Below are 72,089 nucleotides of genomic sequence, written 5' to 3'. Positions count from 1 at the left end.
AGAAACAATCTCTTTTACTAATAATTCTGCAAGCAACTAATATTTATTGGATGCTTAATGTGTCAAACATCATGCTAAAGGCTTTACATGTAGTCCTCCATGTATTAATTACTCCAGTACTTTTGTATACATTATTTTTTATCTTCCCTGTATACATGAGGGAACTGACACTCTGAAAGGTGAAATAACTTGCTTAAATTCACATAGTAAGTAGCAGTGCCAGATTCTGAAACCAAGTCGATTCACTAGCTTCAAAGCCCATAGATTTACCCACCACATTCTTATAAATCATTAATGAAAACATTCATTAGAAAATGGGCAGGAGATGGTCATATTCACTGGACACCGAGTCTGGCTCAAGGTGATGAGTGTGGGAAGGTGTGTGGGGAGGCTTTCTTCCTACTGCAAAGAAGCAAGTCTGAGGGCTGGCACCAACCAGCAATGACTCTGCTTTCACTTCCGGAGAACCAGGGGAGACGATTCCGGTTCTCAGATCCCCCTTCTTGGTCACCTGCAAGTCCCGACTCGCTCCACCTACAGAAAGAGAAGCCATCTCAGTATGATCTTTGTGAACATAGTCGACCTTTAATGACTTCTGAAAGGAATAGAGTTTCCTTGATGAGCCTCAGAGAGAGTTGTGCCACGTGATGCGGAGAACTTTGCATGTATGACCGTACCAATTTGTTGGTGTAGAGCAAAGGGAGAGCATACATCCTCCATGGAGTGTTTCAGTAGAAAGTGTCACAGCTAGGTCCATCCATCCAGAAGGCTCATCCCTGTGAGAAGTGTGTTCTGGTCACAAGGGACATTCTGTACCTGGCTGATCACCAAGGAACGCTATCTGGGCAGAAATGGTACACTTGTGAGGCATGTGGGAAACAATTCTGGTTTAGTGCAAACGTGCACCAGCACTAGAAGGAACACAATGGAATAGAGATGTGGACAATGCTTTCTCTGAGAAAGGCTGCAGATTTTAAGTGTCAGGAGGGCACTTCACCTGTGGGAAAGTTGGGAAGGATTATCTTGGCAACTGTGCCTTCTCCAACACAGGCTACTCACAACTGGATTGAAGTCACACAGGAGCACCAAATGTAGGGAGGCCTTTCACAGCAGAAAAAGTCATTACAAGTGCAGTGAACCAGGAAAGCTTTCAGGTACAAATACAAACTTGCTCAACATCAGGGAATTCACAATGGAGAAAAGGCCTTAGGAGTGTGGCAAATGTGGGAAATTATTTAGCCAAAACTCCACTCTCATTTGTCACTGGATAATCATGCTGGAGAAAGACTTATGAGTATGTTGAATGTGGAGAATTTCTTTAGCCAAAGCTCTGGCTTCATTGAACACTAGAGAATTCACACCAGAGCCAGGCCTCATGTGTATGGTGAATATAGGATATCCTTTAGCCAGAGCTCCATCCTTAGTTAATCACAGAGAGTTCACACTGGAGCAAAGCCCTGTGAATGTGTAAATATGGGAAATCCCTTCAACAAAGCCCCGGACTTATTCAGCACTGGAGAATTCACGCTGGAAAAAGGCTTCCATATTCAGTATTCATAACAACTCAGGGGGAAAACCTCTGTGAATGTGAAGGAGGCATCAAATCCCATACATCTGAACATCCACAGTGGAGAGGTGCCCCCAAAATTCCAGATAAGTGGGAAGCTTTAAGGAGCTACATTGTACTTTCTAACCTGTGCAGGATAGGATCCTTGCCAGATTTAGGTCACTGCCAGTTTCTGTGGCATAAACCATTTCACCTCTACCACCTGACAGGTTCCCCATAGTGTATATTAGTCACCTCAGTGTAATAAAGGAAAGCAGATGTTTCTGTTCTCTCATTCCCTGGAGAAAATCACGAATAGTCTGTGCCCTAAGGGGAATGTCATTCCTTCCTCTCTGACTAGTTAAGGCACGATCCTGACCCAATCTTGTCTAAGAAGATTGATCTAGCCTGAGTATTACTGGCAATTTGCAAATAATTTTTCCTTCTTCCAATTTTGATCTAATTTGCTTTGCTGCCAAAGCCCACCCAGGAAAGAGTATTTTACTTTGTGATCCTAATTTGTGGCCTGAATGCCAAGATTTCTTTGTAGGCTCAGAGTTCACCCTGAGGATGGGGAAGTTGTTGTGACATCCTGTAGGACTCTGGGGAGAAGGATGAATCCCTTTTCCTCGGGGATGTCACATAACTCCTAGCACCCCTAAGAAGACTCCAGGCACTGCAGAGGAACCATGTGCCTGGATGTCCAAAACTCAAGTTTCTGGTGTCACTTGTAAGAGGCCAGGCTGAAACCATAATTGGTGCAGAAACACTGAGTGTGATTAATGAGGTCTGGTGGAGACTGCATCAAGGTTGAGAATGGCATCTCCTCTGCAGTGTCTCCATAGGTCTGAGTGTGATTAATGAGGTCTGGAGGAGACTGCATCAAGGTTGAGAATGGCATCTCCTCTGCAGTGTCTCCATAGGTGTTTCAATGACTGTGGCTACGAGCATGAATGGGTGCACTCCATGCTGATGTTTTTCCTGGAACTGACATCACTGTCATAGCAAATAAGGTTTTGTTTACTCCCGTAATGACCTCAAGGCCATTGCTGCACAGTCAAGAAAATGAAAATAGAGAAATGAGAGATCTCATAGTCCAGGGATGTGGTTTTTGTCAACATTTCTGTTGACTCATATAGAAATGATGTTTATTGCTCACCAATATTTCCTGCCACTGATGCGGGCTGCCTTTCCAAAGGCATGGTGGAGTCAATATAGGGTTGCAAAACCTTATGTTTTCCTTTAAAAAGTAGATCCAGACTTATAAGTCATTTTTAACTTCTATTGAAACATAATTGGTTTGCTATAAACTACACATATTTAAGGTGTATAGTTGAGTTGATTATCAGCCTGGGTGATATACCAAGACCTTCATCTCTATAAAAAAATTTTAAAATATTAGCTCCACTTGGTGGAGCTTGCCCTTAGTCCCAGCTTCAGAGACTTGGATGGAGAATCCCTTGAGCCCAGGAGTTCAACACTGTAGTGAGCTATGATCACAGCCTTGCACTACAGCCTAGGCAACAGAGTGAGACACTGTCTCTTGAAAAAAAAAAAAGAAAAGTGTACAATTTAGGTACTTTCCACATACCTATAAACTCATGAAACTGTCACAATCATGCTAATGAACACATCCAAATATCCATTACTCCTGTACACCTTTCTAAAAGTCATTCCCTGCTCTCATTTGCCCTCCAGACAATCCTTGATTTACCTTTTTTCAAAATAAATTAGTTAATATTTTCTGGAATTTTATAGTATTTTAATTCCAAAGTGTTTTTTATTATTCTTGTTTTCTTCATATGGCATAATTATTTTAATATTCATTAATGTTGCTTACGTGAATAGTTCATTCTTTTCTTGCGGAGTTGCATTCTGTTCTATGGATGTTATCACTCCATTTATCTGTTAGTGGACATTTAGGCTGTTTCTGGTTTTGGATTATTACAAATAAAATGGCATAGTTGAAGTATACAATTTGACATCTGAAACTCTTGAAACTGAAAGTTTCTTCCTACGCTTGCAACATATAAAATTACTTTTACAAGGACATAGTCTACCTTTTGTAATGGACATTTTATATGTAGACACAAATGGAGAGGGATGTATTGTGAAACTCTAGAAGCCCTTCCCCAATCTTCCATCATTATACCATTTCATAGCCATTCTTGTTTCATCAGCCTCCGCCACATTGCTAGGTGATTTTACTTACAATTCCAGACGTCATGTCATTTAATGCATAATTTTTTCAGGATGCACTTCTATAATGTAAGTATTCTTCCATAACTCTAATAACTCTCATACAAAATAAAAATATTTTAAAATATTAAAAATGGATAAGCAAATGATTTGATAACCAAATAAAAATACTATAAGTGAGCACTAAGTATACGAAAAATATTCAACCTTACTAACAATAAAGAAACACGCATTTAAATAAAAACAACTATTTAATTTTTTTCTTATCCACATTTGGCAAAGATGTAAATGAGTGACAGTATTTGATAGTTAGAAGGGATATGGTCACCTTCAAATTAATTGGTGGGAGTATACACTGGAATCTCGTTTCTGCTTTTTTGTTTTTGATTTTGAAGTCAGGGTCTCACTCTGTTGCCCTGGCTGGAGTGCAGAGGTGTGATCACAGCTCACTGCAGCCGCGAACTCCTGGGCTCAAGCAGATATCCTCTCTCAGCTTCCCAAGTAGCTGGAACTAGAGGTGCACAGTAACATACCCAGTTAATTTTTAAATTTATTTTGTAGAGACAGAATCTCACTATGTTGCCCATGTCTGGTCTCTAACTCTAAGCCTCAGAACCATCCTCTCACCTCAGCTTCCCAAAGCACTGAGATTACAAGCATGAGCCACTGCATCCAGTGATATCACATTTTTGGAAGGTAATTTGGCATATCCTCATAACTCAGAAATTTTACTTTTAGGAATTTAACCTAAGGACATAACTAGAAAACTTCAAAAAAGTGTAACAAATGCAAATAATCGAAATGTCCAAAAACAGATATTGATAAATTAACTTATGAAATTTTGGCATATTGGAATAGATATGGAATACAGTTTTGTCATTTAAAATAATACTATTAATAGGATAACAAATACATTTTAATTTATGTGCTGAATTTTATAATATCTTATTAATAACTTCACTTGTCATGGACAGAAATAATAAAATTAGCAAAATATGTATGGTTTATTATGGATCACAATAATTATTATATAAATACAACTAAGATCAACTTATTTATATATTTAAATGTGAACCTTTTGTTTCATATGGTTAGCAAAGTCATGAATATTTTGGCAATATTCTGTGAATCCCAATAGATATTTAGTCATTTATGTTCTCTGTGTAGACAACATAATTATATTGTTTTCTATTTTTTAATTGACACATTGTATTGTACATATTTATGGGATACAATTTGATGTTTTGATACATGTATATGTTGTATAATAATCAAATTAGGGTAGCTAGCATATTCATCGCCTCATGCATTTTTCATTTCTTTATAGTGAGAACATTCCAAAACCTCTCTTCAAGGTATTTTATAATATACAATACCTCACTGTTAACTATCTTCACCCTATTATGCAAAAGCACACCAGAACCTTTTCTATCTTCTTGTAACTCTGTACCTGTTGACCAACTTCTCCCCATCCTCCCCAATCTCTCATTTTCTCCCCAGTGCCGGTAACCACTGCTCTACTCTCTACTTCTATAAGATCAACTTTTTTTTTTTTTTTGAAATTGAATCACAGTTTAATGAAGGAAAATTATTTTAAAACAAAACCAAACCTAAAAATGATAGCTAAAAGTAATACTTGGTTAAACTTTTATCTTAATTGTATACACAAAAGAAGTAAGATCTTAAGATCTTTCACTTTGATCTTAAGCAAAGTATTTCAAAAAAATGAAGGGAGTGACATTTTCAACAGATATATTGTTAAATGAGTAATAAAAGATATAAGCAGTCAAGAACAACTAGAATTCCACTTCTTTAATAATGAACTAGGTCTAAAATTATTCAGGTGTGTTAACATACTTTTGAGTGTGGTTGCTCCCTCAATTGGGTTATTGACCATTTAGCTCATTTATTAGATTACCATGACTTTGTAGCAGTACTCCTGTTACTATTATCACCCCAAAGCATTATAAGAATTGAAGTAGCCAGACACGATGGCTCATGCCTGTAATCCCAGCACTTTGGGAGGCCGAGGCGGGCAGATCATGAGGTCAGGAGATCAAGACAATCCTGGCCAACATGGTGAAACACCATCTCTACTAAAATACAAAAAAAAAAAAAATTAACTGGGCGTGGTGATATGCACCTGTAGTTCCAGCTACTCGGGAGGCTGAGGCAGAGGAATCCCTTGAATCCAGGAGGAGGAGTTTGCAGTGAGCTGAGATTGCACCACTGCACTCCAGCCTGGCTACAGAACAAGACTCCATCTCAAAAAAAGAAAGAATTGAAGTAGTATCTCAGGATGTACTGAGTAAATCAGAACTTGCTTCTATGATCTAGTAGTTCTGAAATTCAAAGCAAGTAATGCAGTATTTTATTTTTATTTTATTATGATTATGATTATGATTATGATTATTATACTTTAAGTTTTGGGTACATGTGCACAACGTGCAGGTTTGTTACATATGTATACTTGTGCCATGTTGGTGTGCTGCACCCATCAACTCGTCAGCACCCATCAACTCGTCATTTACATCAGGTATAACTCCCAATGCAATCCCTCCCCCCTCCCCCCTCCCCATGATAGGCCCCGGTGTGTGATGTTCCCCTTCCCGAGTCCAAGTGATCTCATTGTTCAGTTCCCACCTATGAGTGAGAACATGCGGTGTTTGGTTTCTGTTCTTGTGATAGTTTGCTAAGAATGATGGTTTCCAGCTGCATCCATGTCCCTACAAAGGACCCAAACTCATCCTTTTTTATGGCTGCATAGTATTCCATGGTGTATATGTGCCACGTTTTCTTAATCCAGTGTGTCACAGATGGACATTTGGGTTGATTCCAAGTCTTTGCTATTGTGAATAGTGCCACAATAAACATACGTGTGCATGTGTCTTTATAGCAGCATGATTTATGATCCTTTGGGTATATACCTAGTAATGGGATGGCTGGGTCATATGGTACTTCTAGTTCTAGATCCTTGAGGAATTGCCATACAGTTTTCCATAATGGTTGAACTAGTTTACAATCCCACCACAGTGTAAAAGTGTTCCTATTTCTCCACATCCTCTCCAACACCTGTTGTTTCCTGATTTTTAATGATTGCCATTCTAACTGGTGTGAGATGGTATCTCATTGTGGTTTTGATTTGCATTTCTCTGATGGCGAGTGATGATGAGCATTTTTTCATGTGTCTGTTGGCTGTATGGATGTCTTCTTTTGAGAAATGTCTGTTCATATCCTTTGCCCACTTTTTGATGGGGTTGTTTGTTTTTTTCTTGTAAATTTGTTTGAGTTCTTTGTAGGCTCTGGATATTAGCCCTTTGTCAGATGAGTAGATTGCAAAAATTTTCTCCCATTCTGTAGGTTGCCTGTTCACTCTGATGGTAGTTTCTTTTGCTGTGCAGAACCTCTTTAGTTTAATTAGATCCCATTTGTCAATTTTGGCTTTTGCTGCCGTTGCTTTTGGTGTTTTAGACATGAAGTCCTTGCCCATGCCTATGTCCTGAATGGTACTACCTAGGTTTTCTTCTAGGGTTTTTATGGTATTAGGTCTAACATTTAAGTCTCTAATCCATCTTGAATTAATTTTCGTATAAAGAGTAAGGAAAGGATCCAGTTTCAGCTTTCTACTTATGGCTAGCCAATTTTCCCAGCACCATTTATTCAATAGGGAATCCTTTCCCCATTTCTTGTTTCTCTCAGGTTTGTCAAAGATCAGATGGCTGTAGGTGTGTGGTATTATTTCTGAGGACTCTGTTCTGTTCCATTGGTCTATATCTCTGTTTTGGTACCAGTACCATGCTGTTTTGGTTACGGTAGCCTTGTAGTATAGTTTGAAGTCAGGTAGCGTGATGCCTCCAGCTTTGTTCTTTTGACCTAGGATTGTCTTGGCAATGCGGGCTCTTTTTTGGTTCCATATGAACTTTAAAGCAGTTTTTTCCAGTTCTGTGAAGAAACGCATTGGTAGCTTGATGGGGATGGCATTGAATCTATAAATAACTTTGGGCAGGATGGCCATTTTCATGATATTGATTTTTCCTATCCATGAGCATGGTATGTTCTTCCATTTGTTTGTGTCCTCTTTGATTTCACTGAGCAGTAGTTTGTAGTTCTCCTTGAAGAGGTCCTTTACATCCCTTGTAAGTTGGATTCCTAGGTATTTGATTCTCTTTGAAGCAATTGTGAATGGAAGTTCATTCATGATTTGGCTCTCTGTCTGTTACTGGTGTATAAGAATGCTTGTGATTTTTGCACATTAATTTTGTATCCTGAGACTTTGCTGAAGTTGCTTATCAGCTTAAGGAGATTTTGGGCTGAGACAATGGGGTTTTCTAAATATACAATCATGTCATCTGCAAACAGGGACAATTTGACTTCTTCTTTTCCTAACGGAATACCCTTGATTTCTTTCTCTTGCCTGATTGCCCTAGCCAGAACTTCCAACACTATGTTGAATAGGAGTGGTAAGAGAGGGCAAGAGTCTTGTGCCTGTCTTGTGCCAGTTTTCAAAGGGAATTTTTCCAGTTTTTGCCCATTCAGTATGATATTGGCTGTGGGTTTGTCATAAATAGCTCTTATTATTTTGAGGTACGTTCCATCAATACCGAATTTATTGAGCGTCTTTAGCATGAAGGGCTGTCGAATTTTGTCAAAGGCCTTTTCTGCATCTATTGAGATAATCATGTGGTTCTTGTCTTTGGTTCTGTTTATATGCTGGATTACGTTTATTGATTTGTGAGTGGTGAACCAACCTTGCATCCCAGGGATGAAGCCCCCTTGATCATGGTGGATAAGCTTTTTGATGTGCTGCTGAATCCGGTTTGCCAGTATTTTATTGAGGATTTTTGCATCGATGTTCATCAGGGATATTGGTCTAAAATTCTCTTATTTTGTTGTGTCTCTGCCAGGCTTTGGTATCAGGATGATGTTGGCCTCATAAAATGAGTTATTCCCTCTTTTTCTATTGATTGGAATAGTTTCAGAAGGAATGGTACCAGCTCCTCCTTGTACCTCTTGTAGAATTCAGCTGTGAATCCCTCTGGTCCTGGACTTTTTTTGGTTGGTAGGCTATTAAATATTGCCTCAATTTCAGAGCCTGCTATTGGTCTATTCAGGGATTCAAATTCTTCCTGGTTTAGTCTTGGAAGAGTGTAAGTGTCCAGGAAATTATCCATTTCTTCTAGATTTTCTAGTTGATTTGCACAGAGGTGTTTATAGTATTCTCTGATGGTAGTTTGTATTTCTATGGGGTCGGTGGTGATATCCCCTTTATCATTTTTTATTGCGTCTATTTGATTCTTCTCTCTTTTCTTCTTTATTAGTCTTGCTAGCAGTCTGTCAATTTTGTTGGTCTTTTCAAAAAACCAACTCCTGGATTCATTGATTTTTTGGAGGGTTTTTTGTGTCTCTATCTCCTTCAGTTCTGCTCTGATCTTAGTTATTTCTTGCTTTCTGCTAGCTTTTGAATGTGTTTGCTCTTGCTTCTCTAGTTATTTTAATTGTTATGTTAGAGTGTCAATTTTAGATCTTTCCAGCTTTCTCTTGTGGGCATTTAGTGCTATAAATTTCCCTCTACACATTGCTTTCAATGTGTCCCAGAGATTCTGGTATGTTGTATCTTTGTTCTCATTGGTTTCAAAGAACATCTTTATTTCTGCCTTCATTTCGTTATGTACCCAGTAGTCATCCAGGAGCAGGTTGTTCAGTTTCCATGTAGTTGAGTGGTTTTGATTGAGTTTCTTAGTCCTGAGTTCTAGTTTGATTGCACTGTGGTCTGAGAGACAGTTTGTTATAATTTCTGTTCTTGTACATTTGCTGAGGAGTGCTTTACTTCCAATTATGTGGTCAATTTTGAAATAAGTGTGATGTGGTGCTGAGAAGAATGTATATTCTGTTGATTTGGGGTGGAGAGTTCTATAGATGTCTATTAGGTCTGCTTTCTGCAGAGTGAGTTCAATTCCTGGATATCCTTGTTAACTTTCTGTCTCGTTGATCTGTCTAATGTTGACAGTGGGGTGTTGAAGTCTCCCATTATTATTGTATGGGAGTCTAAGTCTCTTTGTAAGTCTCTAAGGACTTGCTTTATGAATCTGGGTGCTCCTGTATTGGGTGCATATATATTTAGGATAGTTAGCTCTCCCTTTACCATTATGTAATGGCCTTCTTTGTCTCTTTTGATCTTTGATGGTTTAAAGTCTGTTTTATCAGAGACTAGGATTGTAACCCCTGCTTTTTTTTGTTCTCCATTTGCTTGGTAGATCTTCCTCCATTCCTTTATTTTGAGCCTATGTATGTCTCTGCATGTGAGATGGGTCTCCTGAATACAGCAGACTGATGGGTCTTGACTCTTTATCCAGTTTGCCAGTCTGTGTCTTTTAATTGGAGCATTTAGTCCATTTACATTTAAGGTTAACATTGTTATGTGTGAACTTGATCCTGCCATTATGATATTAACTGGTTATTTTGCTCGTCAGTTGATGCAGTTTCTTCCTAGCCTCGATGGTCTTTACATTTTGGCATGTTTTTGCAATGGCTGGTACCGGTTGTTCCTTTCCATGTTTAGGGCTTCCTTCAGGGTCTCTTGTAAGGCAGGCCTGGTGGTGACAAAATCTCTAAGCATTTGCTTATCTGTAAAGGATGTTATTTCTCCTTCACTTATGAAACTTAGTTTGGCTGGATATGAAATTCTGGGTTGAAAATTCTTTTCTTTAAGAATGTTGAATATTGGCCCCCACTCTCTTCTGGCTTGTAGAGTTTCTGCCGAGAGGTCTGCTGTTAGTCTGATGGGCTTCCCTTTGTGGGTAACCCGACCTTTCTCTCTGGCTGCCCTTAAGATTTTTTCCTTCATGTCAACTTTGGTTAATCTGGCAATTATGTGTCTTGGAGTTGCTCTTCTCGAGGAGTATCTTTGTGGTGTTCTCTGTATTTCCTGAATTTGAATGTTGGCCTGCCCTACTAGGTTGGGGAAGTTCTCCTGGATGATATCCTGAAGAGTGTTTTCCAACTTGGTTCCATTTTCCCCCTCACTTTCAGGCACCCCAATCAGACGTAGATTTGGTCTTTTTACATAATCCCATACTTCTTGAAGTCTTTGTTCATTTCTTTTTCTTCCTTTTTCTTTTGGTTTCTCTTCTCGCTTCATTTCATTCATTTGATCCTCAATCGCTGATACTGCTTCTTCCAGTTGATCGAGTCGGTTACTGAAGCTTGTGCATTTGTCACGTATTTCTCGTGTCATGGTTTTCATCTCTGTCATTTCATTTATGACCTTCTCTGCATTAATTAGTCTAGCTATCAATTCTTCCACTCTTTTTTCAAGATTTTTAGTTTCTTTGCTCTGGGTTCGTAATTCCTCCTTTAGCTCTGAGAAGTTTGATGGACTGAAGCCTTCTTCTCTCATCTCGTCAAAGTCATTCTCTGACCAGCTTTGATCCGTTGCTGGCGATGAGACTGGAGCTGTTCCTATTCGGCCATCTTGCTCCGCCCTCCCAGTATTTTTTCAACTTTTTGTTTTTTTAGATTCCATTTCAAAATGTTAACTTTAAAAAGCAAGTTATTCCACCAGATATTTTCTTCATATGGCTTACTCAAATCTAGAATTGTTTTGTCTACTTGACTTTAAAGTCTGGAAATTATATCAAAAAAGAGGTTAGTTTAGCATGAGAAATTCTTATTGAACCCATGCTGGCTCCTAGTGGTAACCACCTTGCCTTACTAAGAGCTCAGAAATAATTGATTCAATATTTAAGCATAGAATTGTGCTGCAGATGGATATCAACGTCACCTCAGTACAATTTCTGGAATTTATATATGATAACCTCTTCCCTAGCCCCACTCCCCCTAACCGTCTTGACCTATCTTTTGAAAACATAGCCATTTGTAAATTTCTGGTCTCTGGTACCCATCACATTCTCCTCCAAGTTTGTTCACAGCAGCTCTTTAATCACAAAAGAAAGTGCTTAGACACTGAAGAATGTCATTTGTTGGGATTAATAATTATTACTCATTCTAAAAGTATCCAGATCATCTGTTTCATTCTTCTGAACCCCTTGTGATTTCAGACCACTCTTGCTTTGTTCTTTCTAGTTCAAATAGTGTTCTCCTGGATAAAGAAGATTATAAACAAAATAGCACTGAGAAACAGAGGGTTCATCTGATTAGGTCTGCCAAGTTTAGCATGCCCTGCTTGCTTTTGGTTGCCTGCTTTTTTTCTTCTTTATCTTTCTTTTTTTTTTTTTTTCATGAAACTGAAGGCCACAGTAAGTGAAGGCTGCACCACTGAACACTGAAACTTAACCTTCATTAGCTGCATAATAAATTGAACATTTTAAATCACCATGGTAATGGTCACTTCAGTTATTTTTCAGGAATGTGGGGCAGCTCCTGACCCGTTCAAACTGGTTGACTCTTCAGCTGGGCCTGTGTAAATGCCGGAGAGCATTTTGACATCAGAGGACCAAAAATTCCACCCTCAGATCATAATACCATCATTTTCTGCAAATGTGTCCTATGACATGCCATAAATCCCAACTATGTTTGCATAGATCACTGATTGCTTCATTTTTCCCCCACTGGCAATCACCTTTTCTCATGTCTTAGATGACCTCCCTTGTATAACCCATAAATATCCCTAAGCCTTATCTTCAGGGAGGTGGAGTTGAGACCTGTTCTTCCACCTCTTGTATAACCCGTAAATATCCCTAAGCCTTATCTTCAGGGAGGTGAAGTTGAGACCTGTTCTTCCACCTCCTCACTGGCTACCTCATGAATAGTCCTTCTCTTTTTCAAAACCCATTATCTCAGTGATTGACTTGCTGCAATTGGGCAGAAAGAACCTGGTTGATGATCATTGTAGAAGCTGTAGATACTCGATTATTCACTCTCATCTGTTGCATCAACTATTCTGTCTCCTCTCCACCTTCATGTAGACATAGATATAGATATCTTGTTTAACATATTTTAAAGAGCATTTTTATTACCCTCCCCATGATGTAGAAATATCAGTTCAGGCCGGGCGCGGTGGCTCAAGCCTGTAATCCCAGCACTTTGGGAGGCCGAGACGGGTGGATCACGAAGTCAGCAGATCGAGACCATCCTGGCTAACATGGTGAAACCCCGTCTCTACTAAAAAATACAAAAAACTAGCCGGGCGAGATGGCGGGCGCCTGTAGTCCCAGCTACTCGGGAGGCTGAGGCAGGAGAATGGCGTGAACCCGGGAGGCGGAGCTTGCAGTGAGCTGAGATCCGGCCACTGCACACTCCAGCCTGGGCGGCAGAGCGAGACTCCGCCTCAAAAAAAAAAAAAAAAAAAAAAAAGAAATATCAGTTCATGGAAGCCTTCACCTTCATAAACTCTTCTTCAAATCGTATGCATTTCTTTTCATTCTTCTACCAATCTCCAGGTAGCTGGCTCTTTCTTATTCCCTTCTCAACTCCAGCGTTGCTTCCTTAGAAGCCTCCTTTCACAGCTCATCTCATGGAATCCTTCCTTCTCCCCCATTCATATCACTCTACCCCAATCATGTGTTGTTAGTTTTGTTTCACTTATCACTACCTGCAATAATTACTTTTTCTACCTCCTTCAACTGGAAAGTGAGCACCATGAAGATGAAAATAGTACTGTTCCCTTAGGGCCTGTTACTGACCCAGTCACATACTAGATATCAAATAGATATCTATTGAACACAACGCTGATATTCCAAGCATTAACTGGTACAGCACAGGCAATAAATAATCAGAAGAGATGCCAGCTGTCAACAATAGGAGCTGCCCTACTGGTGTGGGTAGACTGCATAGTAGCCTTAGTTAAATAATAAGTAAATTTAAGCATATCTCATCTACCACCTGACCAGGAATTGTTCCTGTTTTCCCTATTTGCTTCTTTAGAACACCTTTCAAATTCCTATTTATAGTATTGAACATTTTATTTGGGAAGTAGAACTTTATTGTAAGTCTCACAAATATTTTAATAGATATTTATATTGATCTGTAGTCATGATATAGCTCTCATACTTTCTCTGAACTTTCCATAATCTCACGTTGGAAAGGCTAATAATAATTCCAGCATTTCCCTCTTTATTCAATAGGCATACTGAGATGTCAAAATTCTTTTACAAATCAATTCTTCTTTTTGGATTAAAATTCAACAGAGTCATACCTTTGTTGCCTCATCTATCTTCAGATACTCAAAATGGACAAGGTAAATCAGATATTTTTCACATGTTTTGTTCTTTCAGTAGAAAATAGAAAAAATATACCACCCTTATCAGATAAAGCTTTCACTCTGTGCCACATGTCACTCACTCGCTCTACTCACATTAACCAGATAATAAATTGTTTAAAGTCAGGACTTATTTCTTCTTATATTTCTTTTAATTCCTGCCACCAAGCACCAGACTTTGACTAGAAGTGGGATCATTACGTTTAAGTTGAACTAAATTGAGTGTACTGATTTATCCAAGCTAGACTTTTATAGGTACTACAGATAAATAATAATTTCCCATTTCTCTTGATCCTTTTGTGTTGGCCCACTTTCTCCTTTAGATTTTTGTCTTTCATTTGTGCATATGCTTTCAACTTCCTTGTGCCCACATTCAGATACGTTTATTTAATATAATGGATAGACTTACCCTGCCATATTCCAGTTCTGACTGCCATCTCACTAACTCATTAAACATAATGTTGAGATCATGTTTATCTACTTATGGTTCGATCTAAATTTCATTTTACTTATCACTGACACTCATATTGTGTAATCATTTTTCTTTTGCTTTCATTTAAGAGTTACAAGAAAACCCTTCCAAAGTATCTGGGTTTAAATTTTATCTAGTTATTTCCCTTCCTCTAAACATTTTGCTGAAGTCAAGTCTCTCAAAATGAGTCCTATTTTTGCAGGAACTCACTGAGATCAACTAAGATTTGATGATCTTTCTAATACTGTGCTATAAACTTCACATACATCTTAACATTTAACTGTCATGAGAACATTCTATAAAAAACATTATTGCTTATTCTTAAGTTGTATACAACCGATTTGAAAAAGATTAAGAAACTCACTGCTGGTTGCAAGTGATAAGCTGATATCCATGTTTCCTGCTTTATTTAGGAAGAGCTTTCCTTCCCATTCTTCATTTTAAAACTCAGCGCAGAAAGTCTTGTTACTTAGCACCACCTAAACATATAGTTACATTATGTCCAAGATCTTATTCCTAGTATAAAAATTATAAAATTTGCTTAAATATTGCAAATATTTCTTCTAGAAATATTATTTATTCCACCACAAATCAGAAAATGATGGCCATGGATAATGAGCCTAAGAAAATTTGGCAGATTCTCAAATGTATAGCAAAATAATACTGTGACAAGGCATAGGGTGGCATCATGTTGGTCAGATCTGACATATACTTACAGAGTGAAGTTGGAACAATTTACCAAATATCTGTAAGCTACAGTTTCTTCTTCTGTAGATTAGAAGAAATAACCTCATTGCAACATTTTAGGAAATAAGTGAGATAATGCGTACAAACCTCTAGGTATAATGCCTATTGCACAGTGAGCCTTTAAAAAATGCTATCATCATCGTCATCTCACCATTATCATTATTTTGAAGACACTAGACTAATAACATACATCTGTTTAATTATATCAAGCCACAGTAACCCTGAACATCATGATACATACCTCTTCCTAGACCAATGTGAGATTTCTGGGTAACTTTCAGTACCTATAAATCTTGTTATTTGTGTCTTCACAAAGACGGCTATATTCAGTACAAAATGTACTCCCTGGGAATACTTGATCTAGCTCCTAAGTATAACCCAATCAATAACAACTGTGTGACATAAAAGAGACACTTAATTGTTTTAATCTACTTATCTATAAAATAAAGGGATCGAAACAGACCACAAAAAGCAAACTCTTTATCCAAACTAAAGTTCTGAGATTTCTTCTTGCCCAGCTCTGTCTTGTGGTAAATAATTAACATCTATGGTAGCAAAGAATAAATTATTCTCTAGTTCCAGTTCACTAAGTTGATGTCTAGCTCTCTGAGAATATTACACCATTTTAACTCCAAAAATAACAACACACAGCAGCTCTGCTGTCTAGTGGAAATTGATAAGCTAATGACCTGAAACAAAATCAATGTAATGCCAAATAGACATACTATAATAATGCATTCTTGAAATAAGTGTAGTCATCTGTGACTGTCTGTTGCCTCATTAATCCTGACAAAATCCCTACAAAGTATTTAAATAGTTTGTAGTGGAAACATTTTGGTTTTAGTAGGAGAAAGAAAAACCTTATACCAAACAAGAAATTTGCATATTTTGCCTAAAATTACTCACAAGATTGAGGAACAATCTGGAAGAAACTGGATCTGTGAACTTCCAGCTGAGTGTCTGTAAGGAGGATGAGAAATAGTGAGATACGCAGATGGAGAATAAGGAAGGAGATGGTTTCTTCTTTCCTTTATTTGTATCTGAACTGCCTACGAAAACCAGATGAGGCCAATTCCCAAAGTGTCTTTTCTTTAAAAGAAGTTTTGTAATAGTGCTATATTCTCTCCACAGAGTGAAACTGTGCAAAAATTGAATTTTCATTCACAGTGGGTCACCGGGAACATACCTGGTCTTAGCTCACTGTCAAGTTAATCACTTTCTATTATTACCGCTACTTAGAGCTTCCCCTCCTGGACAGTTTCTGTGCTTCTGAGCAGAGGAAGACCTTGATTTTTGGGCGAGACACTGAGATGCCTATTCTTGGAGAAGTACGCTAATGTTTTCTTTCTTCCTTCCTTTCTTCCCTGTGCGTCCCTTTCTCTGTCTCTCTCCTTCTTCCTCCCCTGATATTGGTCTTGGTCTCTACCTCTTTCTCTGTCTCTCTCTCTCTCCTACTCTTTGTAAAACAGACTATTGCCTCTAATTCCATAAGATACTTAGGTTACTTGCACGGTTACAGATAAAACTCATAAGGATTATCAGTAGGAATTTTTCTAACAATAACTTGTGTGGTTACTCATACAGTGTATTATATGCTCCCACTGTTGCAGATTCAAAAAGTTGACAGAAATCAGGGAAATTTAATTCAAGAGCAGAGTGCCAGTGATCCAGGATAGTTACACAAAAGTAAGTTTATAAAAACAATTTCAGTGTCAGGATTCAATTGAAAAGGCTGATAACTTCAGTTGTCTTGATATGTCCAGATATATTTAAAAACAAAATTCTAAAAATTTTTTTTTGTTTTTAAAAGGAGGACTGTTCTAACTCTCAGAACCAAAAATATATTCACTGATTAAAGTTTTGTTGACCTTAGTTCATAAAGTATATTAAATTTAAAAAATCCTAAGAATTTATGAAACATGGAAAAAAAAAACATGTTAAGAGCCTCCTCCAAGTCTAGGCAATGGGCTTCTGAAAGTTGTCTTCTCTTGACACCAGGTACTGAGGAATAGGACCTGTTTTGACACCAGCTGAAAAGACACTCAAATCACTAATGACTCATGAGCAACATATTCCCGTTCATGACTCTACATCACTTCTCCACAGAGGACTTCGGTTGTTCACTCAAGTGCTCCGAGGTTTAGGTCAGTTTTGCTAGGACCCTCCAGAGGGTCTCCTGTCTGATAAGATCACCTATTTGAATAATCACAGAATGAAGAAAGTTACTCTCTCCACTATGCATGGGAGGGTCCAAACAGTATGTGGAATCTTTTAAGTGCAGAAAACTTGCATTTCCTTCTCCCCATCACAGTGTGAAATTAGGAAAAGCTAATCTGACAACTCGTTCATGACCAGGAGGGTTAAATGGCCAAAAAGTAAAAGGAGTCTGTTCTAAAGAATTTTCTAGGACTGATATGATTTGGCTGTGTCTCCCCCCAAATATAATCTTGAATTGCAGTTCCTATAATTCCCACGTGTTGTGAGAGGGACCCAGTGGGAGATAATTGAATCATGGGGGCGGTTTCTCCGAACTGTTCTCATGGTAGTGAATAAGTCTCACGAGATCTGATGATTTTATAAGGGGTTTCCCTTTTCTCTTGGCTCTCATTCTCTCTTTTCTGCCACCACGTAAGACATGCCTTTTGCCTTCCGCCATGATTGCGAGGCTTCCCCAGCCACGTGGAACTGTGAGCCCATTAAACCTCTTTTTCTGTATAAATTTCCCCATCTTAGGTATGTCTTTATCAACAGCATGAAAACAGACTAATACGAGGACACTACCCAAAAGTTCAGAAAGAATAAATACATTGCAAAGATGAAACTGCTCAATCAACTGGAAAGAGGTTTCCTTCCCCAAATTTAAAAACCGAATGTATAAGCTGACATCCAGTATTATACACATTTGCTTTCATTATTATGAAAAGTACAACAAATGCAAAAATGGAAAATGCAGATATGAGTGGATGATTGTCACCAGAAGTCTCACTGACGTTTTTTCCCTTGATTCTGTCTTGTCAAGTCAATTATTGTGATTAGCATCATGATGGAGCACTCTACTCCCTTTCTGTTCTCAGGAGGGACGCCTGAATTTCTGTTTCTTCCCAACATCCTAGATCCTATAACAATAAAACAGACAAAACACAGTTGCTGTGGTTCCATCGCCCCTGACTACAATTCATTCTCCGAGTTAAACCAAGATAATCTTTCAAACACCCAAAACATAGAGGTCTCTCTAGGTTTTAAAGCCATTCAGTGACTTCCCATTGTCTGAGAGTGAAATATGAAGTCCATTTTATGGCTTAAAATGTTTGTAGTGGTGTGCCTCCTTCCTTCTTCTCCAGCCTCATCTTCTGCCATTTCCTCATCCCTCATCAGCATCCCATGTTCTAGCCTTTCTTTTAATTGTTCAGATACACAGTATTCTCCCTTTCTCCTGGACGCTAGAATCTTCAGCTCCCTCTGTTTGCACTAGCCCTTCTTCCCTTCTCGTAACTTCTGTTCTACCCATAAACATTTTTCAGACTTCAGGAGAAAGAGCACTTCCTACAGGAGACTTGCCTTTTCCACCTCACCATGTTAAGCCCCTCTGACATGGGCTGCCATATATCTGCCTGTTACCAAATTATTGTCTGCACCCCCAACGAGGATACAAGCTCCATGGAGGTAAGATCATTTGTTTTATTTACTGCATGTACTCATGCCCTAGCACAGGACATATCTGTGGTGGCCAAAAAACCTTTGTTGAATAAATTGTACAAATTATATGAGCACAACATGTTAAGTAGAAGTTACTTTAGAGTAGTTGTTTATGACTGATATCACCCAATATTGGAACACATGTGTAGAAATGCTTCAAAAGTTCTTCTTCCTCAGTCCTCAGGTCCACCTGTAAGTGATGAATTTCTTTTCCTCTTTCTCTGTGTCACAGATTACTACCACGTGACCATTTGGCAACTGAATAACTTTGACCATTAGATTCTTCTCCCATTACTGAACTGAATGGCCTTTCTGTTCTTGCCATATGCAGGAATGTGTGATGTTTTGTTAAGTACATGTCACAAGACTGGCTCAATCCTTAATGCATCCATCTGTCGGTTTCCCCAATACAATTTTGTCAATAAACAGAATTCCGTTTCCGGATTGGAAAATCTATGTGTCGCGGGCTGAATTGTGTGTCCCCCCACAAATCCTTACATTGAAGCCCTACAGCCTAATACCTGAGAATGTGGCCGTATTTGAAATTAGAGCCTTTAAAGAGGTGATTAAGTTAAAATAAGGCCATGTGGACTGTAATCCAATCTGGCTAGTTACCTTATAAGAAGAGGAAATTCGCACACACACATGAACACACATTCACAGAGAAAAAGCCTTGTGAGGACACAGCGAGAAAGTGACTATCTGAAAGCCAAGGAGAGAGACCTGAAGAAACTAAACCTGCCAACACCTTGATCTTGGACTTCCAGCCTCAGGAATTGTGAGAAAACAAATTTCTGTTGTTTAAGTCACCAAGTCATGGTATTTTGTTATAGCAGCCCTAGGAAACTAATACACCAAGAAAAGTTAGAAATATCTCACCATATTCTGCATTTGAAAATCTATCTGTATCATCGTTCTTTCTCCATTTTCAACTAAGCATCTCTTAATCCAGAAATAAATATGAATATTAAGGAAGAAACTTAATAAGAATATTTCATTGATCACCAAATTTGTGCCAGGCATTGTACTGGGTGCTTCAAGGAATGTCAATTTGTTCCCCTTTTGACAGCTCAGGAAACAGGATCAGAGAGGTTGTGTAATCACCCAAAGATCATACAATTAGCAAAGGGGATGAGACAGCATTTGAATAGGGATCTAAGAGAATTCAGTGGAGTAGACAAAGCAAAGGCTTTGGAGCCATGTGACTTGGATGCGTACCCAAGTTTGTTGCTAAATTCTGGTATCAGTCACTTGTCTTGCATGAGGCTCATTTTCTTCATCAGTAAAATGAGGATAATACTACTTAACCTTGCAGGGTTAGCAAAGAAACTAAATAAAATAACTTATAAGAGAACAGAAACACAGTAGCTATTTAAAAAGAGTCAGCTACTCTATTGTAGCTTGTGGTAGCAAAGCTAAGACAAGCTCCCAAAACCCATTACTAGCAGTAACTGTCTTACGCCAGCAGTGTTTTTTTGTTGTTGTTGTTGTTTGTTTTTTTCAACAAAGAAAAAGTTGATTTTTTTATTGATTTATATGTGATTATTTTAAAATTCAGTAAACATGTCTATCAGGTGAGTGACTGGACTGTCTAATCTGAGCCTGGGCCTGTGAGTGAGTACTTCTTGGAATGTCTGTGCTCATCACTGTGCATGGGATGAAGGAAAAATCAATTTAAGACTAGCCTGGCCTAACAGGTCAGAACTGAGCTGACAGACACTAGGGTATGGGAAAATACATATTTGCTCATGAGTGCTGATTTCAGTCTATTTTCAACTTGTATTTCTTAAATAAATCACCATTCAGACAGGGCTAAATGTACTGCTCAGCTACAGTTATCTCAAAATTAAGAGTTTAATTTTCAAAAAAGAAGTAATACTCAGGAGTCAGCCACACCTTGAGTCAAAGCCTCCTCCTTCATTTTCTAGATAAGTGACCTTGACCAGATTCCCCAAACTCCTTAAACATGTTTTTCTCATCTGTAAAATGACCACAATAATAACTACCTTGCAGCTTGGTTGTAAATAATAAATGCAATTATATATGTGTACTGCTTAATGATAATAGCATTTATGTAACATTTGCTATGTGCCGGTCACTGGTCTAAGCACTTGACCTGTATCTAACTTAGTACAGTCTTCACAACAACTTTATGAAATAGGTATTGTTATTATCCTCATTTTACTGATGAGGAAGCTGAGATTCAGAGAAATTAAGTAACTAACTATCCAAAGGTCACAGAGCTAGTAGATGGTAGAGCTGGATTCAAGCCCAAGCAGTCTGATTCCAGAGACTGTGCATGTAGACAATAAGAGATACCTGCTTCTGAGTAAATATTCAACAATCAACACTTCTAATTGCGTTAAAGGAATAATCACCTCTCTTAACTTGGCATCAGTGTGTTGCATTTGTTTTTATTTTAAGAGCACTTTGTTTGAAAAGCTAAATCAAATACAGCTCTCTACATGCTAGGAAGCCATGTGTCATTTCCAACATATCCACTCTCCATGCCTTCAGGTCTTTGACATTTGATACTCGTTCCTCTAAGTATCTTTGCCCTTCCACTTTCTTCAACTGTTTTCTTATGCAGCTATCAGATCTCTACCATGGAAACACCAATCACAGGATCATAAGGAGCTTACTGTCTCTGGGTGTCTTCAAAGAGGACTGTGTCTTTTTCTCTGGATCCCTTCCAGCTGATGCAGCACAGCGCCACCCAAAGTACATGTGCAACACACGCTTACCAAAGAAAAGTATAGATCAATATGAGATGTGTGTTCAAGAGAAGATGGAAAATTTTAACAGGATGGTGAGATTTCCCACAGGTTGTGATTATCTTTTTATATAACAGAAATATATTGATAACGGTTTTTGGAGAAGAATGTTCTCATATTTTACGTTAAAATTCCATTTTGAATTTAAAATATCTATGGAACATTGTATGTGGTGTATTATAAAACCAGAAAAGGTCTGCTTACCCAGTCAACGTCTCCCCACTCTTCTGATTTTTATATGCATTTCTCAGCTTCTATGTTCAGGACATTATATACTTTCACTTACATTAGCTATATATTTCTGTCATCACAGTGATTTGTGTTATAAAAAACATAATTCTTAGCTAAAAGGAAGTTAAATTTGAGATAAACCATCATCCATATAATTTTGTAAAAACATTCTTATTTATAGGCTATACATGTGAGTGTCCCTTATCCAAAACGCTTAAGACTAGAAGTATTTTCAGATTTCAGAATTTTGGGGGGATTTTGTAGTACTTGCATGTACATAATGAGATATCTTGGGGCTGGGACCTAAGTCTAACCACAAAATTTATTTGTTTCATATACATATTATACATATAGCCTGAAAATAACCTTATGTGTTTTAATAATTTTGTACATGAAACCAAGTTTGTATTGAATACTTACACGTGGAATTTTCAACTTGTCATGTTTCAGATTTTTGGAGCACTTTTTAACAAAAACTTTCATTTAAAAAAGATTATTGCTTAGGAGTGGGGGTCAGGGAGGCAGTGTATAATGACACTGTCTTTATTTTGTTAGATAAGTAATTTATGTCTATTTGGAGACTTTATGGCAATAAATGATCTAGTAGGTTAGCCAATTTGGTTGGCCTGACTGCTATCTACCAAAAAGATTTAATTTGTTCAGTGTTCTACATGATTTGGTCATCAGGGACATTTGGGAGGATTTTTTCTCTTGGGAGATATATTAGGTTAGGCTGTGACAGCAAATAGAAGCAAACATGCAAAGACCCAACAGATTAGAAGTTTAAATCTTGCTTACGTCACAGTCCAGGAAGGCTCAGATTTTGGAGCACTTTGGATTTCAGATTTTTAGATTAGGGATGATAAACCTGTGACTGACACATGGTTTCCTGGCATGTAAAGAAGGGCCACAAGCAAGACATGGGGCATGGAACACCTCAGATGTGATGCCCAGGAGTTTAGATATTTTAAGGATTTTAAACATGAGAATATCTAAACATGATCACATCAGTTTTAGAAATTTTCCTAGGAGAAGTGCAGAAGCTAAATTGGATGTAAGAAATGTGGAGCAATTAAATGAAATAAGTCAGGTACAGAAATATAAATATTACATGTTCTCAGTCATGTGTGAAAGCTAGAAAAAAAAACCTTATAGAAGTAGAGAGTAGAATTGTGGCTATCAGATGCTGGGAAGGGTAAGGGGAGGTGTGTATAGGGAGAGTTTGGTTAATGGATATGAAGAAACAGCTAGAGTAGAGGATAAGTTCTAGTGTTTTCTAGAACACATGTAGGGTGAATATGGTTAACAATAGTTTAATGTATAGGTTCTAAAAGCTAGAAGAGAGGATTTTGAATGTATACAACACAAGTAATCCTGATTTTATCACTATACACTGTATACATGTATTGATATATCACTGTACATATATATCACTGTGTATATATAGATCACACAAATATGTACAGTTATTATATGTCAACTAAAAAGGGAAAAAATCCTTCCTTACAAAGATCACGGTTTGCTAAACAGTTTAATTCACTGTAATAAAGCATCTTACAATGAAAAAAAAAAGTGGGGGGAGGGGAATTTGGAGGTAATGAGAAGCTAACTGCTGTTGCTATCATAGGAGAAAATATGAATCTGAACAGTGGCAGTGGAAATTGAGAGGAGGGAAAGGGATGAAGGGGTACTAACTTTTCTCTAGACCTCAGTCCTTGCTATCTACTAAAAAAACCTATTCCTCACATTTTTCTCTATCTCACATTTATTATTCATAAATATTTCAGAAGTAATATGTTGGGACTACTATTAATGTATTATTACTTTGTGGCAAGCTCTGCAATAGTTTTTAATATGTTTTACCTGTTTTAATTTTCACCATTTTATTTTTTAGAAAAGCTTACTTTATAATAAGGAATCTGAAACCCAGAGTTGAAGCAAATTGCCCAAGGTTACACAGCTGGTCAGTAGCAGACACAAGATCCAAACCCAGTTTGTCTGAATCCAATGCTGATGCCCTTGTGCCTCACTCACCTACTGCCAAACTGCTTCCTGTTCTTCCAGTTGTCACTATCTTTGACTCATTGCACTTTGACCTCAATCAATCCTCTTGTCTTTTCTTAAAAGAAAAACATATTTGCTATCTAATCTTTTCAACTACTATCTAGTCCATTTCTCTTTCCATGTAACCTTGGTCTTCATTCCATGACAATATCTATCTTCTCACAGGTCATTTTCTGCTTTAATTCCAGCTGTTCAGTTTTTGCGCCTTCTAAATTTACTCACACTAAATATTGTCCTGAAAAATTCAAAATATTTCTCCATCCTTTGTTCCCTGGTGCTCACCTGAGTACTTTGCATTATTAACTACTACTCTCTTCTTGAAACTACTTCTCCCACAAAAACTGCAAACCTGTGTTCTCCCAACATGTTCCCATGTTACCCCAGCAGTTCCTTTTCTGTCTTTTTTGCCAGTTCCTTCATCAGAAAATTCTATGTTCTGTGCATGCCATTAGAGGAGCTGAAGTTTTGTTCGGTTCCTTGTTTTCTTTTTGTCTTCTACTATTATTTCCTTTCAATATGACCCCTCAGTTTACTCTTCATATTACAATTTTAATTATCATCCTAGAATACAAACATCTATCTTCCTGTCTTACTTTCTCAACATTTTGTCAAGACCTAATTTCAAATTAATGTTAAAGACATTTGCTTAGCAGCTTACCAACAACACAACAAGACACATTTTACACAGTCTCCTCATACACTCCTTCCCTGCCCAGCCAGCCACCTTTCCCAGTGTCTCCCTTGGAAACAGGCAAAGAAGATATAAAAATGATTTATTCTGCTGTTAGTCTCAATCTTTTGCTCAACTCCCATTTCCCCCAAGTATTTAGAAATTTTTTTTTCTTTAAGAAAATAAATGCCAGCTGGACACAGTGGCATATGCCTGTAATCTCAGCACTTTTGGGGAGTCCAGGGTAGGAGGATCGCTTGAGCCCTGGAGATTTAGGTTGCAGTGAGCTGAGATTGTGCCACTGCATTCTAGCCAGGGAGACAAAGCAAGATCTTTTCTCAAGATTAAAAAAAAAAAGTCAATCAATTACGTTTACAGAGTTAAAACTGCAGCCTGCCTCTGACAACATGAGAAAAGGAGAAAAAGGTCAGTGGAATAGCCCTTGCTGAATGCAAGTCCGCACACAGCTAGTCCTGGAGTTCCTGGAGAGCAAGGAACCTCTGTCCCAAACTTGACTCAGAGCTTCCAAAGTTGGCATATTTCAACAAGCAAGCATTCCATTGAGCCAACAATTTGCTAGGCTACCAGCGGGTCTGGAGGGCCTGTTGATGATGGCAGTTCTTGTGGGGGTATCTCAATATGACACACAATTGACACTGATCAGAACCACAGCGCCAAGGAGACTCTAGTCCTAGCCTTGAAATGTTATGATTCCAGGTTTTCAGGACAGAGCACAGTTCACTTCTCATCTCTAGTGTGTGTAAAAATGTGTCCAAAATGTAACTAAGAAAAAAACAACAGTTTTAGTTACTTCTGCTCCCCGTCCCCCTCAACCCCAGTGATTATGAATGGGAACTCACACAAAACTTTGAGACAAAAGAGCAACAAGTCTGCTTTATTGTTTGCTTGTTTGGTTCCCGAGTCGGGCGGGGAAAAAGTGCAGGAGGAGGAATCCAAGCTTCCAAGCCTCTGCTCCGCTCTCCTTCTATCCAGTTGGTCTTTAGGACACTGAAGGAAACTCTTCTTCAGAAATAACCTTTTAACTTTTCTTCTGTCAGCTGTCTGCCAATCACGGAGCCAGAGACTGAGGGGAGGCTTTGAGCAGGGCTGTGAGTCCCGAAGGCAAAGATCGCGAAGCTTGGCTCTCCGGAGCGCTCAGAGGGCAGGTGACACAGTCGTGGGTTCCCCGGCGGGGGCTGGCTTGACAGTTTCCTCCCCGCCCACTGGTAGGGGAGCGCCCCGCCGGGCTGCACGCGCGCGCGCGCAGGGGGGACATAAAAGCCGCGGCCGCGCGGAGACGCGGAGCTCGCCCACCGCCCGCCCTAGCAGTGGCTGCATCATGCACGTGAACGGCAAAGTGGCGCTGGTGACCGGCGCGGCTCAGGGCATAGGCAGAGCCTTTGCAGAGGCGCTGCTGCTTAAGGGCGCCAAGGTAAGCCCGGCGCCCAGCCGCGGAAATTTCTCTGCTCACACACTCCCGAGACTCGCCCCGCCGCCCGAGGTGCACTGGCGGAGACAGGGAGGCCGCGCCCCGCGTGCCCACGCTGCCACTTCCAAAATTTGCTGAAGCTGAGGCTGTGAGCGCACCTCAAAAGTGGCTGGGAGGGAACCCGAACCTAATTGCCACATTTCAGGTCCAGGAGGGGAGCCTCTTGTGTGTTTACTGTTTGTCCGTCTGTTTCGTGAGCTGCGCAGGCCCGCGATTCCTCTACTCTTGTCTATAGGTAGCGCTGGTGGATTGGAATCTTGAAGCAGGTGTACAGTGTAAAGCTGCCCTGGATGAGCAGTTTGAACCTCAGAAGACTTTGTTCATCCAGTGCGATGTGGCTGACCAGCAACAACTGAGAGGTAAGACAGGGGAATCAATCTGTATACTGGGAACGTGCTCTGAACAAGCAACAACCTGAAGGCAGCGGGGCCAGGGGTCCCTGGGTGCAACCTCCGCTGCCTCCTCCAGAGCAGCTACCCTGAAGCTCCAAAAGACAGTTTGGACTGATAGGTTTCCTTCTGACAGCCAAATTGCTGTAAAACCGAAAGAAAGGCAAGATTGCTGAAGAAATCCTTTTAGTGTAGTCATTTGGCAGCACTTAATGTAATCAAAATTCCTCTATGTATTCAAAGACAGTGCTGCTGCAGTAATTATTAAATGACTGAAATTGCAGACAAAACTTGGAAAATTAAATTAGGCTAAGGCACTCTTGACAAACAACTTCTCCCAGAAAGCTGGCCAATGACAATCCAATGTGGCAGTATGGTTGTTTTAAACATATCAGAATACAAGTTCAAGGAACATCATCACAGAAGTGCTAGATGCTTTTCACCATATGTTTTCTCTGGCTTTTTCCCCAATGAGACAGTACTTTAAAATAATAATAATAGTAATCATAATAAACTATACAATGTTAGAATTGTAGTAGAAACATCTCTATCAGCCTTTCCTCAATGCTTTCCTGTTTCCGGCTACTCACTTAAAATAGACCAATCTACTTGTGAAGTATCAGGGACAATATTGGCATGCACAATAAACAGCTTTGATTATAAAGCTGCTTTTTTCTTTTTTTTTATACCTCTACTGGAGAACTTGAGAGTGCCCCAATAAACTTACAGGAAACAAAAATTCTGTAGAAAAACTAGAAAAGTAATATATTTGTATTTCACAAAGTTTTATTCAAAGAGACTGAGTAAATTGTTAGGCACTTTTTAATCAAGGGGTCCGAAAACTTTTGCTAATCTTATTCCAGTGCTCCTGTTCTTAAAGGGACATCAAGTGTAAATTTATTTTAAAATTGTAAAATATTCTGTAAGAGAGGGAAAATGAAGTGATGTGTTAGAAGGAAGTGGTGTACCCACAGTTAAGAGAAATTGTAAAGGAAATTACATAACTGCAATCTGAAAATGCTAGTAAAGACCTATAACACAGATGACAAGCATGAGCAGAACAGATTTGGAAACACAGTACAAGAGGAACATATTGTGCCAGAGGACAATTATGTTGATAGTACATGATATTTTGGATCAAGGATAGAGCCAGGTCAGATCTCAATATTAATGCTGATGGAATAAGGAACAGTATACACAATCTGAAAGCCACTTCTGTCTCAATTTACATAGTTTCATAAATGACATTTAACTACTAATTGTACTAATTGTTTTTTTCCCAGTATTTAAAATTAGTATATTGGCTATAAACACATTCCTTAAGGATAAGTGATTGTGGAGGAGGAAAAAAACTCAGACACATAGTGAATGACCCGGGAAGGCATGTTGGTCATGAGAAATCCACATGTTGTCTGGACATCAGCATTTGTTTGCATCTAAAGAAAACATGACATTGATTTTTCCAATTTCAGGATTTAATGTTGCCTACAACTTTTAGAACTGTTTAGACAGTATGGAAATTATAAAAATACAAGGTGAAAAGTTTCTTGGAGATAATCTAGACATAACTTATTTCACAAATGAACAAATGGCAGCCAAGAGAGTTTAGATAAATTACAAAGAGTGCCACATCATATAAATGTCAGCAAGAGCTAGACCGTACGTTGCTTAAGCCTGGAATTCAATGGGATGTCAGAAAATGAGATGGTATACTCTACATTGGGAAGGGCAGAGTATAAGGAATATGGTGGAGAAGAGAAAGAGGAAAGAAAATTAAAGCGGTAATTAGATATACATATTTAACACCCTCATTTTCCAAAACGTGAAAGTTGTTTCTGTGGAGTTATGAAGAGTTAGAACATACTCAGAATGGAAGAGAAAAAAAAATACTGGGGGACCTTTTCCGGACCCAATTTGAGATCTTAAGAAACAATTTTAAAATTCTATGAAAAAGGCCAGGTGCAGTGGCTCACGCTTGTAATCCCAGCACTTTCGGAGGCAGAGGCGGTGGATAACAAGGTCAGGAGATCGAGACCATCCTGGCTAACATGGGGAAACCCCGTCTCTACTAAAAATACTAAAAATTAGCCGGGCGTGGTGGTGGGCGCCTGTAGTCCCAGCTACTTGGGAGGCTGAGGCAGGAGAATGGCGTGAACCCAGGAGGCGGAGCTTGCAGTGAGCTGAGATCACACCACTGCACTCCAGCCTGGGAGACAGAGCAAGACTCTGACTAAAAAAAAAAAAAAAAAAAAAAAAATCCATGAAAAAGTAAACAGTTTGTATTGCACTTTTTTGTTCTTCCATTCCCAAGCGGTGAGTGTAAAAGGTGCGTATTAGGAAATCTTGAAAATGTTTTTAGTAAACAACTAGCATAGTAATTTATCCGTATGGGAACTGATTAATCCATGTCTTCCCCAATATGTCTGGTGGTTGGTAATGATTATATGAATGTATTTCAATCAAAATGAAGCTTATGCTGACCTACTGTTTTTAAGGACTTCATATGTTGGCCTAGAGACCTGAGAATATATTTCTATCATATAGAAAAATAACCACAATTTTTATCCATAGTATAAAATAATAGAAGTTGAATGAATGATCAAAGGCTCAGGGAAACAGTCTAAATCAATTAGAACTATGTCAAAGGCTGCTTTGAGAAACAATAGACATGTGATTGGACAGTGTAATGAAAACCATGCAGGCCTCAGAATCCATGCCAACTTTCTCCTGTTTGAACATAGTTTTATACAAACTAGTAATCTGAAGTAGTAATAGCAGTGAGAAAGAAGAAGGAAATAGTAAACATTGAAGTTTCAGTAACCAAATAAAATCAACTGAATGAAAAGTAGACTTTTGCTAGGATATAAAAACTCCCCCAAATATGCATAATAGATCTGAATACACAAGAATACTTGTATTAACATAACACTTTATGAATTTAATGTGGCTTATAGAAAAGGATGTTTACCATAGTCTAAGCTGCAGAGCTTCAGTAACTTCTCAGGGACTAAGAGATGTTGCTTGCCCTAACTGACTTCAGCGAGCTCTTAGCTTAGGATTTGAGCTCAGCTCTCTAAAATTTACCCCATTAAGTTACTGCTTATAGAACTTCAATGTGCATACAAATCATATATGAATATGTTAAAGTTAAGATTCTTATTCAGTTGGTCTGTGGTGTCTGCAAAATTCTGCGTTCTTACCAAGCTGCCGGATTGGTGCTTCTAGTCCACAAACCACATGTTGAGAAGCAAGGAATTAATTACAGTCAGCCCATGAGTTTAATAATTTTCAGTATGAGGGTAAATAAACTAAAATTCCTCTCATGACATAAGACATGATTTAAATGTATACATGGAAAATAAGAATGTATCAGTAATGTCTTGTTTTATAATTAGACACTTTTAGAAAAGTTGTAGACCACTTTGGAAGATTGGACATTTTGGTCAATAATGCTGGAGTGAATAATGAGAAAAACTGGGAAAAAACTCTGCAAATCAATTTGGTGAGTTATCTCAGCTATGTTTCTTGTCTATAATTATTTAATAACATGATGTTTATAAAGAAAAAACGGTTCTTGGAGTCATAGAAACAAAACAATGACCTACAATATAGAAAAAGGGAAGTTACAGAAAGCTAGATAAAAGCATTTTCTTTGATAAAAAGGAAAACATTTAATTATGAAAGTAAGTCTGTCTTAAAATATTGGAAAGAAGCACGAATAAAATATAATTGATTGCTTATCTCAGGAGTTGGCAGACTATGACCCACAGGTCAAAATAGCCTGCCAACTCTTTTGGTATGACCTGCAAGCTAAAAATACCTTTTTACATTTCTAAATGGTTGAGAAATTCAAGAGAAGAATCATATGATTATATGAAATTCAACTTTCAGTGTCTATAAAGTTTTATTGCAACACAGCCACAGTCATTCATTTAAGTACTGTCATTGGCTATTTTCATGATACAGGGGCAAAGTTTAATATTTGTAACAGATCCTGTGGCGTTCAATGACTAAAATATTTACAGTCTGGCCCTTTACAGAAAAAGCTGGTCAACCGCTGACTTATTTATTTAAAAATAATCTTAATTAAATGCCAGAATGTAACAGAAAACAAAATTAAAGTGACAATTGAACTTTGTAATTAGTAGGACTTTTTATCCTGAAAGTTCGTGGTGTGTGTGTGTGTGTATATGATTTACACAATGTTTAATAATTATTTAGCGCTTAAAAATGGTAGAATTAAGAAATAAAATTTTCTCTTTCATCCCTTGAGTCATGAGTTTGTGGGTATCTCATTTCTATAAATGCCCTTGACTTAAGATATTGGAGTTTAGTAAAAATCAAACGTTGACTAAAACAAAATGTCAAATAGGCTGTGCCTGGGGTCACCCTGCCCTTGGTGAGGTCCTTCTCACCAATCTAACAAGCAGGTAATTGTAGAGTACAGTTTGGCCACTGTGTGTGTATAAAGGTACAGGGAGTGGCCTCCTACTTCATGATATCCTCCTAGTAAATTATAAACTCCATAAAAACAAGAACTGAGTTGTGTTTTTCTTTGTTTCTCCTTCAGTAATCAACACAATATCTTGATGATAATGCTTAGTCAATACATTTTTTTACTTAAATTGAAATGCCCATGAGTAGTTACCTAACTGCTATAATAACTTGATAGAGGCAATGAGGATGACACTACACCACAAAAGAGCTAAATCTGTAAGTCCTACCTTGAGAAGAGTACAGAATTGCTCCCGAAACTTGAAAGATACCTAAATTACAATTTTCTTTTAATTTTTAAAATTTTTAAATTATTTTTGTTGGTTTTCCTTTTTCAACTTTTATTTTAAGTTCAGGGTGTACATGTGAAGATTTGTTACCCAAGTAAATTGTGTGTCACTGGGGTTTGGTGCACAGATAATTTCATCACCTAGATAGTGGTCATAGCAACCCACAGATAGTTTTCCCACTTTCACCCTTCTCCCACCCTTCATCCTCAAGTAGACCTTGGTGACTGTTGTTCCCCACTTTGTATCCATATGTGCTTAATGTTTTGTTCCTATTTGTAAGTGAGAACATGAGGTATTTGATTTTCTGTTCCTGCATTAATTTGCTTAGGATAATGACCTCTAGCTGCATCCATGTTGTTGCAACCAACATGACTTCCTTTTTTATGGGTGCATAGTGCTTCATGTTGCATATGAACCCATTCTCTTTATCCAGTCCACCACTGATGGGCATCTAGGTTGATTCTGTCTTTGCTATTGTGAATAGTGTTGTGATGACCATATGAGTGCTGTGTCTTTTTTGGTAGAATGATTTATGTTCCTTTGGGTATATACCCAGGAATGGGGTTGCTGAGTTGAATGGTAGTTCTGTTTTAAGTTCTTCGAGAAAATCTCCTAAATGCTTTCCGTGGTGTCTGTCTTTACTTTCCTACCAGCAGCATATAAGTGTTCTCTTTTCTCTGCAACCTCACCAAGTCAGCATCCATTATTTACTTATTTTTTTACTTTTTAATGATAGCCATTCTGACTGCTGTGAAATTATATTTCATTGTGGTTCTGATTTGCATTTCTCTGATGATTAGTGATACTGAGCACATTTTTTATATTTGTTGGCCATGTGTCTGTCCTCTTCTGAGAAGCAGTCACAAAAGTCTGTTTATGTCCTTTGCCCTTTTTTTAATGGGGTTGTTTTGTTTTTGCTTGATTTGTTAAAGTTCCTTATATATTCTGCATATTAGAACTTTGTCAGATCCATAGTCTGCAAATATTTTCTCCAGTTCTGTAGGTTATCTGTGTACTGCTTTGATAGTTTCTTTTGCTGTGCAGAAGCTCTTTAGTTTAATTAGGTCCTATCTCTCTATTTTTGGTTTTATTGCAATTGCTTTTGGAGACTTCATCATGAGATCTTTGCCATGGCATGTGTTCAGAATGGGGTGTTTTGTGTTTTCTTCTAGGATTTGTATAGTTTTAGGTTTTATATATAAGTCTTTAATTCATCTTCAGTTGATTTTTAAAATGGGGTAAGGAAGGGGTCCAGTTTCAGTCTTCTGCATATGGATACCTGGTTATTCCAGCACCGTTTATTGAATAGTGCATCCTTTCCCCATGCTCGTTTTTGTTGATTTTGTCAAAGATCAGATGATTGTAGGTGTACAACTTTATTTCTGGCTTCTCCATTCTGTTCCATTGGTCTATATATCTGTTTTTGCACCAGTACCATGCTGTTTGGTTACTGTAGGCTTGTATAGTTTGAAGTCGAGTAGTGTGATGCCTCCAGCTTTGTTCATTTTACTTAGAATTGCTTTGACTATTGTGACTCTTTGGATTCCATATGAATTTTTTTTTAATTCTGTGGAAATGATGATGGTAGTTTGGTGGGAATAGCATTGAATCTGTAAATTGCTTTGGGCAGTATGGCCATTTTAACAATATTGATTCTTCCTATCCATGAACATGGAATGTTTTTTCATTTAATAATGACTCTGATTCCTTTCAGTAGTGTTTTACAATTCTCGTTGTAGAGATCTTTCACCTCACTGGTTAGCTGTATTCGTAGGAATTTTATTCTTTTTGTGGTTGTTGTAAATGGGATTGCATTCTTGATTTGCCTCTTAGCTTGGATATTATTGGTGTTTGGAAACATTACTGATTTTTGTACATTGGTTTTGTATCCTGAAATGTAACTTAAATTGTTTATCAGTTCTAGGACCCTTTGTGCAGAGAGTATGGTGTTTCCTATGTATAGAATCATATTGTTTGCAAACAAAGATAGCTTGACTTCCTCTCTTCCTGTTTAGATGCCCTTATTTCTTTCTCTTGCCAGGTCGCTCTGGCTTGGATTTCCAGTACTATATTGAATGTGAGTGGTGAGACTTGGCATCCTTGTCTTGTCTCAGCTCTCAAGGGGAATGCTTCCAGCTTTTTCCCACTCAGTATGATGTTTGCTTTATGCTACTTCGATGCCTATGTTGTTGAGAATTTTTTAACATGAAAGGATGTTGAATTTTACCTGAAATCTTTTAATTAAGAAAGAAGATTCTATTTTACAGTATGAATACCTTCTTTGCAGTTCTTTTAAAACTTTTTCTCCAGTGTACCTGGTTCATTATATTTGAAAATAACTTGAAACTCTCAAGTTTCCCTCAAAATCTTTTTGGGATTCTAATTGCAAATATACATACATGTGTTTGGAGAGAACTGATAGCTGATTTTTCTGAGTTGAGACAGTTCTGTGACCTTCTTCTGCTTTAGGGTAGAAATGTATTGAAATGAGATATTCTGACTGTGAATCATACTTACATCTCTTGGCTAAATCTTACATTATTATGGTATATGAATGTTTAATATACCATTGAATTTTTTAAATTTCTAATTTAGTATTTGTGCTTCTGTACTTAGAAATTGTATTATCCTTAATTTTCTTTTCTTATAATGTTCTTATTTGGTTCGGGTGTCATCTATATCTTGGCTTCCTTTTATGTCCTTGATCTGTTCATTTCTCAACAGAGGCATTTTTATCTCAAATGGCAAATATCAGTTTGCCTACCTCTTTTAGTAATTCTATAAGTTTAGACTCTATATATTATAAATATATAATATTCAGAGGATAAGTTGCTAATTGTTATAATTTATTGATTTTTAAATTTGTTTTTTTAAAGTTAAACTTCTGATTTATACTTTAATGTTTACTGTTTTCTTTTTGTTTTTATTATTTTACTGTTTCTTACCTAAATGCATTATATAGCTTTAATTTTCTTAGGTTGGTAAAAAAATAAAAAATAAAAAAAACTATGCATTTTGTATTTACTCTTCGGAGGTTACCCCTGACTTATTAAGAATTGTATTTCATTACATCTTTTAGTAGCCTGATAAAACAAACATTTTGAAAATATAGCTAATTGGGAACTGCAGGGATTTTTAAGAATATAGACTCATGCCACTTTCCAAAACCACATTAAATGATGAGATTTTCTTTGAACCAGGCTATCCCAGTGAAAAAACACAACCTGCACAACACGTTTATCTCTTTAACATTACTACTGATATTTGTAATAACTTCATCAGTAATATCTACAGATATTTTTATGGATAAAATTAATAGAGTATATAGTTCCTATATTCGACGACTTCCTCATGGACACTTGCTGTGTCTTTTCTCTGAGAAATCAGCTGTCAGAAACAGTGTGCAATGATTACAGTTAACATAAAGAAACATGGAAATATTGAGGCAATTATTACAAAGTTACAGAATTCCACTGACGTCTTCATCCAGCTGAGAGGGCGGGCATGTTTGCTTTAATGTAGCCTGTGTGAATACCTGCTCTGAGCTGGAAAGTGCCAATATCATGGGCAAATTGGAAGTTCTGGAAGACCAGGGGAATTTTACTTCCAACTTGATTATCTCTGTTATCGTAATGCAAATATTTGTGTGTAGTTTATATAACCCTCTTTTGAAACTCTGCTCTGGATTTAATTTGCCTCCTTGGGTCTTCTACAATTCCGTGTTTGTTCTTTTGCATGTTTTTCTGTATTACTGCCCCTGTCCGCGAGTAACCTCTTAAAGGACCTTACCATATATCTCTCCCTCTTCTGAAATACTGTACAACATATTTATACCATTCTCATAGGGCTTACTAGTTTTTTAATTTTATTAGAATTATTTTAATATATACATAATTCATGCTATTCATGCTAGTAAACCACAAGTTCTTTCAAGGCAGAAAACTATTGTTTCGTGTCCTTATAGATGTTAGTTAATAGTTACTGGGTCAACTGCCATTACCTGTATATGATATTTTGCATACATGAGAGTATTCACTTTTATGTTTCAGTACATTGCTTTCCAAATAGATTAGTTCTTCCAAACAGTATCATCTGTCCTTCCACTTTTACTCCTTATCAAATTTACTCCTTATTTTTCACTTTGCTGATCTCATCCTTCTTCCCACTAAACCTTTTCCCAGTCTTTTGTTTGCATTAGGTTATTTTATACTTCCTCCTTAGTCTGAAGCCAATAACAGCAGCATTATTTATAGCTGTTCAGAACACAGAAGAAATGTTCAGGAGGCCGGGCGCAGTGGCTCATGCCTGTAATCCCAGCACTTTCCGAGGCCGAGGTGGGCGGATCACGAGGTCAGGAGATCAAGACCATCCTGGCTAACATGGTGAAACAAAGTCTCTACTAAAAATACTAAAAATTAGCCGGGCGTGGTGGCGGACGCCTGTAGTCCCAGCTACTCGGGAGGCTGAGGCAGGAGAATGGCATGAACCCGGGAGGCAGAGCTTGCAGTGAGCCAAGATGGCAACACTGCACTCCACCCTGGGCGACAGAGTGAGACTCCATATCGAAAAACAAAATAAAATAAAATAAAAAAAGAAATGTTCAGGAAAGAATGAGTCTTTGCAAAGGTATCAACAGTCATGCTGGCAATTGGGCAGAGGGAAACTTAACTTTGAATATTGGAATGGTAATTCTGTCATGTAGTCTTGTAGCTTTCTGAAGTTTCAATAAACTTAAATATGTTCATGCCCACTGATGTGGAACTTATAGTCTAATTTTGACATTTAACTAATATACATTGAATTCCTTAACCCATTTATGCCAGAAGTTGCAATATTTTGAATTTTTGCATGGGTTAAAAATTAGACCTTGGCGATGACCTTGAGCAGTAGGATATAAAGAACTCTCTCTCATGCTTAGTATTCCAATAATGGAACACTAGGCAAAAGTGGGTCAATATGTTCAAATAAGATTTAAACAGAATAGATGAATATTGATAGTCTTTTTTTTTTTTTTTCCGAAATGCACTTACTGACTAAAGATTTGCACTGGGAAATATATTTCTTTGGGAATAGCCAAAATTAGAATCCAGTCCTGAATCTATAACTTATAAACTTTTATTTAATTTCTCTCATATTGAACTTCCCAGGGAGGAAGGAAAACTCCCTATCTCTAAGGACTGTTACGCTTAAATAAACCATAGTTTATGTGAACATCCAGCACAGTGCCACTGCATAGAATTCATTCAATAAATTACACTTCCCTTCCAGAGCATCAGAATCTACATTTTCTGGCCAGGCACGGTGGCTCATGCCTGTAATCCCAGCACTTTAGGAGGCCGAGGTGGGCGGATCAGTTGAGGTCAGGAGTTCGAGACCAGCCTGGCCAACATGGTGAAGCATATATAATATACAGACACACACACACACGCACGCATATATAGTCTAGAATAAGGAATACATTGTTATAATAAAGGAGGAAAAGTGAAAAATATAATTTCTACACAGCCAAAGCATTAGACCCTGTCTTGTAGATTCATCCTTTGAACTCTTTCATTTGAATAATTGCCCAGTTCTTAACCTGATAATGGATGAGAAAAATAATCCCTTGCCTTCCTCCACCAAAGACCTAAAGATAAATATTGCTTTTTAAAAATAAATCTTAAATATTCCCAAATTTTCTATCTGGCTTCATCTTGTTCACGTTGAAAACACAACAGTGGGGTGTCATCAAAGCTGTAATACCTGAGAATAAAAGCCTAGTGCCAATACGCATGAACAGAAGTTTTGTTCAGACATGCTGGAGACTTCTGCAGAAACTAACAGAATCTAACTGGCTTCAGTAATTTCAGCCATCTACATCTTTTTCTTCTTATATAAACAATTAATGTTTTGTTTTTCCTTTTTAAAGAAAATCATGTGAAGATTTTATTCATTCTCCCTAAGCCTACTTAATATCAAACTGACACATGGCTTAAGTGAATAGAATCTCCGATTTCCTTTCTTGTTCTAGAGCTACTATTAGGTAGGAGAAGTATATCTGAATCCTTGTAAAAAAAAACTTCAAAGGAAATTTTTAAGACAAAAAGAAGGTAAACACGTGTGTAACCTCCGTTTCAGACTTGTTACCTATTGTATCGTTTTCTTTGCAGTATTGTAAAGCATAAAAAAATAGGAATTAAGATGTCAAAAAAGAATTTTCCTTTTTAAAAGTCTGAGCTGGAAGGGATAGGAATTCTTAAATCCAAAAGGAAAACTAAGGTCTGAAATATCAATTTGATCTCACAGGTTTTTTTTTTTTTTTTTTTTTTTTTTTTTTTTGGTAGTGATTAAAATAAAACAGGAAAAGTGCCTACACTTGGATATAAGTGGCAAGACAGTAAACTATCAAAAGGATAGCTGTAAGCAGTGATTAACAAAATTTAGTGATAGACATTACTAAAGACCAGATGTCCCGCTAACTGAAAATCACCACTTAAACTGGATAAAACATTTATGTGATTTCACACAACACAGAGTTCAGGATTGCTTGATCTTACAGGTCAATGATATCATCAGGGCCCAGAGTCCTGTCAGCCCTCCCGCTGACCATTCTTTATGTCGGTTTCATCTTTAGGATACTAGGAAATACGGGTTGTCCATTGAAGTTATGACATTCATATAGAGAAGGCAGTGTAACCATTTCTTCTGTTTTTTTTTAAGAGCAACAAAAAATTTCTCAGTAGCATCCATCCTGTTCCCATTTCTAGCTGATTGCCTTCCAGGTCTCACTAATCAAAATTGGGTTACTTGCTGGTTCTGAAACCAGCCACTGTCAAGGAGAATGGGATTTCCATGACTGAATTAAATTAATTAATCAGTGTCTACATTACATTTGGGCAGACCACCTTCCTCTGTATTGTATGGAGAGGAGGTAGATACAGGAGCAAAATAGAATTTTTATTAGAAAGAAAAAGAGAGAAAATTCAATCTCTAGGAAATCAAGGGTAAGCACTATTCTATATTCCAAGATCCAAGAGAATTAAACAGAGTAGGTAAGTGTGGAATACTGAGACATGAGAACCATATGCAGAGAAGAAGGGTAAATAAATTTTGTGTCCAACATTTAGAAAACAAAAAGAATATATGGAATTATTGAAGATGTTGAGAGTTGAGTGAAAGTAATAGACATTTTTGGAATACAACCTGTAGCGTAAAATCTCATATTGGGCAACTAAGTGAAGTTTTGCAGATATATGACAAGCTCCACAATGATTAGGCAAACAAAAAGAATCCAGGTTTAATGACTAACTTTAAAAATAAAGCTCTTTTAAAACCTTTCATTGATAATATTTGCAGAAATCTCCCTAGGTATCTGGAATAGCTATAAAAACTTTGCTGTGTGAAACTATGGTGAAGGATGATGACTATGTTCCTTTTCTCACTTATGCCCCTGGATTAGGTTTCTGTTATCAGTGGAACCTATCTTGGTTTGGATTATATGAGTAAGCAAAATGGAGGTGAAGGCGGCATCATCATCAATATGTCATCTTTAGCAGGTAAGGGCAATTGTTACATTAAGTGTAACATTTTCTTATTGGTAATTTGGACCACTGAAATAAATCTTCAAAGCATATTTATTATCCACTCAAGTTTGAAATTAAAAATCTGCCTTTTTTGTAGTTCCATGGAATTTTCTATTGCAAAATATCAAAAGTTTGAAAAATATGTTTATTTCTCTTAATTTAACTTGTGGCTTTTCTAGTTATCTTACTGAGTAATATTTGAAAACAAAATTATACTTTTTTTTAGAGCTGCTGTTTTTCATAGGTTGTTGTGAGACTCCTAAGCAATAATGCATGTGAAAGCACCTTTGGCAAAGTAAAAAGCATGAAAGTGAAGTTAAGATGTCTCTGCTCCCATATGATTTTAGTAAGAGTATGTAACTTTAAAATATGGCACATATCATAGTTAAGATATGTTAAACTAATAAATAAAGCCAGATATATGTGTGTGTATGTGTGTGTGTATATAATGTTATGTTAAACTAATAAATAAAGCCAAACTTACATATAGTATAAGCATATTCCTTACCCGTACCTCAGTCCAAGGCAAGATCCTTGTTGCAGGTGCCTCTTCTGTATGCAGACATTTGAAAACCTGACTGGCAGAAGTTCTGTCGTCTTTAGCAGGGAGCTCCTACCCTAGAACTGCTGGATACCTTTTTGTCGAGCAGAAAGAGAAAAAGAACATGGAGCGGGCATGGCTACTCTTTTAAAAACCCCAGCCCAATAATGGCAGACCTTCTGCTCACATTTCAATGTAGAACTTGAGCTCATGTTTCACCTAACTAAAAGCGAGTCTGTCTGGGAAATGCAGTCTAGCTGTGTGCCTAAGAGAAGAATGGATTTCAGAGGGCAGCTAATCGTCTTTTCCACAGCATGCAATCCTAAACTATATTATTTTCAGAGCAGTATGATTTAGTATCAGCTGATATCTTATCCCTCAATACTAGCTTTAAACCTCTGACTGGACTTTTTGGAGTAACTGAGTCAAGTGACTTTACTTTTGAAAACTCTAAGAAAAAAATCATCAATGATTCTTGAATAGTTCAAGTGAAGTTGTGAAGTTTAAGAAGTCTGGTCGATATGGACAGCAAATCTAAGTCATCTATGTACAAAAAATCAGACTTTAAAAAATTATCTGTTTGATTTTAGTCAATGTGGTGATTCCAGAATAGAAATTTCAGCCCCACGCCCCACCCCAACCTTGGCATCCCAGCTCCAGTGATTTGGGAAGTTGGGTTTGGAGGTACCTGTGATTGAACCACTGTCTGATTCTCAGCATTTTTCTCATCCCACTAGGAATGATTATTTTATATCACTGTAAAGCTGCCGCCAGAGGAGATTTAGAAATCTCCTTTAGAACTTCTCAAAAATAAACTAGCATCTCATTTTCTGGGTTGCTTAAAGTCAAAATCATGTCCCTAAAGCTATTATGAACCTGTTTCTATACATTTTTGGGGGTAATCAGATTCTTTTTCCTAACAGTACAACTACTTATAACTTATAACATTTAATTCTAATGATACTTTAAAAGAGCATGGGCAATATTTGAAAGGGATATGTGTTCCAGAGAGGACCAAATGTTAAGCTGTGGGAGACTGAAACCCTAAAAATAAATTGGCAAAGCTAAATCTATATTATTTTGAAATAAAATCATAAGAAAAAAACAAGTGACTGGAGAATTAAAAAGAGATACGTAGTATATTCTTAAAAGTTTATTTAAAAACCTGGGGCTGTGATGAAGGTTGATAATTCTGTATATTGTTTCTATAAAGCTAAGAGGGCCAGCAAAGCTTGGAGTACCATGAATATTATACAGGGAGCCCCTGGCCTTTATGTCACCAGAGGCACTGATTTCATTCTTTGGAAGGCTGAAAGCCTCCGGGTTGGATCAATTTAGGACGATCTGGGAGAAAATCTGTACCGTATGAGGGCGCTTACTTGCCCCAAAGAGCGTGAATAAAGAAATGCAATGTAGTATTACTGCCTTTTATCTGATTAAAATATTCAAATATATAATATCATTTATTGAGCACTGTTTAACCGATATCATTTTAAACACTGTACATTATCTCATTTAATCCTCACAACAACCCTGTGAGGTAAAATTCGATAATTTCCATTTTGAAAATGAAGAAACTAAGGCAGGAGAAGTATGAAATATCTTGCCTAAGCTTACACATCAAGTAAGCCTCAGAGCTGGAATTCACATGCAAATAGCCTGGTACAAGTCTTCTTAGAATTTTAACCACTAGATTATCTGTCTGTCTCTCATATCTATGAGTTTATTTGTTAATCTACCTGTATTTATCTCAGCCTAACAGAAAAGTAACAGCAACTGAAATCGTTTGACTTGAATAAACCCTTGTAATTTGCTCGTCTCTTCAGGCTTCATGGGCACAGCTCTAATCTCATGGCTGCATTACTAAACCTTCAGTGAAATCTTAAGCTTTTGCTCCATTTGACACTTCCAGTAAAGTCCTAAAAATATTTCGGGAGCTTACCAGTGTCACAAGTCAAAACATGCCATTGAGCAGAGCAGTTTAAGGCTTGCAATTTGATGTCCACTTTGCTTTGTTGGCTAGGAGCTTGCTTTAGCTCACTGCCACCGGACCCCACCCCTGGGTGTTAATCCTCTTCTTACCTATGTTAGATACAACATTTGCAATCATGTGTGGGCATTTCTCTATTTATGCAGATAAAACGATGACTTGATAAAAATTCAGTGGTCACATTGCTTTGGTTTTAAATTACTATCCTGGCACTGGTACAATTTAATGAATAATACTGCATTACAAACTGCTTCTCCCTCTGATTTTCCTCCACATGTACAAGGCAACACTATGTAAAATGGTTAAATAGCTGAAGTTTATCATTGTTCCCTCTGCTTGGCTTATTACTCTCTCCATTTTTAGAAGTTGTCCTTGGCACCCTCCCTTTGTCATTCCAACCTCCACACCTCTTGTGTTTATACTGTTTCCTCGTTGCTGCTGGCCAATGTGGACAGTCTACTTCCTTTCCCATCCAGGGTTCCCACTAACATGCCTTCATCTCACAGAGTCTTAAAATGAATTGCCTTGTATTTTATCCACCAACAGAGAGCCTCCAGTTCTTCCCATAATGAAATTAGTTTGATAAAAAGTCAGGATATTGTAATAATGGGAGAAGGCAAAAGAGGACCCCTCCGTCTTTATCATTCCCACAGAAATGGTATCAACAATTTTATGCCCTTGAGTCATAGCATGTAGGAAGAGGTGAGAGGACCAAAATAATCTTGAAGGAGTTATCAGAGTACTTCTAATATTTGACTACTCTGTTTTTCCAAACCTTGCTTCCTGGCAGATTTTTTTTTTCCTGTTTTTCTCCATACCGCTTACTCTATTGAAGGAATGGCTGTGGGTAATATTCAGTATTCAACTCAACAGGGCCTATCCTCATGGTCTCCAGCGTGGATACAGTGGAGTCCTTCACTGTCACAGTAAAACCTTAAGTTGGCACACTGGTTTGAGTAGAGAAGTTAATGAGTAATGACCACTGACGCAGACAGAGTATCAAATGCAATTAATAGGTTTAATAAACAGGAGCAGTTAAGTAGACAATGATTCCTCAGCAGATTATGGGATGGGTGTGCTCCAGTCTGGAGTTCCACAAGTTGTTCTGAGTGTTGTTAACCCACATGGACTTTTTATTTATAAACATAATATACAGGCAGACACTAATTTTGCCGCATCCATCCTGAACTATTAAAACAAAGTTGGAAGGAACAATAGAAGAACAAAGTCTGGTTTAATGCAGATAATCAAACAGCTGTGCTCCATTAAAATATCCCATAAGAGTCAAATGCACTCCATTTGTTTGTTTTTTTGTTTTTTTTGAGACAGAGTTTCACTCTTGTCACCAAGGCTGGAGTGCAATGGCAGGATCTCAGTTCACTAAAACCACCACCTCCCAGATTCAAGCAATTCTCAGTCTCCCCAGTAGCTGGGATTACAGGCGCACATCACCACACCTGGTTATTTTGTGTGTGTGTGTGTTTAGCAGAAACGGGGTTTCACCATGTTAGTCAGGCTGGTCTCAAACTCCTGACCTCAGGTGATCCGCCTGCCTCTGCCTCCTGAAATGCTGGGATTACAGGTGCACTTCGTAGGTATTTAATTGCTTCAAACTGTGGGAAAGGAAGAGTAATTGTCACAGGAAAAGGAGCCTACCTACCGACCCTGCTACATACTCAGTTAGTGAGGCTGTGGTGTTCATTTGGGACATTCTCTGTCACTCAGTAGCATTTTGTGAGAGATACCATGAGGGTCTTATTTACTCAAAATTGAAAACATTGGAGTCTCCAGAAAATATTTAAAAATCATAGAAAATTTTCAGCATGTCTTAAGTAACAACCGAGTGGCATAGCCGCTTGTGCTGCAAGTTTTATCTATAATAATATAATTAGCTCATAGTTTGTGTTAAGGTAGAAGTGCTAAAATTACTACCTTAAATAAAAAATTCGAGTTAATCAAATATATGTTGAGCATTTGCAGAAGGGAAATGGAGATATTAAAGGAACTAGGCAAAGTTTCTACCCCAGGAGCTGTATATCAGTGTCTTGTTATCGAGATGACAGAACCAAGTCATTTCCATGGCATAAAGTATTTAAACAGAAGCATGGGCCAGGCGTGGTGGCTCACACCTATAATCACAATGCTTTGGGAGGCCGAGGCTGGAGGATCACTTGAGACCAGGAGTTAGAGACCAGCATGGGCAACAGAGTGAGACCTGATCTCTATAAAAAATTTTAAAAATTACCTGGGTGTGGTGGTGCACACTAGTGGTCCTAGCTACTCAGGAGGCTGAGGTGGGAGGATTTCTTCAGCCCAGAAGTTCAAAGCTGCACTGAGCTATCATTGTGCTACTGCACACCAGTCTGAGCAACATATTGCTACTTTGTCTCTCAAAAAAAAAAAAAAAAAAAATCAAAAAACCCAGAAGCATGATATTTAAGTTGCAAGACCTTGGGACTCCAATAGCCTGAAGAATGGACTAGAATATCCAGAAATTCCAGGTGAAATAAAACATTGATCGTCTTCTTCTATCTCCAGGCCAAGAGTAAGAAAATCGCATGGTACCATCCTCTACTGCTGCTCTTGTGATAAGGAAGCAGATCGAACACATATTTAGCAATTGCCAAGCTCTAGGCATTGTGGTAAACCTTTGGCTTTATGACATTCACATTTAACTTTTACAAGTCTCTACAACAGAGGTCAATTTATCTCCAACTTATACTTGAACAATGAATCTCAAACAGATCCTGAAAAGTGTGGGAATTAGCAGTGGTAATAAAAGTAATTTTATTTTGCTCCGTTTTAGCCTGTGTCATAGAGTGGATGTACTGTTCCTATGCTGTGAATCATAAGTGCTAAGATGCCAACTGTCATGAGTGTGGGAGCCACCCTTCCTGCTTAGTGCTGGCAAAGTTCGCCCATGTCAGTCTGCAGAGTTCCATTTTGCTCTCTTTTGGCTTAAAATAGTTAAAAAGACACATATTAGAAGTAATCAGTAGGAATGATCAAATATTTGTAAATGAGGCATTTTGAAGGATAGATGAGAGATTCGGGGTTTCTTAACATAGGAATGAGAGGGCTACTGAGAAACGAATAGTTTTCTAGAACAGCGCTTCTTAGACTTTATGTGTCTAGGGACTTTGTCAGATGCAAATTCTGATTTCAGGAGGACAGAGATGGGTCCTGAAATCGTGCTCCCGGGTCATACCGCTCCTTGAACCACATTTTAAGAAGCCAGCCACTAGATGCATAGGGATGGATATTCTTTGAATGGCTAAGGGAGCTTCTCTCAGTTTCCTCTGACCACAGCCTAGGCAATGACTGAACACTAATAGCAGCTGTCTGAATCACTGGGAATTGCTATTAGACATATCTTTCTGGGAAGATTTTTTGTTATAGGACATACAGTGGTTTTATGAAAGCATGTGTCACTTTTTTTTTTTTTTTTTTGAGGCAGAGTCTCGCTGTGTCGCCCGGGCTGGAGTGCAGTGGCCGGATCTCAGCTCACTGCAAGCTCCGCCTCCCGGGTTCACGCCATTCACCTGCCTCAGCCTCTCAAGTAACTGGGACTACAGGCGCCCGCCACCTCGCCCGGCTAATTTTTTTGTATTTTTAATAGAGACAGGGTTTCACGGTGTTAGCCAGGATAGTCTCGATCTCCTGACCTCGTGATCCACCCACCTTGGCATCCCAAAGTGCTGGGATTACAGGCGTGAGCCACCGCGCCCGGCCGCATGTGTCACTTTTTAATGTCGTGTCACACTCTAAAGCATGACTTAATGACAACCATAAGAATGAAAAAAAAAAAAAAAAAAAAAACCCAGCCATCAGATAAGGTGTTCCATTATGCGGAAAATCACAAATGAGGAAATTCACCAGTTACTTTGGTCAGCTGTATGCACGAACCATAGATAAATAGTTATCGCTAGTTCTCCCTTTTTTCTTCAAGTTGGAGAAGTGGTGGTTAAAAGAAACAGGCGGGTACACGTTTTTATGTTGGTGGTGGTTGTAAAGAAAATGTGACAGCTTTAGATTCCTGCTTTTTTAGCATAGTAACAGAACTCCAGGTTATCATACGAGGGTCACCATCCTTAGATTCACAATATATTTCCCTAAGTTGAATTTTCAGCATTTTTATATAGTCCGTTTTACATGGTTTCTCTCTTGTTAAAAGCAAATCATGTTTGTGGATTTAGTATGACTGCCCTGTCTGAGGAGATTTTTGTTTTTGCAAAAAAAAATCTTTTTGAGCTTTTTGCCCTCTGTGAAATGAAGAGATTCAAATTGGCTTTTGTAAATATGGGTAGAAAGATTATGAAGAATAGAAGAACTAATGTAGAGAGGGAATTTAAATTTTATTTTTCTAAATGACTTCCTTTGTTCTATCAGTCCACATGTAATTTTCAGATATTTTAAATGCTTTCAGGTATTTTAAATGCTATGTGTAGTATCTCATCAGTCCAATCGTTTAGTGTTATTATCCTCAGTGGTTTTAGAAAGTATTTCTTTGTTTTGTGGGTAGAATTTCTCCCTCTACTGATTTTATTTTCCTGTAACTTTACAGTTATGACAGACATAAATCTGCTACTAATTGTACTTAGTGTATTTTAAAAAGAGCCATTTTGTATTTCTATAAATAAACTTGCACAATGGTGGGCCTATCAGAAGTACTGAAAAATACTATTCTTAACTCTTTTAATATAAGGTATCCATTTTTAAGCACAAAGACAGGATTTCTCACAATGTTAAACAAAATGCCATGTCTTTAAAAGCAGAGACTGCTCTCACATGGTCACGATCCCTTGTTTTATTGTTGTTGCTATTCTTAAATCCCTTAATATTGTGACACGATATTTCCATGTGCTCCCTAATTTTGAGAATTATTTTGCAAGATGAAAAAAAAAAAAAAAACCGCCGGGCGCGGTGGCTCAAGCCTGTAATCCCAGCACTTTGGGAGTCCAAGACGGGTGGATCACGAGGTCAGGAGATGGAGAGCATCCTGGCTAACACAGTGAAACCCCGTCTCTACTAAAAAATACAAAAAAAAACTAGCCGGGCGAGGTGGCGGGCGCCTGTAGTCCCAGTTACTCCGGAGGCTGAGGCAGGAAAATGGCGTAAACCCAGGAGGCGGAGCTGGCAGTGAGCTGAGATCCGGCCACTGCACTCCAGCCTGGGCGACAGAGCGAGACTCCGTCTCAAAAAAAAAAAAAAAAAAAAAAAAATTCATTACAGCAACTAGTCCTATAGTCATTTTACTGGTATCTGGCTATTCAACCAGTAGAATTCCACCTTCGCCCTGCAACAGGGGTCCTCCCATTGGTTTTATACTTTTCAATTGAGTATATTTAAAATATTACTTCATTATACTTTGCACTTAAAAGAAACTAAACACAGAGTACTTATGTGAATTTACTTCTGTAGAGCCTGTTGATTTAGGATTAGAAACAGTTCAGTTTGCCAAGGTTCAGAAATCAAACAAATTAGGACACTATATCAGAATTGTGGCATTTTAGTGCAAAAGATACATTTTCATTAAAAAGTACAATGTAGATGAACTGATAAATAAGTCAATAAAGTGATTATTTGAGGTGTTTCATCTGGTTTACTCTTGATGTTGTATAGTCTATAGGTTTGGACAAAGGTATATAATAACATATCCACCACTATCATATCAAACAGAATGGTTTACTGCCCTAAAAACCCTGTTCTCCACCTGTTCATCCCTTCCTCCCAGCAGCTCCTGGTAACCACTGATCTTTCAGCTGTCTCCATACTTTTGCCTTTTCCAGATGTCATATGGTTAGAATCACACAGTATGTAGCCTTTTCAGGTTGGCTTCTTTCACTTAGTAATATGCATTTAGGTTTCCTCCATATCTTTTTATGGCTTGATAGCTCTTTGTCAGAGTTAAATATTATTCCATTATCTGAATATAAGACAGGTTATTTGTTCATTCAACGACTAAAGGGCACCTAGATTGCTTCCAAGTTTTGGCAATTATGAATAAAGCTGCTATAAGCATCCACACACAGATTTTTGTGTAAGCATGTTTTCAGTGCTTTGAGTAAATGCCAAGGAACTGAATGTTGGATTGTATTGTAAGAGTATGTTTACTTTTGAAAGAAATTGCCAAATTGTCTCCCAAAGTGGCTGTGCCATTTTGCATTCGCACCAGCAGTGAATTAGAGTTCCTGTTGCTTGACATATTCATCAGTATTTGGTGTCTTCAGCATTTAAACTTTAGCCATTCTAATATGTGTAGTAGAATCTCATTGTTGTTTTAATTTCAATTTTTCTATAACATCTGATATTTATCATATTTTCTTTTTTGTTTGTTTTTCTTGAGACAGAGTCTCACTGTGTTGCCCAGGCTGAGCACCCACTATAGTTTCAGGAGAGAAAACTGCTAGGAAATATTACAAGAAATAACCCAAGGGTCCCTCTCTAGAGTTCAAGGCAGAGTAAGAGGTCTTGACTTGAGATAAATATTTTAAATTTGAGTGTGTGTGTGCGTGTGTATGTGTGTGTGTGTGTGTATGTCTGTCATACAAAGATTTAGAGAGACAAATTGAGAGAATTATTTTTTATCCTCAGGAGTGAATACTGAGGATATGTAGGGAAAGAGTGTTCATAGAAAAGCAAAGAGGACCAGGGATATCTCTGGGGTTTTCTAGCATGTTTAGGGGTCTAGTCAAGAAAGAGGAGCCAGCAAAGGACATGAAGAAGGAGCTGCCAGTGAATGTGAGATAGGCCACGAGCCTGGAGAAGGAAATGTTTCAAGGAAAGCGTGACTGTGCTAGTTGCTGCTAAGGAAGGGATCAAGCAAAATGAGACAGAGATTTAGCCTTAGCAAGCCATTGCTCATTGGCAACCTCCATAAGATCTGTTTGACTGCAGTGATCAGATGAAAGCCGATTGGAATGAGTTGGCTACTTGGGAGACTGAGCTGGGAGGATTGCTTGAGCTGAGTAGGTCAAGGCTGCAGTAAGCCATGGTCCTGCCACTGCACTCCAGCCTGGACAATAGAGCTAGACCCTGTCTCAAAAGACAGAGAAGAGGGCAGGAAAGAAGGGAGGGAAGGAGGGGGGGAAAGAGAGAGAGAGAGAGAAAGTGAGGCCAGGCATGGTGGCTCACGCCTGTAGTCCCAGCACTTTGGGAGGCCAAGGCTGGTTGATCACGAGGTAAGGAGATCGAGACTTTTAACTTTTAATTTTCTTAAACTTTGGAGGCATTGTTCAAGACAGATTGGTAACAGGAAATTGCATACTAATTTATCGTGAAGACTAATAATCTCCAAGACTCTCTGAAGATTCAAATTGCTTATGCCACTAGGAAGCTTTAAAAATGTAGAATATATACTTTTTATATATATTCTTATATTCAATTTAAAAATTGAAAATTAGATGGTAATTTACTGACTTTAAAGATGATTTTCTTTGTGTTTTACATACCATTTACTTTCCTTGACTTTCCAGAAGGCCTGGGGAGGCAGAAAAACACATATAACTCTTGGCTATATCTCTCAGTGTAACTTAGTTCCTATAAATTCTGGACCCATGCCGAGACCTTCCTGGCCAACATGGTGAAACCCTGTCTCTACTAAAAATACAAAAATTAACTGGGCATGGTGGCACACACTTGTAGTCCCAGCTACTTGGGAGGCTGAGGCAGGAGAATCCCTTGAACCCCAGAGGCAGAAGTTGCAGTGAACAGAGATCGGGTCACTGTACTCCAGCCTGGTGACAGAATGAGACACCGTCAAAAAAAAAAAAAAAGAATAAAAGAAAGAAAGTGAAAGCAGTGGAAGGGTAAACATTTTGCATAACAGTGAAAATGTGATTAGAATGTTACAAGATTCATAAAACCAACTGCCATTTAAAAACTGCAAGTAATTTCTTTTATATTCCAGTTGCATTTACAAATCTGCCTTTAAGAAAAGTATGTATGTTGTCCTTGCTTATTACCAGAACCCACAAAACAGTATATTTCTTTTGCTCTATGATACCTTGAACTAACTGGGGTTCCAAGATTCATCACCTCTGCATATGTAACAAAAATTCATTTCAAATTCATCTTTGACAACCCTTATGAACAATGTCTTTGTACTTCTTGTGGCTATGTGAACTAGTTTATCTCTGATAAAGGTTCATGCTGCATTTCCTGCTGTATATGAACATTGTCCTACAACCACTGCCTTGTCTCATAAACATTTAAGGAATGGGCAAAGCAGGGACTAACAAGAACCAAAAGCAGCAACTCCTGGTTATACTTTTTTATTCCCTTTATCTTCCACTCCTAGTACACCTATGTAACCTGTGGAAACATCATAAATTCTTGTTGACTGACACTGACAAACTTAATTAACTTACACATTTTACTTAACAACAACAACGACAACAAGACAAGCAACATATTAACAATACTTCGAAATCATTGGGTGGACACACTAGGTGTGATCTACCATCCTCGGGAATTTAAACTGCCCTTGTGCAAACATACTTTATAAATTGAGACCTGACAGGCACCCAGGGAGTGGTTAAGGTCTACATTTATTGTTGAACTTTGGCCCAACACCCTCAAATGATTGGCGGCATTCTGGGAGTCGTTAGCTGGGTGGAGATGAGCATGTCTCAGCAGAATAATTTGGTATTATTAGCATGACATTTGATATTAAATATAGTATAATAATCAGAGATCACTGTTTCTTGACTCAGAGAAGTCACAAACATAAAAAGCATGAAAACAAGTTAATCCAAATTAGTTAAAACCAAATGCAAGAATGACTCTGGTTCAATTTGACTGCTGATTAGATAATTAACAATTATGAGAAATAAGCTTGAGAGTAATCGTTACTACAGTAAAATAGGTTTTTATTGTTGTTGTTTCGTGTCTTTTTGGAGAGCTGAGCTAGGCTGGAGTTGGGGGAGAAGAGATGCTCTAGGTATATGCTATAATACTGCTTTTTCTCTCCAGACCATGGATTTAATCAGTTACTATTGTGCATGTGTGGAAAATTAAAAATTAAAACATTCTGTAATTGATCGAATTTCATAGTTGACTATATAATTATGAAAGGAAATAAAATAGGACCATAATTGTTTATTTCTGTCTTCCTAAGTCATAGGAGAAAGATCTAGGCATCTACAACATATCAAATAAAAAGAAGTTAACTTTTAATTTTCTTAAACTTCGGAGGCATTGTTCAAGACAGATTGGTAACAGGAAATTGCATACTAATTTATCGTGAAGACTAATAATCTCCAAGACTCTCTGAAGATTCAAATTGCTTCTGCCACTAGGAAGCTTTAAAAATGTAGAATATATACTTTTTATATATATTCTTATATTCAATTTAAAAATTGAAAATTAGATGGTAATTTACTGACTTAAAGATGATTTTGCGCTTCAAGCCTGTAATAGCACTTACATAGGTATCGAATTTAACATGGTGATTTTTAGATATAGCTATTGAGGCAGGAGAATGGCGTGAACCCGAGAGGCGGAGCTTGCAGTGAGCTGAGATCTGGCCAGTGCACTCCAGCTTGGGTGACAGAGCAAGACTCCGTTAAAGATGATTTTCCTTGTGTTTTACATACCATTTACTTTCCTTGACTTCCCAGAAGGCCTGGGGAGGCAGAAAAACACATATAACTCTTGGCTATATCTCTCAGTGTAACTTAGTTCCTATAAATTCTGGACGGCATGGGTCATGGAGCACATAAACTACACTTAGGCTACTGGGTTTTACAAAGCTATCTGGTTTTATGTTACTCTGTTATTCAGATTCATCTGAAATTGAAATTATCACAAAATATTCATTTGCATTGTCATTATTGGGTATAGTCTGCTTATTTTTTAATCAAAGCATTTCAATGTTATATTCGTTTGTTTCAGGACTCATGCCCGTTGCACAGCAGCCGGTTTATTGTGCTTCCAAGCATGGCATAGTTGGATTCACACGCTCAGCAGCGGTGAGGCTACAACAACCATCATATCTCATTTTCTCTTTGTACACATGCATAAAACATGAATTCTCTAGAGAGGAATCACTTGAGAAATCAATTATTTTGGATAAAAGATGGAAAAATGGCATACCTCCATCTCAATTATAAAAATAGTTATCAGATCACATAAAGGACCAAATAAATAATAGATCATTTTTAAATGAAGTAGATTCTAAATACAGATGTGTTATTTAAAAATGTATTAAGGATAAGTAATGGGGAGATAGTACTTATTTACAAAAATGACCCCACATGTAAATATTATTAACTTCAGGTCTTCTGAAATGCAAGATGCAATAGGCCCCAGCCATTATTTGTCACCAGAGATACGATGAAAATGACTGAGAACATGGAGCCAGAACGAGGGGTGGGGCCAGACCTTTATTTGATACAGTGGTCAAGGATAATGTCTCCATGGAGGCCTAGGGTGAAAGGTGTACAGAGCTTAGTAAAATACTTTAGACCTAATTAATCACATGCATTGATAGCATGAGGTAAGAATGCCTGCCTTTTTATAATTCACAAAAGAGCAGCTTGAATGGGGCCTGGCAAGCAAGGGGAACGTAGTTTGAGGTATGCCTCAAGACACCAGCACAGGAGTCAGACCAAAAGCAGCTATGGGTCACTGTTGTGAGCTTGGATTTTATTTCAAGGACAACCATCCATGGGGCTTTTACACACAGAAGTGATAAAATCAGATTTCCTTTGTTTGAAGACCATTCTGCCTGCTTTTGGAAATTGTATTACAAAGGACAAGTGAAAAAGCAGAAAGAACAGTTGTGGGGGCTCTGGGTGGTTCATCTAGGTAAGACAAAGAGAGGATCTAGAGAGATAAAGAGAAAAATATTAGTAATCAAAGAATTAGTAGGAGACAGAAAAAACAGATGCACAAATGTTAACTGTTCAGTCGAAATGGAAGGTAAGTAGTTCTCACACTCTTAAATTGACTGGAAATTATTACTTAATTTGAAAAGACATAATCTTCAGACAGACTTCTTATGAACACATAAAGCTCTCTTACAAAGCAAAGTAAACCTTAAAGACCAGAAATTTTATATTTAAAATTACAAGACTGGAACCTTCTACAGTCAATTCTCATTATTCATAGTAGTGATGTTCCACAAAGTCACTTGCAAACACTACATTAGTGACTACTGAACCATTGCTTTTAGGGAAATACGGGGTTAAGTTCCTGAAAGCCTCTGGTCACAAAATTCCAATCAACAAGTCAATATATAACCTTATTTTATGTGTATTCCTGTTTAAAGAAACCTTATTTATTATGTTGTATGAACATTGAACTCATTACTAAAACACTTACTACTCATGCCTGAACAAAGTTTATCTAACACAAATATTTTCTGTACAGGACATCAGTCTTCTTACACTAAAGAACACTACACAGCACCTCTGCAGTGAGTTTAGCAGCCATTTTAAACAGCAGATTCACCAATAAAAAAGCACAAAATTAGAAAAACATGGCACGGCAGAGTATAGTCTTACTTGACCTCAGCAGGAACATGCACATCAGTGACTCAGATTTCTCACTGCCCTGTGCATGTCCACAAATAACCACACATGCTCCACAAGTATTGATTTCCAGGGTTACAGATAAATTTTAGCAAGCAAATTTAACAAATTTGTTTATATGCAATCCATGAATAATGAAAATTGACTAATTTTTTAATAATTGCAAATAAAATCAGTAGTTGATAAATTAAGCCAAATAATGTTAGTCTGAAAATACTTAAATTGTCTTCCAGATAGGGCAGATTATTAAGAGTGTCTTTAGAATCACAGTTCTAAAGATTTTCACTAAAAGTATTTTTAATTAAGTATTATTTGCTATACAACCACAATATCTGAAAGAAAACTTGGGATATCAATTCTAAGTCTCAGCTGCTTAGCTTCAGGTTCCTGCAGAGTTCAGTAGGTAAGAGAAGCTTACATAATTATTTCCAGGAGCTGTCCAGTAACACTGATTTTTAAAAAATTAATTAGGTGAGACTTTCAGGAATTAATATAATACTTTAGGTATGTGTTATTTTACTATCTACTTACCAGTCATTGTTATATAGCTGGGAGGATATCTAACTAGTATTTTTTATATCAGAGAACTGTAAGATGCTTTAATGATCAGTTTGTCCTGTATTATATGTTTATGAAACCGCTGAAACTACAACCTTCTAATTGGCAGTTGGCTGCTAATCTTATGAACAGTGGTGTGAGACTGAATGCCATTTGTCCAGGCTTTGTTAACACAGCCATCCTTGAATCAATTGAAAAAGAAGAAAACATGGGACAATATATAGAATATAAGGATCATATCAAGGATATGATTAAATACTATGGAATTTTGGAGTAAGTAAAACTGTATCTATTTTCTTTTAAATAATGAAACAAAGCATTATTTAGACAAGCTATAAAAAGGGGAAAATAAGCTTATACAGTTGAGAAATGAACGCAAGCTTCAAACTTTTGGTTTGGCAAACTCTCTGGGAGAAAATATTTTTTTCTGGATTTATGAATAGAATGTAAGTTTACACATTATGAATGTTACTTTGAAATATGTAAAATGCTTCATTACTACCTTCAGTCGTAAAGTTGACATTTAGTCATCTTTGAAGGCAATGATACCTTCTCTGCCTAAATTCCAAGCAATATTCAAATATACTCTTTGTGAAATATTGCAAGTTTCTGTAGCTTCAACCACTTTTATAAGAAATAGTTGATACACACACATACTTTCTCAATGAATTATGTCTGAATTCGAGTAGTTGAGGATTTCACAGCCTAGAATCATAGTTATCATGTTGAAGGAATCAGACCTGAGATCAAATCTTGGCTCTACCACTAACCATGAACTTAGCCATCATACCTCTAGATGCTTCAATTTTCTCACATATAGAGATAATAGTATAACAAACTTGGGGACTTTGAAAAACTTAAAATGATATATGTAAGGTACTTAAAATAGAAACTGGCAAAAAATAATATTTTCAGTAAATGCTAGCTGTTATCAATCATATTACTACACTAATAACATCTATATCTGGTAAGTCTAAGATCTACTGGTATGATAAAGATGAGAAAATGATCATTTGCTCAGTGAAAATAATGAGTATAAATTCCTCCTGCCAAAATGATAGAAGGTTACAGCTAAATTTATCAAATGATTTAGTTAATATCAATAGAAAAAAATCTAATTGAATAAATTAGATAAATAAGATATCTAATATGTAATTAAATAAAAATTGGAAGTAGCAATAGCTTAATGACACACATTTCCTTATAACATGTTCAAATTAATAGATTCTTCAGAAAATAACTTAAAATTAAGTGGCAACATGCCTCATTCTTTCGTCTCAAAATACTGTTTTCTTTATTTTTAGCCCACCATTGATTGCCAATGGATTGATAACACTCATTGAAGATGATGCTTTAAATGGTGCTATTATGAAGATCACAACTTCTAAGGGAATTCACTTTCAAGACTATGATACAACTCCATTTCAAGCAAAAACTCAGTGAACAGCGTATGTGTTAGCCGTAGCTGGAAATAAGCACCAATGGCTTATATTCAGACCCTATCTTCATTTGAATATAGCTTTTAAATGAAATGTTACAGTTTTAAGTTTTCCTTCATGCGTTTGATGATAAACATTTCCTAAATTTTGAGTGAAGAATATGGATAAAAAGTTATGAACTATTAAAAATGTGACGTGGACCAAAGCTAGGTTGTAATCTCAATAGTCTAAAAAATGATCAAAACAAATGATATTCAAGGAATATTCTGCCTTTCAGAAAGTGTATTTATATCTGTGATTCATAAATATTAATGTTCTTCAGAACGTCATTTTAAAGGAGATACTTGAATTTTTATTTAAATCAAACCAGATGTAAAACACTCACATATGTAAAGTTCATACTTTAAAAGAGGAAAGCTACTTAACAAGGACAAATATTTCATAATAATAATTTCTACTTATATACCATCTTTCAACTGAACATTTCAGTTCTTCCAAGAGCTTCTTAAAGTAGCATATTTTGGGGGCAGTAGTTAAGGAATAAACTACAGTGTAAACATATCCCAGATGAAAACTGATGTATGGAAAAATGACAGAAAGTAACCGATTGACACTGTTGATTCACAGTTCAGCCTCCCATCGGGGAAAGACATTTCTTTCCTCTGCTCACTTTAAGAACTTTAACTGACTCCAAAAATCTCAGGAATTAAACTTTTAACAGTTACAGCAATAAAGAATAGTTAGTACTCCAAAAAATGTTATATTTAAGATATGCTCAACAAGAAAAAAATGCAAATGTGACATTTTTTCAAATTACTTCTTTGTTGACTTCTACAGATTTCAAAAGTGCCTGTCTTTCAATACAACTTTTTTGTTCTTATCTCCATAAATTACTTAGTCTTCGATGTATAGCTGTCGAGGAAATGAAACCAGTTTTGCCACAGACACAACTGTAAATGTTTTTGTACCTATGCTGAAACTCATAACAACACAGAGGTAAAAATAGCTATGAGGTTTTGCTTTTTTTTGTTGTCAGCTAGCTTAAGAATCATTAAATACACCTGCTTTGGGTAACACTCTTTACAAGCAGTAATTAATGCTAATAACGGTGAAAGCACAAGATTTCTGAATCAGTCGTTTTCTCAAAAAAATGTTGGATAAGTGACTCACCCTGTCTGCTAACTCCAGACCTCCCAGCTTGAAGCAAAATCTATCCATGTGAGATTGATATGGATTTCCTAGAAGTACTGGAATGTTATCATATCTTGCCCTATTTTAATTCTGCTATAGAAAACTATTGCCTTCACTTTTAAGGATTAATTTGAATATGAATAACTGTAGTCTAGATTTTCATTTAATGTATTAAAGACAAAGTACTGAACATCAATGAACATCTGATAGAGATAAATTGTAATCAGGCACAAGCTTGTTTGTATGTTCTGGCAGTGACAAATCAGCAAATGATGTAGGCATGCCCTGTATCACTTATCTTCTGTATTTTTCTTCTGTCGTGTAAATACTATAAACTTTTATGGACAATTTTTGGACTAGTAGCCTTCAATATACATTGTGCTTTTAATTAGTTTTTTCAAATCAATAAACTATGTAGACATTTAAAACCAAATCTCAAGTAGAACTGAAAAATGTGAGTTACATAAGTTAAAAACTTACTTTAAATCTTATCTTCTATAGGTAACTCTAAATAAATTCATACTGTTATATATCTCTGTATACCAGTTGAGAAAATAATTAAATTGAAGTGTGGGGGAGGGGGACCTTGGTTTCTTGTATTTTTAGTGAACATCCTAATGTAAATGGTGTATTTTTCAAATGTGTTTTTCTTAGTAAAATGAAGTTGGTACTCAGAACAGCAACACTAGAAACACGTAGACATTGAGAAAAAGGTTGAGACTTCATAATGACATTGAAATGTCCTACAAATTTTATTTTCTCATATAAAAATAAATTTAGACACCTGTAATATCATTTAACATTCAAGTGATTATATGACAATTTCTCCTTACTTTTGCTCTCTTTATAAATTTAGCACACTGAAGAGGTCTGAGAATGCAAATTTTGAAAGAAATTCAAGGTGTTTCACATACTAAACATCATTGGATGGTTTTTCTTAAATTAGAATTTCTTTTTTTTTTTTTTTTTTTTTTTTTTTTTTGAGGCGGAGTCTCGCTCTGTCGCCCAGGCTGGAGTGCAGTGGCCGGATCTCAGCTCACTGCAAGCTCCGCCTCCCGGGTTTACGCCATTCTCCTGCCTCAGCCTCCCGAGTAGCTGGGACTACAGGCGCCCGCCACCTCGCCTGGCTAGTTTTTGTATTTTTTAGTAGAGACGGGGTTTCACTGTATTAGCCAGGAGGGTCTCGATCTCCTGACCTCATGATCCGCCCGTCTCGGCCTCCCAAAGTGCTGGGATTACAGTTAAATTAGAATTTCAAAAGGGAAATGTACTGGTGCGTAGGAAAAGGTGATTGGATCCAGGGTCACAGTTGTTGTCATAAGGTCTCCATCTCCTTCTCTCTTGTTAGCGTCCCTTCTGGGCAGGTCTCTCACATGATGACTTCCCGGATCTACAGGCCTGATTCCCAGCAGCTTCCAGTCCACCAAAAAAAGAACTGATTTGGGCTTGCCTAGGTTATATGCCCAATACTGAGACAGGCCTTGTGGTCAGAGAGATAGCTACTCTGCCTGCCCAGAAAGAGATGGCATACCTCCCCAGAGCTGGTAGAATTATGGAGTGGGAGGGAGACAGGAGAGGTGGGCAGGACATTGACCTGAGTTCTATAGACTAAGACAAGGAGGTGGAAAATTTGCAAAGGGAAAATTACGCTGTCATTACCAGAAAGGTGAATGCATGTTGAGGTGACAAAAACAATAGCCACTGTAGAGAAAGAAAGAGTGAGTAAAAGATGAATTACATCTTGATCCTTTGGATAAGTTTGCATACATCTTGATTCCTATAACATGCCTAGATCCATGTTTTCAAAGTATGTGAAAAACTGGATCACTCTGGATAGGGTATGATAAAAGAGGAGATAATGAATGGAAAATATAGGAGGCATTTCAGGCATATATGATTCTACTCATTCTTGATATAAAATATATTTCTCATTGTGAATCACAATGAAAAAGGTTCAAAAGGTACTTGCTTTAATATTGACTGCAAAACTGCAATCATTGCCTCTAGACTTGCTTTGTTTCTGAGATTCTGAATATATGACCATCTTAATTCTACCATTACATTCAAGCTTATTAACATCCTTTCTTTTTTCTTTCCTTTCGTTCCTTTCCTTCTTTCTTTGTCGCTCAGGCTGGAGTGCAGTGGCATGACGTGGCTCACTGCAGTCTCAACTTCCTGAGCTCAAGTGGTCTCTGGCCTCAGCCTCCCAAGTAGCTAGGATCACAGGCATGCGCCACCATGCCTGGCTAGCTTTTGTATATTTTTAAAACTCCTCCTGCCTTGGTATTGGCACCATTTCTAATTCTTCCTACTAAAATCTCATTGTCAGCATATAGTTACATTAAATTTTATAAGATTTCCAAGGTTATCTTTGAACTATGAAACTACCTTTTCCCCACAGTTTTTAAGTAACATTTCCACACATAGAATTCACTCATTCAACAAATAACACTTGGCTGGGTGCAGTGGCTCCCGTCTGTAATCCCAGCGCTTTGGGAGGCCGAGGCAAGTGGATCACCTGAGGCAAGGAGTTCGAAACCAGTCTGCCCAACATGGTGAAACCTCATCTCTACTGAAAAACAAACAAACAGAAACATACAGAAATTAGCTGCACGTGGTGGCGGCTGCCTGTAATCCTAGCTTTCCAGGAAGGTGAGGAAGGAGAATTGCTTGAACCTGGGAGGCGGAGGCTGCAGTGAGCCAACATCACACCACTGCACTCCACCCTGGGTGACAAAGCAACATTGCCTCAAAACAAACAACAAAACAAACACAAATAATTATTGAGAAATTATGTTGTTGGAAAATTTATATATACACGTTTAAGTATATTATATTCTATGTAGACGTTAGTGCAGACATGTATCAATTACTAGGTCCAATATGGAAAACAGCATTTGAGTCCTGAAGAAATGTAATATGGGGAACTATTAATAGTTGCAAAGATCCTGGAAGAGCCAAAGAGCCAAACATGGGTAATGAGGCAACCTAGCAACAGCAGGAAGGTTCTATCACCTCCAGAACTGGTGCAATTCAGGGTACTACCAGTGCCAAGGAACCAATGGGAGGCTGCCAATCAAAGCTGGGGCTACAGAGCAGGAGCTGTCAGATGGGAATTGGAATCCTGGAGGGGACAGCCACTGTCAGAGATGCCACCCGAAGACAGTGGAGGGGGAGGAAATACCCTGGAATCTCCCCCTGCAATATCCTATCAAGTATCTCTCAGCTAGGAAGGGAGTTACGAAAAACGTGATTTTCAGGGTCAGGCCCTTGCATTACACAGCACAGCAGCACAAGGGAAGGCTGTGGATTTGAGAACAAACAGGCAAATGACATACATTTTATATTTTTCCCTGCTACACAAGGATTTGGACTTGCTACTTACTCCCTTCTAAAGCTGCTTTTTGTTTTTGTTTTGCTTTGAGAGGGAGTTTTACTCTTGTTGACCAGGGTGGAGTGCAATGGTACCATCTTGGCTCACTGCAACCTCAGCCTCCTGGGTTCAAGCAACTTTCCTGCCTCAGCCTCCCAAGTAGCTGGGATTACAGGCACCCACCATCACACCTGACTAATGTTTTGTATTTTTAGTAGAGACGTGGTTTCACTATGTTGGCCAGGCTGGTCTAGAACTCCTGACCTCAGGTGATCCACCTGCCTTGGCCTCCCAAAGTGCTGAGATTATAGGCATGAGCCACCGCACCCAGCCTGAAGCTTGTTTTTAAGAATCATGAGTAAAGATATCACTCTAACTCCATAGGTATTCAATGGTGTGATGTTTCTGGGGTCTAGTCCCACAATAGCTAATGGTCCTGTAGTCATTTGCATGTAACCGCCTATGCATTTTGCTATACAGATGTATGGATTTATTATTAATTCCTATCACTAATCCTTAACATTCCTATAATTAATCCTATAACTAATAATTATATCCTATATATCCTATAACTAATGATAATTCCTATCATTAATCCTATAACTAATCCTTACTACTGTGACTTTAAGTACGTGTTCAAAAACTACTGTTTCATTCTCACAAGTGCTGTGAAGGAAACAAGGCTACTAAAAGATGTTGGGCCAGGCACAGTGTCTCATGCCTGTAATCCCAGCACTTTGGGAGGCCGAGGCGGGCAGATCATTTGAGGTCAGGAGTTTGAGGCTAACCTGGCCAACATAGCGAAACCCCATCTCTACCAAAAAATACAGAAAATTTAGCCAGTCATGGTGGTGCGTGCCTGTAGTTCCAGCTACTTGGAGGCTGAAGTGGGAGGATCGCTTGAACCTGGGAGGCAGAGGCTGCAGTGAGCTGAGATCATGCCACTGCACACCAGCCTGGGTGACAGAGTGAGACCCTGTCTCAAAAATAAACAAACAAATAAATAAATAAAACATGTTGACTGCCTTGTTAGATCTTACTACATTTTTAAGCTCAATCTGCTAGGTTTAAGTTGAAAAAAGATAAACTGTTAAATTCCTGCATTTAGGTTGCCCTAAAGTAATTTCATGCTAATGATATACCATTATTTAAAATCTAATGTACACATTTACGTAAATTTTTATTTGCCCGTAAATTCATGTGTGTGTGTGTGTGTGTGTGTGTGTGTGTGTGTGTAGAACCGAACTAGATCAATGGCTTTCAAATGTTTTGCTCCTATACCCATAAAATAATTTTTATAACTGTGTATTCTTTGTAATAATTGAGTAAGAGTAGCAAATAATTCAGATAAACCCTGAAATTCATGGCTTAACACAATAAGTTTTTTTTTTTCTTTACACACACAAGAATCTAGTGCTGTATTCAGTGAGCAGCTTTTCATGAGGTTGTTCAGGATCCTTCTACCTTGTAGCTCCCCTGTCTATAGCTTTCAAATCATTTACTTCCAGTCAGTGAACTCGAGAAGAAAGAATGGGCAGACATGCCTCCTTCTTGAACATTTCAGCCTGGAAGTAACATGCATTGTTTTGACTCATAGTCCACTGGTGAGACTAGTCCCATGGCCCTATCTAAATGCAAGGGATACTGGGAAATGTAGAAACTGCAGGTGATGCCTCCCAGGAACAACTCTACACACCACAGAGAGGCCACTCTAATGATGGGTGATAAGAGAAAAACTGCAATAAAATACCTCATTTGGAAAAGAAAAAAATGGGATACAAACCAGTGTGTGGTCAACAGCAATGAGACAGTCCTACCTTGTAGGCATTATGAGGTCTTTCTTCCCTGACAGTGGGGAATTTCCTTGCTGATATTGAAATCTTCAATTTGGGATTCGTAATTTTACCATTGTGCCCAGGAGCCTCTCTCTCTAACTTAGTGAATTTTTTCTTTGTCTATTATCCTCCATCTTTTGGTGCCAGATCTTCTGGGAAGTGGCGGAGTTTACACATACTGTGTCCTGTCAATGCAAGTTTCTTTGAAACCCAAGGTTTATTTTATCTTAAACAGTTAAAAAGCTTTTTTTTTTTTTTTTTTGGGTGGGGGATGGCATCACATTCTGTAGCCGAGGATGGAGTGCAATGGTGTGATCTCAGCTCACTACAACCTCTGCCTCCCAGGCTCAAGCTATTCTACTGCCTCAGCCTCCCAAATAGCTGGGATTACAGGCACGTGCCACCACACCCTGCTAATTTTTGTATTTTTAGTAGAGACGGGGGTTTCACCATGTTGGCCAGGCTGGTCTCGAACTCCTGACCTCAAGCATTCTGCCCGCCTAGGCCTCCCAAAGGGCTGGGATTACAGATGTGAGCCACCAGGCCCAGCCCAGTTAAAAGCGTTTAAATTCTGACTTGGGATTTCTTCAGCTGCGGATCGTATTAAAAAATTAGTAGGCTCTGATCTATTTACTTCTAGTGATTTTCATTTGCTTTAAAACACTGAAATATTTTTAAAGTCATAAGTCATTAACAGTCATAATTTTCAAGCCTGATATGTTATTTTGTACCCTACTCACTCATTATTCCTCTCTTCTTTCAACATAATGGCAGTACACTGAGGAAAGTAGACTTGGATAGAAGTCACACTTGAAATTTGTGTCATAACTAAGGGTTAATGGATCATTCATGCAGAAAACATTCCTTGAGTCTTATCTTTCTGTGCTTAGAGACTAGAAGCAGTTGACTTTTCCAACCCAAAAACCTCCACATTTTTGGATTACCCCTTCTTTAAGTTTTAATTGCAAACAAGGCAATTCCAGCCTGAGCTCACCTCTTGGTTCTATACTTTGCTAGATGTAATCAGAAAATACCGAAACATACCATTATCATTCTATCTCTGAATCCCTTCACGTAGGAATTGGTCTTGGTAGGCATGGGAGGGAACATACTCACCAAATGTTTTATCTTTGCTTAATGTGGTCCTGCCGTCTTCTAGCCTCATGGCCCACAACTCACCTGTGAAGCCAATGCCAGATACATTAGGTTTGTTGTTGTTTGGCGGCATTTCACTTCTGGAATCAATCTGTATTAGCGAAGGTAATGCTCGGTATTATAGGAGATAATTCCCCAAATCGCAGGGGCTTAACAAAATAAAAATTTATTACTCTCAGCTGCAAGAATTGAATGCAGGTGTAGAGTGGGCAGCATTCCAAGGTGGGGGGGGGTGATTCAGAGACTCAGGTGCTTTACATTTTATAGCTCCACAATCTCTCAGAGCCTTAGGATCTACTCAGAGGGCAGACAAGGCACACCTGCTCCTTAATCACTTCAGCCTTTTCTGATACCTTTTGTAGAGCTACTTAAACGGCCCCACCTGGGTGCAAGGGTGGGCTCTTAGTGCTGGGAGATGGAAACTCTGCCTGGGAACTCACTTTCCAGCAACAGTGCTACCCTTTGGAAAGGTAAGTATTTATCTTTGCTGGAGAGCTGGCTATTCCTGCCATACTCCTCTCATATTTTTAAGTTTAAATATAACATATATAAGTTTAAATTCATTACAAAGTAGTTACTTTTGTATATTTTCAATATTGGCTTAAAAAATGTCCAGTGGGTGATAAATACCATAATCATTTTATGAACCACTTTAAAATTCAAGAACACGGTCCTTCTCAAGAGTTAGAATTTTGTATTGTTTTGTTTTATCATTTAACTCATAGTTGCTTCCTCTGCAGAATTTTATTCTAAATATTTTTCTGTGAATGTTATAATTATAGCTCTGCGACAAGTATACATACACACACACGTTGAATTTTGAATTTTGTTTTTCATAAGGTCTAAGTGGATTTGATATCGTTAAAATAATACACAATTGATCAAAATAACAATGATATTAACATTTTTTAAAATGTTTAAATTTTAATAGCTTTAGTGGTACAAGTGGTTTTTACTTACATGGATGAATTATATAGTGGTGAAGTCTAAAATTTTAGTGAACCTGTCACCCAAGTAGTGAACATTGTACCCAATAGATAGTTTTTCATACTAAACGCCCTTCCCATCCTGCCCTCCTTCTGAATCTCCAATGTCAATTATATCATTCTGTATGCCTTCACATACCCACAGCTTAGCTCCCACTTATAAGTGAGAACATGCTGTATCTGGTTTTCAATTCCTGAGTTACTTAACTTAAAATAAGGCCTCTAATTCCAAGTGACTGCAAAAGACATTACTTCATTCTTTTTAATGACTGAGTAGTATTTCATGGGAGATATTATATATATTAAATATATATATAGTGGATAATATAATATATATTAGATTCCATATCTTCACAATTGTGAATTGTGCTACTATAAACATATGCATGCAGGTGTCTTCCTGATATAGTGACTTTTTTCCTTTGGGTAAATACCCAAGTGGTAGGATTTCTGGATTGAATTGTAGTTTTATTTCTAGTTATTTAAGAAAACTCCATACTGTTTTCCATAGAGGTTGCACTAATTTATATTCCCATCAGCAGTGTATAAGCATTCCATTTGCACTATATCCATGCCAACATATATTGTTTTTCTGACTTTTTAAATAATGACCATTCTGGGTGGTGTAAGGTGGTATCTATTGTAGTTTTAATTTGTATTTCCTTGGATGACTAGTGATGTTGAGCATTTTTTTCATGTTTGTGGACATTTGTATATCTTCTATTGAGAAATGTCTATTCGTGCCCTTTACCCACTTTTTTACAGGATGTTTTTTTTTTTTTTTTTTTTCTGGCTGATTTGTTTGAGTTCCTTGTAGATTCTGGATATTAGTCCTTTGTCAGATGCATAACTTGCAGATATTTTCTCCCATTCGGTAGGTCATCTGCTTATGCTGATCATTTCTTCTTGCTATGCAGAAGTTTTTAGTTTACTTACACCCCATGTATTTATTTTTGTGTTTGTTGCATTTGCTTTTGGGGTCTTAATCATAAATTCTTTGCCCAGACCAATGTCCAGAGGAGTTTCTTCTAGATTTTCTTGTAGTTTTTTGTTTGTTTGTTTCAGATGTTAAATATAGGTGTTTAATCCATCCTGAATTACTTTTTGTATGTGGTGAAAGATAGGGATCCAATTTCATTCTTCTACATGTGACTATTCTATTTTCCTAGCACCGTTTATTGAACAGGGTGTCCTTTCTCCAGTTTATGTTTCTGTACACTGTGCCAAAGATCAGTTGGTTGTTTTTGCCTTTATTTCTGGATTCTCTATTCTGTTCCATTGATTTTTTACCAGTACCATGTTGTTTTGGTTACTATAGACTTGTATAATCTGAAGTTGGGTGATGATGCCTCCAGATTTATTCTTTTTGCTTAGGACTGCTTTGGCTATTTGTCTCTTTTTGGTTTCATATGAATTTTAGGAATTTGTTTTCTAATTCTGTGAAGAATGATGTTGGTAGGAATTGCACTGAATCTATAGATTGTTTTGGGCAGTATGGTCATCTTCACAATGTTGGTTCTTCTAATGCATGAGCATGGTGTATATTTCTGCTTGTTTGTCCCGTCTATGATTTCTTTCAGAACTGTTCTATAGTTCCCCTTGTAGACATCTTTCACCTCCTTGGTGAAGTATATTTCTAGGTTTTTTTTTTTTTCGTAGTTATTTTAAAAGGGACTGAGTTCTTCATTTGATTCATAGCTTTGTCATTGTTGATGTATTGCAGTGCTATTGATTTGCGTATATTGATTTTGTAACCTGAGACTTTACTGAGTTCATTTATCAGATCTAGGAGTCTTGGAGGAGTGTTTAGGGATTTCTACATATGAAATCATATCACTTTCAAACAGAAATAATTTGATTTCCTCTTTTCTAATTTGGATGCCCTTTACTTATTTCTCTTGTCTGATTGCTCTGGCTGGGACTTCCAGTACTGTTAATAGAAGTGGTGACAGTGGGCATCCTTGTCTTGTTCTTGCTTTTAGGAGAAATGATTTCAACTTTTCTCTATTCAGTATGATGTTGTCTGTGGGTTTGTCATATATGACTTCTATTATTTTGAGGTATGTTCCTTTTATGCCTAGATTGTTGAAGGTTTTTATCACAAGGGGATGCTGAATTTTATTGAATGACTTTTCTGCAACTATTGAGATTATCATATCATTTTTGTTTTTAATTGTGTTTATGTGATGAATCACATTTTTCTAAAGACAGGGTCTCATTCTGTTGCCCAGGCTATAGTGCAGCAGCATGATCACAGCTCACTGCAGCCTCAACCTCATGGGGTCAAGATCCTCCTGCCGCAGTTTCCCAAGTAGCTGGGACCAGAGGTGCACACCACCATACCCAGCTAGTTTAGTAGTAGTAGTAGTAGTAGTAGTAGTAGTAGTAGAAGAGACAAGGTCTCGTTATGTTGCCCAACCTGGTCTCAAACTCAGATTCCCAGAGTGGTGGGATTACAGGTGTGTACCACTGTACCCAGCTGAATCACATTTATTGACTTGCATATGTTGAACTATCCCTGTAACCATGGAATGAAGTCTACTTGATCGTGGAGAATTATTTTTATTCTGATATGCTATTGGATTTGTTTTGTGTGTGTTTTGTTAAGGATTTTTGCATCTATAGTCATCAGGGATGTTAGCCTGGAGTTTCCTTTCTTTGTTATGGCCTTTCTTGGCTTTTGTATCAGGGTGAAACTGGCTTTGTCGAATGAGTTAGGGAGGATTCCTTCTTAATCTTTTGGAATAGTTTCAGTGAAATTGGTACCAATTCTTCTTTGAATGACTGGTGGAATTTAGTTGTGAATTTGTCGGACTGTTGGCTTTTTGTTGTTATTGGTAATTTATTTTATTACTGATTCAATCTTATTGCTTGTGATTGGTCTGTTCAGGATTTCTGTTTCTTCCTGATTCAAGCTAAGAGGGTTGTATGATTCTAGGAATTTATTCATTTTCTCTAGATTTTCTATTTTGTATGCATTTAGGTGTTCATTGTAGTTTCTTTTGTATTTCTGCGGTGTCAGTTGAAATGTCTCCATTTTCACTTCTAATTGAGCTTATATGAATCTTTCCCCTTCTTTTCTTGGTTATTTCTAGCCAGTGGTCTATCAATTTGGTTTATCTTTTCAAAGAACCAGCTTTTTGTTTCATTGCTCTTTTATTTATTTTTTATTTCAATGTCATTTAGTTCTGCTCTTATCTTTTTTATTTCTTTTCTTTTCTTTTTTTTTTTTTTTTTTTTTTTTTTTTTTTGGTCAGGGCTTTGCTCTGCAAGCCGCTGGAGTGCAGTGGTGCGATCTTAGCTCACTGCAGCCTCCATCCACCTCTAAGACTCAAGCGATCCTCCCACCTCAGCCCCAGCAAGTAGCAGAGACTTCAGGTACACACCACCACACCCAACTAATTTTTGTATTTTTAGTAGAGATGAGGTTTCGCCATGTTGCCCAGACTGGTGTCAAACTGCTGAGCTTAAGTGATCCGCCCACCTTGACCTCCCAAAGTGCTGGGATTACAGGCGTGAGCCACCGCCCCTGGCCGCATGTTATTCATTTTCTTCTACTAGATTTGGCTTTAGTATGTTTTTATTTTTCTAGTTCCTCTAGCTAGGATGTTAGGTTGTTAATTTTTGATTTTTGATAATTTTTGATGTAGGCATTTAGCACTGTAAACTTTGCTCTTACTGCTTTTGCTGTATTCCGGAGGTTTTGATAACTTATGTCACTCTTATTATTCATTTCAAAAAAATTTTAAATTTCCATCTTGATTTCATTGTTAAGCCAAAAATCATTCAGGAGTTGATTGTTTAGTTTCCATGTATATTTGTAGTTTTAAGGGTTCCTTTTGGAATTGATTTCCAATTTTATTCATCTATGGCTGAGAAGATACTTGATACAATTTTTATTTTTTTTCCTTTTCTTTTTCTTTTTTTTTTTTTTTTTGAGATGGAGTCTCATCTTGTCACCCAGGCTGGAGTGCAATGGCATGATCTTGGCTCACTGCAACCCCCATCTCCTGGGTTCAAACGATTCTCCTGCCTCAGCCTCCTGAGTAACTGGGATTACAGGCACCCACCACGCCCAGCTAATTTTTGTATTTTTAGTAGAGACAGGATTTCGCCATGTTGGCCAGGCTAGTCTTAAACCTCATGATCCTCCCACCTCCGCCTTCGAAAGTGCTAGGTTTACAGGTGTAAGTCACCGTGCCTGGCCTATGATTTTTATTTCTTAAAATTCATTGAGACTTGTTTTGTGGCCTATCATATGGTCTATCTTGGAGAATGTCCTGTGTGCTAATGAGAAGAATGTATATTCTGTATTCTTAGGTAGAATGTTGTGTAAATATTTGCTAGGTCCATTTGCTCTAGAGTGTAGTTTAAGTCCAGTATTTCTTTTTTGACTTTCAGCCTTGATGATCTGTCTAATGCTGTCAGTAGAGTGTTAAAGTCCTCCGTTATTGTTGTGTTGTTGTATATCCTTTCTCAGGTCTAGTAGTAATTGCTTTATGAATCTGGGAGCTCTAGCATTAGGTGCATATATATTTAGGATTGTTATATCTTCTTGTTGAATTGATCCTTTTATCAATTTATAATGCCTTTCTTTCTCTTTGTTTACTGTTGTTGCATTAAAGTCTGTTTTATCTGATATAATAATAGCTGCTCCCACTCACTTTTGGTCTCCATTTGCATGAAATACTTTTATGCACACCTTTATCTTGAGTCTATAAGAATCCTTACATGTTAGCTGTATCTCCTGAAGACAGCAGATATTTGGTCTTTGATTATTTTAAAATCTATTCTGCCAATATATCTTTTAAGTGGATCATTTAGGGCATTTGAATTTGACATTAATATTGAGTTGTGAGATATTCTTCCAGCCATGTGTTGATTTTTTAATTGTGTTATTGTTTTATAAGCCCTGTGAATGTTATGCTTTCAGGAGTTTCCATTCTGGTGCATATACACCTTTTGGTTCAAGATTTAGAACTCCTTTTAGCATTTATTGTAGAGTTGGTTTATTGTGGACAAATTCTCTCAGCATTTGCTTGTTTAAGACAGACTTTATTTCTCCTTTATTTATTCAACTTAGTTTTGCTGGATACAGAATCCTTAATTGACAGTTTTTCTGTTTAAGGAGACTGAAGTCAGGACCCCAGTCCCTAATGACTTATAAGGTTTCTGCTGAGAAGTCTACTATTGGTCTGATAGGTTTTCCTTTATAAGTTACTTGATGTTTGATCTCACTACTCTTAAAATTCTTTCCTTCACATTGACGTTGGATAACTTGGTGACTATATGCCTTGGTGATGCCCTTTTTTAATCCATTCTACCAATCTGTATCTTTTAAGTTGAACATTTAGACTATTTGCATTTGACATTAATATTGAGCTTCTGGACCGGGCACAGTGGCTCAGCCCTATAATCCCAGCACTTTGGGGGGCCAAGGTGGGAGGATCACTTGAGGTCAAGAGTTTGAGACCAGCCTGGCCAACATGGTGAAATGCTGTCTCTATTAAAAATACAAAAATTAGTCATGTGGTAGTGGGCACCTGTAATCCCAACTACTGAGAAGGTTGAGGCAGAAGAATCACTTGAACCCGGGAGGCAGAAGTTGCAGTGAGATCTTGCCACTGCACTCCAGTCTGGGTGACAGAGTGAGACTCTGTCTCAAAAAAAAAAAAAAATTGCTTCTCGTACTTGGATGTCTAGATTTCTAGCAAGGCCAGAGAAATTTTCCTCAATCATTCCCTGAAATAATTTTTCCAAATTTTTAACTTTTCTTCAGCCTCAGGAGCACCTATATTTCTTAGGTTTTGCCATTTTATATAATCCCATATTTTTTGGAGACTTTGATTATTGCTTTTAATTCTTTTTTCCTTTATGTTTATCTGATTGTATTAATTCAAAAGCCTTATCTTTAGACTCTGAAATTCTTTCTTCTAGTTGGTCTATTCTATTGTTAAGACTTTCCACTGCATTTTGTAGTTTACTAAATATGTCTTTCATTTCCAGAAGTTCTGATTGGATTTTCTTTAAAATATGTATCTGTTTAGAAAATTTTTCATTTATATCCTGATTTTCTAAAATTTTTTTATGTTGGCTTTCATAATTTGTTTAACTTGGTTTTAATTTCTTTATGTTGGTTTCTCTTGTATCTCCTGGAATAGCTTAATAATTAACCTTTTTAATTCTTTGTCATGTATTTCAAATATTTCATTTTGATTTGGATCTACTGCTGGAGAGTTAGTGTGATCTTTTGGGGGTGCTATAGAACCCTATTTATTTATATTGCCAGAAATGTTTTCCTGGTTCCTTCTTATTTGGGTAAACTATTTATTATTCTTCTTGAATCTATTTTTTATTAGACTATGGTTTTTTATATCTCTTGTTTCCCCTTAAGGATATGACTTTAATGTTTATAGTTTATTGTCACCTAGCTTCAGCTCTGGTTGCTTTCAGTGGTGAAGACTCTGTATGAGTTCCTTGGTTATGGAGAATCTGTGTGTGATGGCTTTCTTCAATGCTGCCTGCAGGAATGATGTGCTGGGTGTGTGGGCAGGTTCATTGTCCCCTATTGGGCTGGAATAACAGGGGTCTCATGAAGCTTATCTCATTCCCCAGAGATGTGCACTTAAAATTTTTTCCCCTAGTATTTTTTATTCACTGGATTGAACAATTCAGTCTTCTGGCCAGTTTGAGGTACCCACAGGTCAAAACCAGCTATGGCTAAAGCAGGCAGGTAAATACAAACCCCAGTATAGGCAGAGATCCCAGCCTTTACCGCAGTAGCTGGGGAAGTTATCAGTGAAACGCACTGAGGTATTTTTGAGGATAGATAGGGAGCTGCCACAGCTCTGCTTCCAGCCAGCAGGAAAGTGATCCACTTTTCCGTCACACCCGTAACTCAGTGTTCCAGCTGTTCACATCAGACAGGCACCTCTTTTCATCTGCAGGAAGGCTCATGCTCCATGTAGAGAGGCGTTGTGACTCTACATTTTAAACAAGCCTGAATGGCACTCTTCCTTTGAGAATGCTCCAGAAATGTTCAGGAATGGTCCTGAAATGTTCCAGAAAGGCTGTCTACAGATCTAACCATGCCAAGCTCCCATAGGAGTTGCCCCAGCTGTGTCTGTAATGGTAGATGAAGGGGAGAAGAAGTCCCCATCTCCACGACCCTTCCTGAGCACCAGGGCTGCCTGACTGTTGGGATAAGAGCCACAGACTTTCCCCACTAAGCCCAGAACTGTACCTGTGCCTCTGCTGAAAGAAACTTCCCACAAGTGGAAAGTTCAGGGACTCAAGACCTGCAGTCTTGCTTCTTTTGTCCCATGGGGTGTTCCTTAATGTGGTGCACTCCCCCTCCAGCTATGAGTAGGTGTCGCTAAGAACCAGACTACTGTGAATGCTGCTGTTCCTCTGGGTCTAGCCACCCAGTGGGTCTCCCACACTCCAAGCTGGTGCTAGAAAATGTCTGCAAGGGATCCAGTGATGTGACATGTCCTCTAGTCTCTGAGGTAACAGCACCAGCTCTGATGGAGGTAGGAGGGCAGTGATGTAGACTCTGAGATTTCCTTAGTTATAAAGAGCCTTAGTGTGTTGACTTTCTCAAATGTTAGTAGTAGTAGTAATATACGGGGCATGTGGACAATATACTACTTGAGTAGTAACCAGACTCAAGACCTACTGGTTAGCTAGGGTGATGCAGCCAATGGTGAAGGCTGAAGTCCCACAAAAGTTTTCTTTTTTTAAATTTATTTTTTATTATACTTTCAGTTCTAGGGTACATGTGCACAACATGCAGGTTTGTTACATATGTATACATGTGCCATGTTTCTTTTTCCAGGGCTCTATGTGATTGTTCTTGCACATGTTATAGAAGGCTAGAGGCCGTTGGCTTCCAGCCAGGAGGTGGCACTTGCAAAACAGCACCAGCCATGGTGGTAGCTGTGAAATTTGTGTTTGCCTTATGTTACCCAAGGGAGGTATTCCAGTGCCTTGGGCAATGGGTGAGGCCATGGAGATCCCAAAGGACCCTGTCCGTTGTGTTACACTACCAGGGTGTGTGGAGGGGCAAAGCCAGGTGGGCACTGGGTCAGGCAAGTCCATGCTCTGATTTCCCAGATGTAAGCACAGGCAGTTTCTTGGCCACTGGGGTAATGTTCCAGGGAGAAGCATAGCTATAATATTAACATTTTTATGAATAATTATTTTAAATTAGAAATTAAAATGTATCAGAAATGCATTCTTACCAATATGAATGGAGCTTTCCCTCAAATAATTAATATAGTCAAAGATAAATATTATTTATTGATAAAGTAAGGATCAGGATCGATTCCAGTCCCATTATAGAAATAAATTTTAAGAAAAATTGTTCACATAAGTAAACCGATGTAAACGAAAGTTTTGTTATAATAGTACTGCTCAGTTCTTTGAGCTCCCTCTAAATTGTATTGCAAAAACACATAGTAATTTGTCCTCAAAATAAGCTTTTAAAGTGATTTATCAGGTGGTATCTGTTTCCAATTTTTGAAAGCAAAATTTGGAAGGCAACTTTCTTGCAAAGTGATTTACTATTCTTAAGAGTCTATGAGTTTCTCAATTGCTAAGAAGTATAACAAAATGGCTTTCCAACACACATTGGATAGCTTGATTTG

General features: G+C 37.7%; 1 protein-coding gene across 2 annotated transcripts; it reads left to right on the top strand.

Annotated features, from left to right (window-relative positions):
* Positions 1-25,512: 25,512 nt before the first annotated feature.
* On the top strand, positions 25,513-56,632 carry HPGD (15-hydroxyprostaglandin dehydrogenase). Of its 2 annotated transcripts, none has more exons than XM_033215722.1 (7): positions 25,513-26,047; positions 26,340-26,463; positions 29,889-29,995; positions 38,716-38,812; positions 51,265-51,341; positions 53,572-53,735; positions 54,767-56,632. In XM_033215722.1, the coding sequence occupies exons 1-7, from the start codon at positions 25,955-25,957 to the stop codon at positions 54,903-54,905; spliced, it is 801 nt and encodes a 266-aa protein (XP_033071613.1). In that variant the 5' UTR covers positions 25,513-25,954; the 3' UTR covers positions 54,906-56,632. The 2 variants fall into 2 exon arrangements, with proteins under 2 accessions (XP_033071613.1, XP_033071614.1); XM_033215723.1 differs by having other exon boundaries at positions 25,518-25,781.
* Positions 56,633-72,089: the final 15,457 nt, after the last annotated feature.

This window comes from Trachypithecus francoisi, unplaced genomic scaffold (assembly GCF_009764315.1).
Source record: "Trachypithecus francoisi isolate TF-2019V2 unplaced genomic scaffold, Tfra_2.0 Lachesis_group1, whole genome shotgun sequence".
Lineage (NCBI taxonomy): Eukaryota > Metazoa > Chordata > Mammalia > Primates > Cercopithecidae > Trachypithecus > Trachypithecus francoisi.
This window is presented reverse-complemented; position numbering and strand designations above follow the sequence as displayed.

Excerpts from the sequence above, each read along its gene's own strand:
- HPGD (XM_033215722.1), top strand. The coding sequence starts at position 25,955 with ATGCACGTGAACGGCAAAGTGGCGCTGGTGACCGGCGCGGCTCAGGGC. Across the intron at positions 29,996-38,715 it reads AAACTCTGCAAATCAATTTG|GTTTCTGTTATCAGTGGAAC; the intron begins GTGAGTTATCTC and ends CCCCTGGATTAG. Across the intron at positions 53,736-54,766 it reads AAATACTATGGAATTTTGGA|CCCACCATTGATTGCCAATG; the intron begins GTAAGTAAAACT and ends CTTTATTTTTAG.